Genomic DNA, 72,089 nt, shown 5'->3' on the forward strand with positions numbered 1-72,089 from the left:
ATTATGTTCTGGGGATGACCAGGCCTGTGACTGAATATTTACATAAACATTGACAAAGAAACTGGTATGTTTAAAAAAAAGCTGTTCAAAGTCTTGCTTTTTCTTATATAATGAATGTGCTCTCAAAAGTAAGTGGGCATAAAGAACAAATTGTGACTTTGCACTTAGAAGGGACAAAAAACTTCTTATAAGATACTTTTTAAATTTTCTGATTGATGTCTAAATGTCAAAATACTACTAAAGATTTAACATCTTTGAGAAGGGTATGGTAGAGCATTTTTGGAGGAAACTGGCCTGAATAACTTCAGTTTTGTGTGGGCTCAGTTTTATGCAATTAGGTTTCACTTCCTGAAAACAGATTATTTTTTTTTTACCCATGATGAAGAAACTATGTCAGTTGATATCATAGCAATTTTCAGGCTACCTAATTTAATTAATATTTCAAGCCTGACCTCACCTGGCATTTTATGAAAATTATCAGATTGTCCAGGAATGTCATTGCTGTATACAGACCTTAGTCCTCTCTGCACACAAAATTTCCATGTAAATTAAAAAAAAATTCCCTATGTAGTACATTCTTTCTGAAATGATATTTTATTGATTATGCTATTGTAGGGGTCATGATTTCCTCCTTTGCTGCCCTCCTTCTATAATCTCCCACTCCCTTAGGCAATGCCCACACCATTGTTCATGTCCATGGGCCATGTGTATGAGTTCTTTGGCTACTCCATTTCCTATACTGTGCTTTACATCCCCATGGCTCTTCTGTAACTACCTGTTTGTACTTCTTAATCCTCTCACCTCTTCACCCATTGTCCCCCACTCCTCTCCTAACTGGCAATCATCAAAAAGCTCTCCAAATCCATGATTCTGTCTCTGTTCTTGTTGCATGGTTCATTTTTATTCAGTCGTTGATAGATATGTATTTATTGGCATTTTATTGTTCATAACTTTGGTCTTCTTTTTCTTCAATAAGTCCCTTTAACATTTCATATAATAATAGTTTGCTGATGATGGACTTCTCTTGTTTTTTCTTGCCTTGGGAAATGCTTTATTTGCCCTTCGATTCTAAATGATAGCTTTGCTTGGTAGAGCAGTCTTGACTGTAGGTCCTTGTTTTTCATGACTTTGAATATTTCTTGCCAATCCCTTCTAGTCTGCAATGTTTCTTTTGATAAATCAGCTCACAGTCTTATTGGAACTCCCTAAGTGAAGCTGCTTTGACTCCTATTCTTCATAGTGTGGCCTAATGTAGCAAATGTCTTGTAGGGTCCAGTGGCACAGTCTCCCCTATCATCCAAGATGGGTACTAGAGATATGTCCCTTGTGTGGGCTGAGTACACCCTCCTCTTGTAGTTGAATCTTGGTTGCTGTTGGCAGATCAATGGCAGAAATTTACCCAGGCCAGTCAGCTGCAAGAACTGGTTGTGACCACTGACCATTAACCTCTTTCCTCTGTGGCAGATCAACTGTGTGAGGGCAGGATGATGGTGTTCTGATGTTGTCTGTAGCTGTCCACTGGTGCATAGGCTCTGGGGTTTCCTGGGTGGTGCAGGTCAAGGTCAGCCCTGACCTGTGTTTTGCCTAGGGCTACTGTGCATGAGCTATAAAACAACCTGAGATGGCTGCTACTTGTGCTGGGCTTGGAGATTCCCAGGAAAAGCCAAGCTGTAAATTTATCCTGGCTGCTCTAGTGCCAGGCCTAGAGCTCACTGAGGCCAGCTGTTGCTTGTTTGAGAGGATTTAGGAAGTTGTGAAGCATGAACCAAGACCAGCCATTCATATGAAAAAGCAACTTGAGTGGACCCAGAAGTTTGGTGGGACAAAGTGTTAGGGGATCTCCAGGGTGGGGCAAACATCGTTAGCCAGGTTGATTGAGTCTCAGATATGGCACCACCCTGCTGGATCTGTGGCTCTGTTGGGGAGACAGTTCAGAAAAGGAACAATGGCCTCTGCCTGCCTTTCTGTCTGGGAGAAAGCTGTCTGCCTGCTCTTGCCTTGGTGCCAGACACTTCAGTGCCTTTCAGTCTGCTACTCCAGTGATGGAGCTCAGAGCAGTGAGTCTGAGTAAGTCTGTGTGGGGGTTGCTTAAGAGGAATTGCTTGTTACTCTTGTCTGTTTCTGCCACAACTCAATCCTCATTGGCTTGTGCAGCCAGAATTTGTAGGGACTTATCTCCCTGGCACTAGAACCCTGGGCTGGGGGGCCTGGTGTGGGGCTGGGACTCCTTGCTCCTGGGGTAACCTTCTTGAATTTTTAGCCACCAGACATGGATGTGGGACCATTCTGTTCCCTCCTACAAGTCTGGATGGATGTGGTTTCTTTAATTCCATAGTAGTCAGACTTCCATTCAATTTGACTTCTGATGGTTCTGAGTGATGGTTCTTCTATACTTTAGTTGTAATTTTGATGTGGTTGTGCAAGGAGGCAAGCCATGTTTATCTATGCCTCCATCTTGACTGGAAGTTCTATGTCAGTTTGTATGTATTTTACTTTATTCAGCTGAGTTGCTAGCCTCAGAAGCCTTTATGATTGAATTTCACAAGAACACCAGACTGGAAATGCAAATACAGAGCTTACGGACTTATTTATGGAACCCCTATCCACAACATGGCAGTCAGTATTACTGAATGGTTCTTTTCATGAATTTTGAATATGCTCAATTCTGTAACACAGTATCTGTTATATATCCAGTGGTATGTTATGCTCATTTATTTCCAGATAGTTTTCAAATGCTTCAGATATGGTAACAGTCTAAAGAACTTCACCAAATGTCCTCCTATTCCCACCTGTTTGGAACTGCGTATTCATACCTTCAAGGGTAACTGAATCCTTCTACAGATAGATGCTAAATTAACAATCATATTATCAGGGCGATGTTTTATCTGTTTAATTTCTAAGAAGTTGTTTCACAAATTGCTGCTACTCTCTCTCCTCTTTGCCTTCTTTTAAATTATTGGAAAGATACACTCCCTGGTGCTAGGCAAAGTAAAATCTGGACAGACTTAAAAATTTTTGTTTATTCTAAACTTAGATTTCATGAGGCTTTGAGTGGGTCTAAATTTGGTGAAAACTCTTCTCTCATTCTTACCATCAGCTTAGCTTGTTTTAGAATCGTCTGGACTTGATTTTCAGAAAGAAGAACCTGACGATCAAAATTCGGCTGCACAGCTGCACAACTTGCTGCCAACCCAACACTTTACAGGGATGTGTATGTGTCTGTGTGCACATGCATGTGTCTTTACATGAGAAACAAACAGCACTTTACACCTGGTGATTATTCAAATCATGCTTTAATGCTCTCAGCCCACATCCCAGTACCGACTGAGGGTTTGCACTGGACAGAACAGTGGAAAATTATCAGCAAATGGGTCTCAATATTCCAAATATTTTTTGGAATTATTTTTTAAGGCAGCACTTTATACAAAGAGTCATTTCTTTCTGTGATTTATGGCCTAAGTAAGTTACTTTTGAAAAAATGATGACAAAAGTCACTTTTTCACAGTTGCTTGCACTGAACCATGTATATAATTTGTTATTCAATAAATTTTAGTAAAGAGGGTGTTTGGAGAAGTGAAAGAATAAATGAATAAATGAATGATACCATCTATAAAGATATTTGGAATATTCTATAATTAGAACAGCTTTGTATTCTCTTATGCAATTAAGTATTTTCATGTTAAGAATAACATTTTATTTAAAACTTTTCTTTTAAAAGTTTATAAGTATGAAAAACATTTTAAAAAGTATAATACTGATTGCTAGAATTGATTTGTTTTTCTTTATTGTCCTTGGGCATCCTTCAAGTATATGATCTACCTAAAATGTTAATATTTAATGATTTGGCCCCCAAAATCACCAGCAATGAGCCACACTCCCTGGTATTTACACGCTTGTGCCGCTCTCTCTCACAATGACTCTAGACTAGGCCTATGTGGCCAAGAGAGGACAGAAGTGACAGGGTAGGACTCTCAAGATTGTAAAAGGCATTGGACCTTCCCCCCTTGATCTCCTGAATGACACACACTGGGGGGACCTGGCCTCCACACTATGAGTGCCCTACAGCCCTTCGAGAAGCCATGTGGAGAAGAATTGAGACACCTTGTCGACTTGCCACACCTGTGAGGAGGTCACCTTGGAAGGACATCCTTAAGCCCCGGTCAAGCCTTCAGATGACTGTCCTCCCCATCAGAATTGGACTGCAACTACAAAGAGCACGAAGCGATAGCTAACGAACAGGGCTCTTCTTGGATTACTCACCAGAATTTGTGAGGAAAATAGATCACAATTTTGTGCTATTATGCCATTCATTGGGGGTAATTTTTATACCACAATAGTAACTAGAATAATATTTAAATGTATATGTATCTAGCAAATTTATAGATTTAATCCTCACTTTTAAGAGAAAAGATATTCAATAGCGATTCTAAGATCTGAGCACACACTTAGGTCCTCCAACATTCTTCTCACAAATTTCTCTTTTTAGAAAAGTTTTTGTGTTGAGTGTGTTCAATTCTGGACCATTTAAATTCCTTACTGGCTTTGTGAGCCTGTAACTGCTTTGGTGGATCTACATCTCACCCCTCTCTGAAGACAGGCTCCTTTTATAATCGGTGTCTGCTGGTGCCCCCTGGTTCGGTGAACTGCACCTAGTGAATGAATGAATAAGGAATCACTGAATAATGGCTGCTAAATGTACAAATCAATGAAAAGATTTTGGTGCCTCACATGTGTCAGGGACTGTGTTAAATGTTTTTGCATGTTACGTTCCGTGTTTCCCCTTTACCGCTCTGTGCGTCTGCAGTCTTTTTTTGTTAGTACTTCTCATGCATTTGACCCTAAATCCTATGCAGTCATGGAAAAAGAAAGGAGTCCTATAGACAAAAGGGGCTTGTTAGCATTTAGAATCTTCTTGACATGATTTTCTTTTTGAGGATGTAATCAGTTTTTGGTTTGTGGAAAGAAAATCTGAGAACTACTCATTAACCAATAGCTTCAACTTCCCCAAAAGACACAGGCTCCTGTTCTCAAAGAGCTTCATTTTTATGAGGAAACTGGCAATCAACAAAAGGAAGAAAATGACTACATCTGTGCAGAGATGCAAATTAGGATGGTACGCTTGAGTCATTAACAGGCTGCTCCGGAGGGCGCCTGGCCTGAGATCTGGCCAGAGGGACAGACGTGAGAGGAAGCATCACCGGCAGAAGGGGCAGAGTGTAGGGCCACAGGTGGGACAGAGCTTGGCATATTCGGGACAAAATGAATGTCCATGGCAGGAGGAGAGTGGACCGGGGTGGTATAAGACGTGTTCAGAGAGACTGGCCCTTTGTATGAAAGAATAAGAAATCAGAATCTTTTTCTCTAAAAGCAGTGAGAGGCCATTGAGGATTTTTAAACCAGCGATTTGACCGATATTTCTAAAGTATCCTTCTGGCTGCTCTGTGGTAAAGGGGGTACTATGGGGGCAAAAATGAAAACAGAGGTTGTTAGGAGATGAGTACGATAGGTGAGGGAGGGATGATGGTGGCTTGACCAGGGTTGCTGTGAGAGAGAGGAAGAAAACCGGATACATGCAAGTCCTGCTCTGGAGGCAGATCCGGAGGACCTGGCTGGGGGAGGGCTTGTGGGGTCCGTTGCTGCCTTCCGAACGTCCGCTCTCTGGGCACTACCACTTTCTGGCCTATACAGCTTAGTTTGTACCATCATTTTAGTTGTTACCGGCCTTTCCCTTATTGATTCACAAAACAGAAGTCAGGAGAAATGAAAATGTTCATGATAACAGCATGGGTCTCTGACATGTGATATCTTGAGATATGGATGGGTATCTTAGCTGAAAAAAGCACGTCTTAGCCTTGATTGGTTTCTCAATGACATTTAAAGTATTCAACAGTGTAGTTAATGTTGGGGAATAAAAGAAAATGAAGAATTTGTAAAATGGATTAATGTAACTGTCTAAAAGAAAAGATGCATGTTTAAACTTCTCTATCGTGTTTAAGCTCACTGTTCAACTTTTGTACATTCTTGGTACTATTTGCGTCTTCACACTTTCAACTATATATAGTCCTTTATAGACGTGACTTTAATAAGAACTTTAAATGAGGATTTATTTTTTTTAAGACTTTATTCATTTATTTTTATAGAGAAAAGAAGAGGGGGTAGAAAGAAAGGGAGAGGACCGTGGATTGGCTGCCTCCCAGCCAGGGGTGGGGCCTGCAACCCAGGCATGTACCCTGCCAGGGAATTATGCCAGTGACCTTTTGGTTTGCAGGATGAGACCCAATCCACTGAGCCACACCAATCAGGACTAGTAAAAAGACTTTGACTATTTGAATGTCACCCAGATACATGTATGTATATATTAAAACATTTGAGCTCCCGTTATGTTCTTGGCATTTTCTTATGTGCTTCAGCCAGCGAGACACCGCGTTTGCCTTCGGGGGGCTTGCAGTCTAGTGGGGATAAAAATCAGCCAACAGGCAACTACACTGGTAAGTGACAAAATGAGCAATCAATATTCAGGGGCTGTAGGAGCCCATCGGTAGAAGCACTAAGAAGGCAGGTGACTTGGTTGGGAGAGAAGGCTCCCCTCAATGCAACGTGACTTCTTTCTCTAACATGGTACACGGAGGAAGTCTGATAAGGAGACAAAAATTGAACTTGTTTTAAAAAACAGGCCTTGGAAAAGAAGTCAGTTGTGAAAGCTAATGTGGAAGTGAAGATGAAGTAGGCTGGTATAAGGAATTGCTGGCTGTTAGCCAAGAAAACAAAACAAAACAGATCTCTGATAGATTGAAAACCGGTATTTTGAGGTTCACAGAGGCTCCGCTCTGTGAGGTAACTGATTTCCCCTGTGGGTTCTATGAGAAAACAGGTCAAAGCAGATTGTAAAACAGATTCAGAAATAGTAAAAATATACTTACTAAGTGAGAGGTATAAATCATTATGTGTCTGAAGAGGTGTATAAAAGTTCACATGTGCTTTTGGTTTGGTTTTGTGAGAAAATAGTATATCATGGGGGAATTCACAAATTTTGACATTCACAAAAGAATCAGGCCCTCCCACCCAGAAATATAAAGGCCCCTAGCACCTTTGGAGGGAAATGATATTTTTCTCCAAAGAAACACTGTACAAAGCCAGCATTTGGATTATGGGTCTCTCTTACCATCTCAGGAGTGACTTTCAAATATTTCAAATGTTATTTATACAACTAATTTCGTTTGCCTAAGTAATAATGTACACACCCAGCAGGATCTGCTCTTTAAATGACTCCCTAGTTTATCTTGGATTCCACTTAAAAATTGCCTTTCTTACTAGCTTATGAGTCAGAAACTGAGGTGCGTATCATAGATCTCATTATGCTCACAGGAGCCTTCCTTCTGAGGAGCTGAAACCCATCTGCAAAGTCATAACAGGGAATTCACATGCCCAGGGTCAAGACCCAGTTTGGAGTCTGTCAAGGTCTGAGATCACTGTTTGTATCATGACATAAATTTAAATTTAAGGCCTGTAGGTAAAGTACGACAAAGGTCATCATATTTTCTCGTTTCCGTCTCCACAGAAGCTCTCACTATGCATTCTGTTCCTCTTCCCCTCTCTCTCCGACTAATCAGCAAATATTTAGAAAGCGTCTGTCTTTATATAGTTAGTTTCCAAGCTATTAGATGAGTAATTATTGAATAGGGTCTTACATGAATCTTTGTATGAATGGGATGTTGGTATTTGATCTACCGGAAAAAGGCATGGTAAAAAATGTTGCCTGAAGAACTTTCCTAAGGCTGAAAGACAGCGCAATAGAGACAACAGAACTGACATTTTGGAAAGCATTTTCCTCGTAAATCATTTTGTTAATGACTTTAAGCGTACTGACAAAGCAACTGGAAGCTTATTTTGACTTGAAAAAGTGCCAACGGGTGTGTAAATCCGGCTCTGTTACAGCTGATAGTAGAGAGACCAGAGGCCATTTAGGCGCAGGCTCGGCCCCAGAGTCTCCGCTCCTTCGTGTGCTGTGGACTGAAAACAAGCAAACAGTAAGTCAGCAGTGCACACAGACAAGCATCGCTACGTGTTTTTCTTGATGTTTCAATGATTCTTGCTGATTTTCATTTCATTTAGGGGAGGAAAACAAGGCCACACAAATGAAACATTCTCTTGGAGCCCCGGGCTGTCCCCGCGCTGCGTGTCACTCCCTCCGAGCCTTCGTAAAGGGCCCTCCTGCCCTGGGGCCACTGGACCTGCTCTTCCAGACCCTGCGCCGACCGGGGAAAGCAGGTGCTTATCTTGCTGGTTGTTGTACAAGCAGCATTCCATGTCTTCATGAAATTACAATTAGGTCACTTTTATCATTTTTTAAATTGTAGTATAGCTTATAGAAATGAAAGAATTTGACACAGTTTTGTGTCCACCAAAGCTCCTCAGATTATTTCTCAAATATGGGTTGGGTAAAATCTCAAATGTATCCCGCCAAGTGCCCTATTCTCCCTGACTTTCAAATCCATGCAAATTCAGGGGAAATTTAATCCGTATGTTTCTGACTGATTCATTCTTAAGTCATCATATTGTTGTTTTCAAAACACAATTTTATATCCAAGAAACCCTGGGGGTATTTTTTAAAATATAATCTGTTTTTATTCAAATTTCCCCCCAATTGGAACATGAGAGTTGTTAATTTTCAAGTATGAAACATTGAACTTGAACTTCTTCCTACCCCTTTTTTTAACTTTAAACTATTCTTGTAAGAGGTAAGTTCCAATCAGAATATAGAGAATGTGAAGTGACTGCACATTTCTGCCAGCAGCTGCCTTGCCAGAACTGAGGCTGACTGAGTCAGCCTGAGCCTGCCGAACGAAGCCAAGTTCACCCCTTAGTCGTCATGTACGCTCTGAGTCTCAGGAGAACTTCCCTCTGTTGAGTCACCCACTAAAAAAGTTGCACTCATAAATCTGAACCTGCCATTTTGTAAAGAATGTGAGCTGAGGCATGTCTGAGCCCTTTTGGGACAATGAAGTGTCACACTTGGTAACCATTATCTTTGACAGGGAGGAGTAAATTCTGCACCCACTGCAGTATTGTTTGTGTACTTTTTACACATCATTTTAGGGTCATCAAATCATGTTACAGAGGACTTTAGGTTTCTTGCAAAAACACCAAAATACTTTGAGATGCAGAACACATTAACAAGTAAATAACAAATACACGTTTATGCATTGGCTTTTAGTGGAAGCAATCTGGTTGGGTTTTCTCAAGGGAGTTATTTAAATTTTAAATGGAACAACATCTCATTTAGATTTCTGCAAATGTGCTAGGGCACAGAAGTAATTTATATGTGCATGAAACTCTTCACTGAAGCACCTGGGTACTTGACAGTAATTAAAATACAAAGTAGCCTTATTAACTTTTCCTTTTAACTTTCTACCTTTTTGCTCCTTCACTGATAGTGTGAGGAAATTCTAGAGTAGATTGTCAAGAGAGGGCATTTCTCCTACTACCCTGATCATGCCTGACTGCAATGTGCCCTCACATCTTTCTGTCACATCCTTCAAAAGCTATGCTCTAATCTTCCATTGCACACTCACTGTCTATTTTCAGAATCTGTGTTTTTGTTTCTTAAACTTTCAGCCCCCTTTAATCCAACTGCCAAGGACTGAACACTTATCTCACTTTAATGCCAGCAATATAATTGAGGACACAGATGATAGAGAATATAAAAATGATGGAAAATGCTGTAAATCAGAAATTTCCACAGCATAGTTTCAACAATGACCTGGGTACAGACAATTCCCATACTTACTGTTGTTGGCCCCAGACCTTCATCCCTGGAGGACGTAGTTTAAATCAGTGGTTTTCATCACGTGGTACCCAGAAATGCAAACACTGGGCCCACCCCAGACCTAGAGAATCAGAAACACCGTGAGTGGTCCCTGAATTCTGTGTTAACAAGCCCTTCTGGGGATTCTGATGCTCGCTGAAATTTTAACTTGAAAACGTAATGTGTTGAATCCAACAGTTTGCTTCTTATTTCCTATTTTATTTTTTAAATGTTAAAAAAAATTAAGTTTACTGGGGCTGGGGGTGACAGTGGTTAATAACATTACATAAATTTCAAGTTTATAATTCTGTAATAAAACACCATCTGTATAATGGTTGTGTGCTCACCACCTGTAGTTTAGTCTCCTTTCATCCCCATGTATTTGACCCCCTTTGCCCTCTTCCTTCTCTCCCTTAGCCCCCTTCTCCTCTGGAAACCATAATCCTGTTATCTATGTCTGTGAGTTTGATTGTTCTTTTGTTGCTTTCTGTTTTAGATTACGCATATGAGATCCTATGGTTCTTGTCCTTTTCTGCCTGAATTATTTGCTTAGCACGATACTCTAGAGATCCCTCATATTGTCCAAAATGGCAGGATTTCATCCTTTCTTATGGCTCAATGGTATTCCATTTTGTTAGAAATGTACAAGAGATAGAGGCGGGAGGAACCAGATGGTCTGATCCAAGTGCCTTTATCTGATGCTGCACTTACAGGGGAGCTGAGTTGGAATCGACTCTAGCCTAGCCCCAGGAGAAGGCAAGGGTGGGGTTTCAAAAGAAAAAGTGTGGGGTTTTGGGCGGGGATAGGGGAGGGATTAATCTCTTGTCCTTCTGTGTGGATGCCTCAGGGTTTCAGGATCTGAGCCAGGACTGTGGGTTAGGTAAAGGGCAGGGTCGTTCCCAGGTACAGGAGGGTCAGTCTGACCACAGGCCATTCTGGCTGGCACCAGATGTCTGCTGTGCGGGTGGGGGAGAATTTCAATAAAGCCTTGGGCTACCAAGCGAGTTGGCATAACTGAGTCATGGGCAGTCCAACGGGTTGGAAAACTGGCCCGATTGGGTCATGGGCAGTCCGGCGGGCTGGGAACCTGGTCTGACCCTTTCACACTGTATATCTGTACCACATTTTTTTTATTCAAGCATCCACCAAAGGACATTTAGGTTGTTTCCATATCTTGGCTTCCATAAAAATGCTGCAAAAGACATAGGAGTAGATATATATTTATGAATAAATGCTTTCAAATTTTTCAGGTAGATACACAGAAGAGGTATTTCTGCATCATAAGATATATATTCTTAATTTTTTTGAGGGTCCCCCATATTGTTTTCCATAGTGGCTGCCCCAGTCTGCATTCCCACCAGTAATGAATGAGGGTTCCTTTTTCTCCGCAACCTCTTCATCACTTGTTATTTCTTATCTTGTTGATAAAAATAATTCTAACATTATTTCCTATCTTCTTAATCTTACCATTCTTATCAGTGGCATCACAATTGCCTTACTCCAATGTTTTTACTTTTTTTTTCAGCCCCCATTAGGAAGGTTGCCCATTTTTGTAACTGCAGTGTTTTTAAAAAATCTAGCCCTGGCTGGTGTAGTTCAGTGGATTGAGTGCAGGCCTGTGAACCAAAGGGTCCTGGTTCAATTCTCAGTCAGGGCACATGCCTGGGTTGAAGGCCATGTCCCCAGTAGGGGGTGTGCAAGAGGCAACCACACATTGGTGTTTCTCTCCCTCCCTCCCTCCCTTCCCCATTCTCTAAAAATAAATAAATAAAGTCTTAAAAAATGTAATTCCTTACTTATTCTAGGCCCACAAACATCAAATCATAGGGCCTTTCCAATAGACTGATAGGTATCCCTCTGTAGTCCTTTATTCTATATTGTTACTAAAATATTTTTCTTATATACTGACTTTATCTGTCATGCTGCTGCTCACGTACAGTGCTACTTTATTTTGAGCCAAAATACAATTCTCTTCCTTGTCCTTTTGGCCCCCACAAATCAGCATTCCTCCACTGCCTTAGTTTCATTTCTCATTTTCTAGTAAAGCAGATCTCATTGGTTTGTTCTCACTTCCTTTATACTTTATGCTTCTCTTCTTTAGAATGCCTCCCCCTTCCCTTTCCCACCACTTTATATTCTCTTCTTATTGAGAATCCAATTCTTCTTCTTTGGAATCAAGACGCTAAATTTATCATTCAACATTTCCTTTTACTCTGCGACCACCGTATTAAACTTACCCTGACTTGCATGTTCCTTTCCCAGGCATTATTTCAAGTTGATAAAATGTATGTGTTACTCCAGCTCTTTTTTTTCATAACCTCATAATATTCTTACATTCTGTATAGTCCATTTGAAGACCCAGAATTGTGATCAACTAACTTTAAGGTAGGTAAAGTGAGAGACTGAAACTCACATCCATATTTGCAGTTATTAGTGATCCTGGTTTATGTTTATGGGAGAAAGGATGAAACTTACTCTCTAATAAAGGTTTGAATATTCATAAATCCTCAGCCATACTGACTGTTTTTTGATTCTGTGCCATTATTATTTAGAGGTGTTATCCCTTATTGTGACTTTATCTTCCAAGAGAAAATTTATTGCTCAATAAACCCATGAAATAAATGTGTAATTATACGTGTATACATATATCTTATTTTTTTTCCAAATTTTTATTTAATTATTTTTCAAGTACAGTTTTCTGTCTATTACTCCCATTCCATCCCACCCCTGTGTTCTCCCCCTCCCTTCCATTTCCACCCTTCTCAGTTGTTCTCCATGTATCCTTTATATATGTTCCTCTAAATCCCTCCCCTATTTTCCCTGAAATTCCCCCCCCTCTCCCCTCTGGTCACTGTCAGCCTGTTCTCTATTTCTGTGTCTTTGGTTATATTTTGCTTGCTTATTTGTTTTGTTGTTTAGTTTCCTGTTAAAGGTGAGATCATATGGTATTTGTCCTTCAACATCTGGCTTATTTCACTCAGCATAATGCTTTCCATTTCCATCCATGATGTTGCAAAAGGTAGGAGTTCCTTCTTTCTTTCTGCAGCATAAAATTCCATTGTGTATATGTACCATAGTTTTTTGATCCATTCATTTACTGACAGGCACCTAGGTTGCTTCCAACTCTTGGCTATAGTAAATTGTGCTGCTATGAACATTGGGGTGCATAGGTTCTTTGGAATTGGTGTTTTAGGGTTCTTAGGATGCAATCCTAGCAGTGGAATTGCTGGGTCAAAAGGCAAGTCCAATTTTAGTTTTCTGAGAAAATTCCATACTGTTTTCCATAATGGTTGTACCAGTCTGCAATCCCACCAACAGTGGACTAGAGTCCCCTTTTCCCCACACCCTCTCCAACATTTGTTGCTTATTGCTTTGTTTATGATAGCCATTCTCACTGGAGTAAAGTGGTATCTCATTGTGGTTTTAATTTGCATCTCTCTGATAGCAAGTGATATTGAGAATCTCTTCATGTGTCTCTGGATCCTCTGTATGTCCTCCTTGCAGAAGTGTCTGTTCAAGTCCTTTCCCCATTTTTAATTGGGTTAGTTGTCTTCTTAGAGTGAAGTCGTGTGAGTTCTTTGTATATTTTGGAGATTAAACCTTTGTCTGAGGTATCATTGGCAAATATGTTTTCCCATACAGTTGGTTGTCTTTTTATTTTAATGCTGTTTTCTTTAGCTGCGCAGAAGCTTTTTATTTTGATGAGATCCCATTTGTTTATTCTTTCCTTTATAGTCCTTGCTCTAGGGGACATATCAGTAAAAATGTTGCTGCGTGAAATATCTGAGATTTTCCTGCCAATGTTCTCCTCTAGGACTTTAATGGTGTCATGGCTTATATTTAAGTCTTTTATCCACCTTGAATTTATTTTGGTGTATGATGTAAGTTGGTGCTCGAGTTTCATTTTTTTGCATGTAGCTGTCCAGTTCTCCCAACACCATTTGTTGAAGAGGCTATCTTCACCCCATTTTATGTTACTGCTCCCTTTGTCGAATATTAATTGACTGTAGAGAGTTGGGTTTATTTCTGGGTTCTCTATTCTGTTCCATTGGTCTATGTGCCTGTTTTTATGCCAGTACCAGGCTGTTTTGATTACAGTGGCCTTATAATACAGTTTGATATCAGGTATTGTGATCCCTCCTACTTTGCTCTTCTTTCTTAACATTGCAGCTGCTATTTGGGGTCTTTTATGGTTCCATATAAATTTTTGAAGTGTTTGTTCTATGTCTGTGAAATATGCCATTGGTACTTTAATAGGTATTGCATTGAATCTGTAAATTGCTTTGGGTAGTATGGACATTTTGATGATGTTAATTCTTCCAATCCATGAACACAGTATATGTTTCCATTTTTTTGTGTCTTCCTTGATTTCTTTCTTCAGTGTTGTGTAGTTTTCTGCATACAGGTCTTTTACCTCCTGGGTTAGATTTATTCTCAGATACTTTATTTTTGTTTTTGCTATATCATACATATATCTTCTTTATACTGTGGGCCTAATCCCAAAGAAAGCAAACACTTGAGGAGAGTCGGGGGCTGGTACCTCTGGGGAGAGAACTGAAGGAACAGCAGCCAGGACCCATGTGCTGAGTCATTCCCTATACCGAAGACGCCATCTCACTCAGGCAGAGTACCTCTCTCAGAATGGCATCAACCTGAGGGGAAGCAATGGCCCTGCCCACAGGAATTACTCTGTCCCACCCTGTGGTGCTTAATCCTGACTGCTGATTACAAAGTAATTAGATTGACAGCTAATTGGATCAACAACTGATTAGTTTAATGTCTAAAGCTGAAAATACAAAGTAGCCAAAATGGGAAGAGAAAGAAACAGACTTCAAATGACAGAACAAGAGAATTTTCCAAAAGAACTAGATGAAATGGAAGTAAGCAAGGTAGAAAATTTAGAATAATGATTGTAAGGATACTCAACAGCATGAAAAAAGGCATAGAAACCATAAAAAGGGATCAGTCAGAAATAAAGAATGCAATATCTGAGATAAATAATATACTGGAAGGAATAAGCAGTAGGCTAGATCGAGGAGAAGATCGAATCAGTGCTTTGGAAGACAAGGTAGGAAAAACAATCTGGCAGAGCAGCAAAGAAAAAAAAGAATTAAAAAAATGAAGAAAGCTTAAGAAACATTTTGGACAACATGAAGCATAAAAACATCCACATCATGGGAATACCAGAAGGAGAAGAGAGTTGGCAGGGGATTGAGAGTCTATTTGAAGAAATAATAACTGAAAACTTCCCTAATCTGGTGAAGGAAAAAGTCATAGAAGTCTGGGAAGCTCATAGAGTCACAAACAAGTTGGACTCAAAGAGGCTTACACCGAGACACATCATAATTAAAATAACAAGGTTTAAAGACAAGGAGAGAATCCTAATAGCTACAAGAGAAAAGCAGGTAGTTACATACAAGTGAGCACCAATTAGACTGTCATCTGATTATATATCAGAAACATTTCAGAAGGGAGTGGTATGAAATATTCAAGGTAATGAAAAGCAAGGACCTACAACCAAGGTTACTTCACCCAGCGAGGCTATCATTTAAAATCAAAGGAGAAATAAGGAGAAAATATTTTTAGACAAGAAAAAGCTGAAGGAGTTTGTTAACACCAAACCAATATTGCAACAAGCATTAAAGGGCTTGTTTAAGAAGAAGAAAAAAAAGAAAGAGAAAAACCCAAGAAAAAAGTGTAACAATAAAATGGCACTACATATATCTATCAATAATCACCTTAAATGTAAATGGCTTAACTGCTCCAACCAAAAGACATAAGGTAGCTGAATGGGTAAGAAAATGAGACCCATATATGTGCTGCCTCAAAAAGACCCATCTCAGATTGAAAGATACATACAGACTAAAAGTAAAGGGTTAGAAAAAGATATATTATGCAAATGGAAAACAAACAAACAAAAAAGCAGGCTAGCAGTACTTATATCTGATAAAATAGACTTTAAAACCAAGCCTATAGTAAGAGACAAAAAAGGACACTACAAAATGATAAATGGAAAAATCCAACAAGAAAATATAACCCTAGTACACATTTATGCACCAAACACAGGAGCACCTAACTATGTAAAACAAATCTTGATGGACATAAAAGGAGAGTTTGACAGAAATACAGTCATACTTGGGGATTTTAACACCCCATTGACTTCAATGGATAGATCTTCCAGGCAGAATATCAACAAGGAGACAGCAGCTTTAAATGGCACACTAGATCAAATGGATTTAATTGATATCTTCAGTGCATTTCACCCAAAAGCAGCAGAATATACATACCTTTCAGGTGCACATGGACTGTTTTCTAGAATAGGCCACATGCTAGGACACAAAACAAGTCTCAATAAATTTAAGAAGATTGAAACATATCAAGCATCTTATCTGACTACAATGCTATGAAACTAGAAATAACCACAAGAAGAACACTGAAAAACATGCAAAGACATGGAAGCTAAATAACATGTTATTAAACAATGAATGGGTCAACAATGAGCTCAAGGAAGAAATCAAAAGATACCTTGAAATAAATGAAAATGAGGAAATAACAATCCAAAATTGGTGGGACACTGGGAAAGTAATCCTGAGAGGGAAATTCATAGCATTAAAGGCCTATCTCAAAAAAGAAGAAAAAAGCTCAAATAAATAATCTAACTGCACACTTAAAGGAACTTGCAAAGGAACAACAGTAAACTCCAATGTGAGTAGAAGGAAGGAAACAATGAAGATCAGAGCAGAAATGAATGAAATAGAATCTGAAAAAAAAAACAACCCCAAAAGATCAATGAATCCAATAACTTGTTCTTTGAAAAGATAAACAAGATCAAAAAACTTTTAACCGGACTCCAAGAAAAAAAGAGAAAGGATCCAAATAAATAAAACCAGAAATGAGAGAGGAAAAATAACAATTGACATAAAAATACAAAGGATTATAAGAAAATATTATGAACAACTGTATGCTAACAAACTGGACAACCTGGATGAAATGGATAAATTCCCACAAACATATAATCTTCCAAAGATAAATCAGGAAAAATCAGAGAATCTGAATAGACATGGTACACCTAATGAAATTGAAGCAGTAATCAAAAAACTCCCAACAAACAAAAGCCCTGGACCAGATGGCTTCACAGGTGAATTTTATCAAACATTCCGAGAAGATGAACACCTCTCCTTCTCAAACTATTTCATAAATTCAAGAGATAGGAAAGCTCCCAAACTCATTTTACAAAGCCAGCATTATCCTAATTCCAAAATCAGATGAAGATACTAGAAAGAAAGAAAATTTTAGGCCAATGTCACTGATGAACACAGATGCTAAAATCCCCAACAAAATATTAGCAAACTAAGTATAGTAATGCATCAAAAATATCATACACCATGACTAAGTGGTATTCATTCCAGGAATTCCAGGTTGGTGCAACATTTGCAAATCAATAAATGTGATTCACCACATAAACAAAATGAAGGATTAAAAACACCACATTATATCAATAGATGCAGAAAAAGCTTTTGATAAAATCCAGCATCCATTTATGATAAAAACTCTCAGCAAAGTGGGAATAAAGGCACCATATCTAAACATAATAAAAGCCATGCATGACAAACTCACTGCCAACATCATTCTCAACAGTGAAAGACTGCAAGTGTTCTCCTTAAGATCAGAAACAAGACAAGGATGTCTGCTTTTACCTCTCCTATTCAATACAGTACCGGGATTCCCAGCCACAGCCATCAAAGAAGAAAAAGGAATAAAAGGCATTCAAATTGGAAAGGAAGAAGTAAAATTGTCTTTATTTGCAGATGACATGATACTGCACACAGAGAATCCCAAAGATTCCACCAAGAAACTACTAGAACTGATAAATGAATTCAGCAAAGTAGCAGGATACAAAATTAATATTCAGTAATCGGTTGCATTTTTATATGCCAATAACAGACTAACATATAGGGGAATTAAGAAGACAGTCCCATTCACAATTGCTTCAAAAAGAATAAAATACCTAGGATTAAACCTAACCAAGTATGTAAAAGACCTGTACTCAGAAAATTACTGATAATCACTGAAGAAAGAAATTGAAGAAGATACAAATAAGTGGAAGCACATACCATGTTCATGGATAGGAAGAATTAACTATATTAAAATGTCCATACTACCCAAAGCAATCTATAGATTCAATACAATTTCTATCAAAATTCCAATGACATACTTCACAGATCTAGAGCAAATATTTAAAAAATTTATATGAAACCACAAAAGGCCCCTTATAGCAACTGCAATCTTGAAAAGGAAGAACAAAGTTGGAAGAATCATGTTACCTAATATCAAACTATATTATAAGTAGCCTGGTACTGGCATAAAGACAGACACATAGGTCAATGGAACAGAATAGAGAGCCCAGAAATAAACCCATACCTTTATAGTTGATTAATATTCAACAAAGGAAGCAAGCACATACAATGGGCTAAAGATAGTTTATTCAATAAATGGCATTGGGAAAATTGGACAGATACATGCAGAAAATGAAACTAAACCACCTTCTTACATCACACAGAAGAATAAATTTGAAATGGACTAAAGACTTAAAGGTCAGACCCGGTACCATAAAAATCACAGAAGAAAACATAGGCAGCAAAATCTTGGATATTGCTCATAGAAATTGTTCTATCAGATATACCTCCCCAGGCAAGAGAAACAAAAGAAAAAAATAAACAAATACAACTTCATCAAACTAAAAGTTTCTGCATAGCAAAGGAAAGCATCAACAAAATAAAAAGACAACCCACAGAATAGGAGAACATATTTTCTGATACATCTGATAAGGAACTAATATTCAAAATGTATAAATTCCTTATAAAACTCAACACCAAAAAAAGCAAACAATCCAATTAAAAAGTAGATGAAGGACCTAAATATACACTTCTCTGAAGAGGATGTACAAATGGCCAATAGAGATATGAAAAAATGCTCCATGTTACTAATCATCAAAGAGATGCAAATAAAAAACACAATAAGATACCATCTCACACCTGTCAGAATGGCATTCTTCAATAAAACAAAGAAATAAACAAACAAACAAACAAACACCCAAGTGCTTTAGTTGAAAGAAAAGAGAATACTCTTGCACTGTTGGTGGGAATGTAGACTCATGCAGTCACTGTGAAAAGCAGTATGGGGATGCCTCAAAAATCTTAAATGGATCCGACTTTTGACCCAGCAATCCCATTTCTGGAAGTATATCCAAAGAAACCCAAAACCCTCATTCGAAATAACATAAGCACCCCTACGTTCATTGCAATGTTACTTACAGTTGCCAAGATACGGAAGCAGCCCAAGTGTCCATGATTGGATGGATGGATAAAACAACTACGGCACATTTATACAATGGCGTTCTACTCAGCTGTAAAAAAGAAAAAATTTACCCTTTGCAAAAGTATGGGTGGACCTGGGAACGTGCTAAATGAAATAAACCAGTCAGGGAAAGAGAAATACCATATGATTTCACTCATATGAAAAATATAATGAACAAGCTGATTTAACAAGCAAAACAGAGACAGACTCATAGATGGGGAACAGGAACAGACTCTTAGATGGGTGGGGGGAGGTTAGCAGGTGGAGGGATTGAGCAAAAAAGAGAAAGGACTCAGGGACGTGGACAACAGTATGGTGATTGCTGGTGTAAAGGGACTAAATGGCATGGAAAATATATAATGAAGATTTTATATTTAAAAATATATATTTGGAGTTCAGTCATTAACCTCAATCTTTAGATTCTTTTGATTAAATTTGTACTTGCCCACAACTGTTGTTTATGGAGCCAAAACCTAAAAAGTTCTAAAATTACTTTTATCACTTTTCTGGTGGTAGAAAAGTGCTTGATCTGAACTAGCTTGGTGGCAGAACCTTACCTGAATTGACATAAAATTATTTACCTTGTTTATTTATCCCACTTGGAGTGAATATTCATGTTGTGTCAGTTGAACAATGTGTTTGAATACAGAATAAAGTTGCAGACCCCTTGAGTGTGTGATATGATATATTATATCAATCCTATTGCTTGTCTAAAATTCAAAATTTTCTGAATTTAGAAATGTCTGGCCTCAAAGATTCAGGTTTGGTGACTGTGGACTGAAACATCTGCATTTCTCCCATCTGCATTTATGAGGAAGAAGTTCTAACTTAGGTACTGTTGTCTTGAAAATCTCTCTTTAAAGCCCTCGATTCAGGATGTCTCTATCTAGTAGCTAAGTTAGGTTTTACTAGAAACAACTCTGGATACAAATGATACAAAGGGACTGAAAATACTTTGAAACATGATAAAATGCCAAGCGGGCACGATTCAGAATACAAGAATGAGAAAGTTTTCCATGTTCTATTCTCTACTTCCATTTGAGTGTGCTGAAGAAGAAGAAATACATGTATGTACAGGTGTGTATATATATATATATACCTGTACATACATGTATTTCTATATAGAGAGAGAAATACAGANGACTGAAAATACTTTGAAACATGATAAAATGCCAAGCGGGCACGATTCAGAATCCAAGAATGAGAAGGTTTTCCATGTTCTATTCTCTACTTCCATTTGAGTGTGCTGAAGAAGAAGAAATACATGTATGTACAGGTGTGTATATATATATATATACCTGTACATACATGTATTTCTATATAGAGAGAGAAATACAGATTCAGAATCCAAGAATGAGAAGGTTTTCCATGTTCTATTCTCTACTTCCATTTGATATTCAGAATTCTGAATATTCTTGGGTATTCAGAATCCAAGAATGAGAAGGTTTTCCATGTTCTATTCTCTACTTCCATTTGAGTGTGCTGAAGAAGAAGAAATACATTTATGTACAGGTGTGTGTGTGTGTATATATATATATATATATATACACACACACACACACACACACACACACACTCATATATACTATGTACTTGTATACACATTTTACCAGTCTAACATGGCAAACTTGGAAAACAGAACTGGAGTAACTGAATGTGCACAGTGTTTGTCTTCATATCATGCCTTACGTTCAAAATAGATCATAATAGTCACTCAAATGGAAGATGTTTATTGTTGTGCTTGTAACCACACTCACATACACACCATCTCTGCCCCAATATACTCTATTGGCCATCTAATTTTTCTAATGTGATAATAGAAAATTAAAATTTTTCTTTTTTTAATTACCGTTTGTCACAACATGGACGGACCTAGAGGGTATTGTGCTCCAAGAACTTGTCAAAGAAAAACAAGTACCATATGATCTCACTTCTTTGTGGAATCTAAAGGACAATATAAATGAACAAACAAAACAGAAAATTATTACTTTGCAATATTTTATGCACTGGAGTGGTTGCAGTGAAATTAGTGTTGGCTTCCTATATATGAAGAGGATGAAGAGGATAAATCCTGGGTGGTTACTGTGGAACTGAAGTCCACTGGGGTCTGAATTGTACACAAAACACTGAATGTGTTGAGAGTAGAGGAAGTGAAGCATAGGATCTGGGCTCAGCACTGGCCTATGCCTCACGCCCGGGGAATTCTCCCTGCCCTATTTAGGGAAAAAAGCTGGCCCATTGCTGTGACAAACAGGGCAAGGCACAGGATCTGAACAGTCAAGCCACATTTACTGAGGGCCCACTGTGCCAAAATCTGAGGCAGACACTGGGAGCTGTTATAAAATTATGAGCAGGCAGAAGAGGGAGTCATTTTCTGCAAAAACTCACAATGTAAGCAGAGACACAGGGCAACTACAAACTAAAGGAATTGTCTGATGCTTATCAATAAAAGAACACCAATAGTATTATTAATATGCCATATGAAACTCAGATTTAAAAACATTTTCAGAAGAAAAATAATAAATCCTGGGCTTACTGGAAACATTATATTTTGCAGAATGTACTCTGTCTGAAAGTTAGGATGCTGTAACTGGGAAAAGGACCACAAAGCATGGGTGAATTCCCATCTACAAGAGGGTGCCATTCAAAAGATGAAGGGCCTCTGAGATATGGTCAGGGGATGGCTGGTTTTGGACTGGAGCACAGAGAGAGCTCCAGCACTGCGTGCAGGCACTTCTGAAAACATCGCACTGGCCGTAGAAAGGCTGCCATTTTAGAGCATGGACTCTTTCTGTTTTCCAACAGTCAGAATTTTTATATCGCTTTGCCATGATGTAAGAGGGTTTAATGATTTCTCTTTCTGGAAGTCTGTGGTCCCGGGGAAGGAAACACAGGGGACAGGCCACGCTTCACCACGAATGGCAGCAGCATCCTTTGAAGACAATCTCAAGACCTCCTAACTGAAAACCTGTGTTTCTAATTTAAGAATGAGACAGACATTAATCATACAGCCAGGGAGGATTTCAAGTCCCTGCCTATTTGCAGCAGTGTCTAAAAACCATCAGCTCATCTTTCAAATTTGACCAAACTACAAATGGTATGAGAACTCAGTTTTCTAATAAGGATGTTCATTTTGGCACTCAGTAGCTTACGCATGGCTCACAGATGGCTTCTGTCTCATTTTGTGTAATCCAATCATCCTGCTCTATTGCATCTCACGCTTAGTCTTCAAGAGTAATTGAAAAGCTCACAGTGACAACTGTCTCTGTTTCCAGATGTCGTCGACATAAGGAGTGCACTTTCACCGCTTCATTGACATAGGATGTGTACATGGCTCTCCAGGTCAGATTTGCTCCAAGCAAGGTAAAGAGAAAATTGTTCTTTGCATTCTCTCTCTGTTACTGCCTAGCACTGATGTAAGCAAATATGTTCTATAAATGTTCTCTCTTTCAGTAGCAACTTGTTTCACTTTTGGCTAGGTACCATGCAGAAAACATTCTGCAACAATCTTGCTGGTGTGGGAATGGTGACCACAGAGCGGCACCCACAGCCCAGGAAGGATCTAAAACGTTTAAATAGTAGCGATTTTGAAGGGACCACGTTACTCGCTAGCGAACTTTCTAGTATTAGCACCTGTACTTCAGCTCTGGTTTTCTGAAATCACGACAGCTTGTCCTCAGTCTTTTTTTGTGGCAAGAGACAGCTTTTATTTTTCCAGCTTTGAAAGGATGCACAAGATCTTTAGAGGCAAAGTATTGAAACATTTTTAAGCTGTAGGTGTGCTAGTTTATTTTCCTCCTCAGGCTAGTAGTGTTCATCATTGTATTTTATTTCAGCATAAAAATACCCCCTTTAAAAAAAATTGAAACACCTAAAACAAGGAAATATGCAAAGCCTCAGAGCAGCTGAATGAACTCACACAGGCTTCAGGCTTATGAAGACCTGGCCTGCATGGAATGACACTGGAAAATTAGATTTTTACTTAAAAATTAAATTATGATTTCAGATCAATGCTGCATTCATTTTAGTAAAACATCAGCACTCCGTGCACTTGTTCAAGTTTTTTTCTGCTCACTGTCATTCTCACAACACACATCATCAATAAGAATTGTGATGTATGGCAACAGCTAAGAAACATTTTCTAAATCAGTAAAAAAATTATATCAGGGGAAAAATTTTAGATAAAACTTATTTTTAAGAGGGTTTTAAACTGTTTATAATTGATGTATAGTTTTGGTATCAAACTAGCAATATAACTTTGCTGGAGAGAGAATAATTAAAAGATAATATCCTTTCCTTTAAGTAGCTTACGTAAAGAATGGGGACTAAGGACTCTATATTTAGTCTGGACTTACATATGCACACCTTCTGGGGAAAATGGTTAGGTAATTGCTGCAGTTTTTTCACCTTTTTAGAATCCCAGAGTTTTACATATGAAATCACAGACTTAAGAACATTAGACCAATAGTGAATATGTTGAAAATAGGTGAACTGTTGAAATTTCGTCTGAATGCTTATGATAGATCCTTGTAAGTTATGAGTTAACTTTTCTTAAGTCCTGTTCAGTGTCAATAATATCAGCACAGGAATCACTGATATGCTCATAAATTAATAGTAATAGCAAAAGTGACCTTTGTCTAAAGAGAGTTCCAAGACTCCACAAATATTTATTGAGTGCATGCAATGTGCCAGGCATTGGGCTAATTAAATCCCCCCTATCCTTACATTTTAAATGAGAGAAAAGCTGACTCAAGGGAAAGAGTCATGGCCAAAGGCCATTTAATTAATTTGCTGTCTGGGGAAATTGCACAGGAACTGGGAAGAAAGCCCAGGTATGAGGACTGTTACGTTGTTGTTCGGAATACAATGCATTGTTGTTCAGAACTTCAGCAGAATACACATTTCATACTGCATTACACTAATACAAAATTACAATTGTAAAACAAATGTTGCAAGTAAAAATGTCAGAGGCACAACACGTTCCTGCACTTCCTAGCGACTGTTGACCTGAACTGGAGAATTCACCAGTAGAGACACTTTCAGAGGAAAGCACTGTTAGTAAACTGGATCCTGTGCTAGGGTACTACAGGTCAGGGAGCCGAATTTCACGATTACACTAGGAACTGTCCAAAGAACCAAGCAGCAGGCTTTCACGTGGGAGAAACAGAGGGCAAGTGGTCTGCTCAGCACATGCAGTACTTATGCTGGGAATTTCACACATGTGCTGAAAGCAAAACTCCTGCAAGATTTTACAGATAACTAGAACAAAATGCAGAGTGTAAGTGGCAATGTCATACCTTGCTGGTGAGGAACTGGAAAAGAAATTCTAGTGTTATCTGACCCTAGGGTCCACATTTTAAACAAATAGACTACGGACTGAGTGGATTTTCATTGCTTTTCTTTTCTTCATTTGTTATTATTAAAAATATATGTATGGAACACTTACCAAGAGCTAAGCATTATTTTTGTGGCTGGAGAATGAAACCAATTAAATCACTGTCTCTGTCTTTGACAGTCTAGAGGAGTGGGCACCCCATAAACAAGTGCACCACGACACAGGTGATCAGATCTCTAAGACAGATGCACAATGCTGTGGATGCAAAGAAGTATGGCAGGATTGATTTTGACCTTGATTTGGGGTGAAGTGCAAATATAATACTGAGCTAGACTTTGAAGAATGTATTGTATTCCCTCTGTGGAGAAGAGTTCTAGTTAATGGGAGCATTCTGCTTTGTAAAATCACATAAGAGCTCCCAGGTTTCATAGACTGAGTACAAGAGGTTATTGTAAAAGAAGCAGGCCCAGGTGGCACAGGGGAATTCTCCTAAATCTGCAAAGGCCATACATTCCCAATGCTGCTTCAATGATTTCTAAGTATAGAAAAGAAAAAAGAAAAACCGCAAGATACTTTTATGAAACAAGCATTCCATTACCATCTAAACTTTGTAAAGATAGCACAAAAAAATAAACTACAGATCAATCTCACTTAAAAACATGGAAAAATACTAGATGAAATATTAGCAAACAGAATGCAAGAGCTTGTTGTAAAAAGAAAACATCATACCAAGTGATTTTTCCCTCCAAATATAAGGATGGTTCAATATTAGGTAATCTACTAACATATTTACCATGTGTGTGAATCTAAGTAGAAAATCACATGATTATATTTATAGAAGCTAAAATGGCCTTTGTCAAAATTTGACAACCATTCCTAATTAAAACACTGAATAAAGTAGAAACTGATTATTTGTTCTTTAGTGTTAATATGTATCTAAAACCACACATACATATATACCCACAAACACACACACGCATAGTGCAGCTATAAAGCCACTAACTTACCTAACAGAGAATACTAGAGGCATTCATGGTACGGCCAAGAATAAGGAGCAGACACCCACTAACTCTATTTAAAAATATATTTTAAAATATATTAGAAGCACCAATTTAAAAATATTTACTAATTAAAATATATTAGAGGCACTAATAATATAATCAGACTAGACAAAACAAGTCCATGAGAACTGAAATAGAAGTGAAACTTTCTGTTTACAGGTGATATTGTAGTGTGTTGGAAAATCCAAGAAAATCAATAGAAACACTATTATAAAAATACAAAATAGTAATAAAATATTAAAACAAAAATCAGAATGTTTTACATACACAAATGATAGCTAATTAGGTGATGTAACAGGAGATAAAACTTTGGTTATGTTACTAGCAAAAAGAATTTAAGAATACATTTAAAAGAAAATGTATAATATCTATTTAAGAAAAAATGAAGCATTTTCAGAAGATACAAAAATGTACTTGAATAAATTTGGAAATTTTTCTTGGTTTTGGATAGCATAACATTATAAACTTGTATTTATTCCCACCTTAATAATACATTTAGCATAATCCCAATAAAATAATATGAAGTTGTTTTATGGGGCTATTGAAGTAGATTTTGAAGTTTATATGACAAAACAAACATAAAAATAACAAAGAAAACCCTGAAAAAAGAACAATGGGGAAGGAGTGTATTAAAACTTACTATAAAGCTTTCATAATTAAAACAGTGTGGTGTTGATCCATAAGTAGTTAGGAGGCCAGAGAGATCAATGGAAGAAGATAGGAAGCTCACAAATAGAATAAATGCAAGTGGCAATACAGTAATGACATTTTTAGAATGTCAGGTTGTGAGAGAGACCAAGGAAGAAAAAAGAAAATAGTGAGGATGTGTAAACGAAACACAAACGGTATCTTGTAGTTTCTCAGACTGGTCAAATTGGGGGCAATTTTGGCATCAAGAATTATGGTATTAATGCATTATAGTATAAAGGAAAATCTAAAAGACCACAGGTTACCCAAAATAAACTCGTAAACAATAACTATAGAACTTCAAGGGTAAGAAGGAAAATATCTTTAGGGCAGTCTGTATTAAACAAAGTTTACTCCGTACTCCAGCTGCTAAGGAATTGGACATTCCTCAAGTTTTCATTAATAAAACCACATTTTAAAAGTTTGTAAATACATTCACTGCTTAAATAAATTTATTGAGAATTTTCATTACAAAATTATTATTAAAACGTAAGCATGCAAATATAGATATAATAGCATCATGAATTTCATTCATACATCACCTTGCTCCACAATTACCAATCAAGTTCAATCTTGTTTCACTTGTATGTCGATCTATTTTCCTCCTTTTCATTTTGAACCTACCAGTCATCATGCCATTATCACTGCAAAGATCTCCATAAGTGTCTTCAAAAATAAGTACTAAAAAACCCACAGTATCATTATAACACTCTAAAATATCAACAGTTCTTTAACATCATCAAATATTAGTCAAGATCAAGTTGTCAAATGTCTCATAAGTGTCATCATAATTATTCTACAGTTTCTTTGAGTCAGGATCCAAATATATTTTTTAAAGAATAAAAAATTCGGTAGTAGCTAAATCTAGACTGTTACAGATTCTGATTCTTAAATTCTGGATTTTCCTAAAGTGCAATAATAATTGTTTCATACTGAAGTTTTGTGTCCAGTCATTTGGGCGGCATCTAAAGTGTTTTTTCTTTGGTAATTCAATACAATTATCTTTTCTTTATTAAAAAAATTTTTGTATTGCTGTTCAATTACGGTTGTCCCCATCCCCTGTCATTACTCTCTCCTGACCTACCCATGCCCCACCCCCCACATTCAGTCCTGAAAGGATTCTGAAGGTCCAAGAACCTGTAGTCCTGGTTTCCGATGGCCTCTTAGGCCCAAGAGTTTGGCCACTTTTAGACAGTTGAAATAAATAAGTCCGTGGTAAATCTATACATTTGGTCCACGTGGCCCGTTGGCTGTTGTGTGCTCTGTACATACCTCTTTTATCATCTAGCTTCTAATGGAGGGCTCCTTGTTTACCCGGGGCAAGTAAAAAAAAGACTTGGTAAATTTAGTGACGTGGTCATTCAGAGAAAAAGAATACTTGTGAAGTGTTAAAGTAGTGAATGAACAAATGATTTTTTTAAGGATCCAAAAGGGAAAAAATAAACTGAAAAATTCCCATGTGACATACTGACATTTTTATTATATTAGCAAGAATATATTCTAAAAGATTAATAGTGAAGTACAGTACAGTTTCAATTATTTATTGCCTTTTTAAATGTTTAGGCAGGTAAACTCCCTATTTTTGTATTTTGTCTATGTTTCTATTGGTTTGTCTTGTTTTTATTGTAAATATCAATTCTTTGCCTGTGATACATGTTGCAAATATTTTCTCCCATTCTGTTTCTTGGCATTTAATTCTTTAATGCATTTGAAGTTTACGTTGGTGTTTGGTGCGGGACTAGAATAAAGGAATTTTTCTGTCTAGAAGTTAAACAACTTTCACCATGCTATTTGTTGAATAACTTACCTCATTCCCATTGATCTGCCATGTTTTTTTTTTTAAGTCTCATAAGTGGTAGGGTCCATTTCAGGATCATCTATTGTGTTTCAGCCAATTGTTCTATCCATTCTTACTACACACAGGTTTGATTACTGTTGTGTTATTATATACTCTTTTCCTCATATGTTTCAAAATTTCTTAGCCACCATCATATTTTTACTATTTTGACAACTGAGACTTAGAGTCATTTTTATCAAGTTAAAACAAACCTTGGCATTTAGGAAGTTTGTTGCGGTAGATGGAGGGTAAGTGACATGGATCTATATGCGGCATTAACCCTTGGTGCAAATGTGAAATATGCCAGCCCCGCCGGCCAGCAGCCCTTTCACTGGGGTCCATCCCACCCCATGGGTCTCCAAGCAAAGCCAGGCCAGCCAGTACTATCGAGTAGTCATTCATCGTCTCTGGTTTGTCAGACTCGTTACCAACAACAGTGGGAAGAAGCTCAGGCTCTTGGATCTCACACCTGTCTTCTCTGCAGGTTGTTTTGCAGAACCTCCTTATATGTGTCATCCTCTTCTACACTGTGTACTACGTGGTCCTCAGCATGGGCTGCATGGTGCTCCAGTAAGTAGCACACTACCTTCACACAGAATTAGAACGCTAAAGTCAACCATGAAGGGAGTTTACATTGAATACTTGACGTGTCTCTATGAACTAGAGGATTCAGACTTTTTAAAAATGTGTATCTTTTCACTTTTGTAAAAGTGAAAGTGAGCAAATGCACCATCATTGAAAATGGTAAAAGTACCACTCATGAAATGCAGTGGATAGAACCAGGCAGGACTCATCTTTTTACCTCTGGACAATCGTCATGGAAAAAAGTAAAGCGCTCACTCCCTCCGTCTGTGTTGGATCAGAAGATGTTTGAACTAGAAGAGAATTTAGAGTTAATACACATTCAAAGGAAACATTTTCTGTATGTCCTGGAAATACCTCTGGATTGTGAGCCAGGAGATCTGTGCTCTGGCCCAGGTTCTTAAAATCTTCCTGCTCATCTTGACCAAGTGATTGACCTTCTCTGATTTCACTTGTTTTCGTTTGTCTAATGAAGGTCATAATCCAAAAGGGGGTTCTTGTGAGAACAAAGTAATCCATGTGATTTTAATACCATTTTTACTTCCACGTGTAACCATTTTCCCCCTAGGAAATTTCTTTATCTTTGTCTTTACATATTTAGGTTGTCAATACATTGATTTACTTGAAATACATTATGCATTTTTACAAATGATTCCCTAGAAATCAATTGTTTGTACAATTTAATTTTACTTTGTGAGCAAGAAGTTAGGCTTTACCATTTCAATATGCAATTTAGTGCCAAAATAAAATTATACCAAGTTTTGCAATGGGAAGAACATTATGAAGCATGCTTGCCGGCAAACCCACTGAGGAAGCTTCTGCAGCTGACACAGTTGCCTTAGCTGTCGCCTGGCACTGGAGATGGTGAGGCTGCGCCTGGAGCAGAGAAGGGCTGGGGATCTTCAGGGCTCTCCGAGCATGGGGTTTCCAGGGTTTGTAGTTCATGTGAGTCAGAGGCCAGGGATTTGAAGTAAAAGCTCCAAAAGGCAGCTAACTGATTGATCAGCTGCACACAACTGCAAACTTAGGTATGGCAGATGTGTACTTAATAGACTCGGATTTTAGAAAAGGAAGGTATCTCAGAGATTAATCATTTCAATTTACAGATAAGAAACTAAGCCCAGGGGGGTCAATGACATGCTCAGGCTCAAGGTGAACAACTCCATCAGGATTAGAGCCTGGTTCTTGTTTCTAAACCCTGTGCTCTCACCACAGTATCAGGTTCTCCTCCCACATTTGATGGAAGGGACTTCACGATTACCGCTGAAATCTCAAGTACAATGAAATACACTTGGTGGACACTGTGGACTTAACTGGACAAAGAAGTCAGTGTAGATAAAGAGGTTATTTGGCTGCCATCGAAATCAGCCAGTTTTTAAATGTGCCACAAGGAGGGTAAAGCTAGTGACGTTGTTGTTTGTGAAGAGCACTGTGCAAACCTTGACGTGCAAAGTTATGGACTGTCTCCTCCAGCGTAAACTGTTTTCATTTGCAACGTCTCCAGGGTGTATGAACTCAGTGTCCTGGCACCGTTTGACTTCAAAACATGCCCCTCATGGCTCAACACAAGTTATAAAGGTAATCGGTTTTTATTTTGAATCTTTATCAGTTAGCAAACTAAATACCTCCAAAAATCAAAACACTTTTCTACTTTGTAAAATATTTTTAAATATCAGGCCTTTTGGTCAGCCAGGTGTATCTTAGACTGGACTTCACAATTTAGTGTGGAAAAGTGCTATAAAAATTTTAAAAATGCTTATTCCTAAAAGAATGGCATGGAATAAGTGAAATAAGTAGATAGTACTATTATTTGAAATTTTATTTGGAGGCATTATGGGTAAAATTTTGTGCATTAAGTATTTTTCTATAAAAAGGGAAGAATGACTTGATGTGCAGATATAGAAAAATGATTGTGAGGTATGAAATGGAAAATTAAGATTACAGAGGAATTTATATAGTACAGTTATTCATTTTTGTAGAATAGAGTAAAATACATGGTGTTAGTACTAAGAAATTATGCAAAAAACTGTTATTTTCCAGCTGGGATGACAGAGGTCTTTCATTTTCTGCTTCACACATTTCTGCTTTGTTTGATTGTTCTCCCCCAAATAGTATAAAACTTGTGCAAAGGTAAAATGATAAGAAAAAAAGTACTAAGAAACAGAAAAATTTTTAAGTTTATTATTTTTGAAGAAATAATTATTAATAGCTACCATAGTCATAAACCTTATGTATATTAATAATGATACCTATTTGTATTGAATATGTGCCACCCATACTTGTCTTAGGGGCATTCATGGTGAGTTTTCTCCATCTTTAGAAAAACTAGATTTGAATGTTATTTTACATTATAAAATAATGCATGTAAATTAATGAAAGTTTATAAAAAGCACTCAATTTCAGAAGATGATTTGACTTTAGGTGGTGGGCACACAATGCAATATACAGATCATTTATCATAGAAATGTATACTTGACACTGAAATTGAGAACAGGCAGACAGGGACCAGAGGGGTGAGGGGAGGGAACTTCAGGGGAAAAGGGGAAGGATTCACAGGAACTAGTATAAAGGACACATGGACAATAACTAAGGTGGGGGCTGGAAATGGGAGGGAGGTGGGGAGTGTTGAGGAGGTGGGCTGGGATGGGAGTAAAAGACAGAAAACTGTACTTGAACAACAATTAAATGAAAATTAAAAAAATAAATACTTGAAACCGATATAATTTTATTATCCAATGTCACCCCAATGAATTCAATCAACACACACACACACACACAAAGGTAAAAATTACTGTAAAAGAAATGAGAGTTAAATACATTCTTTATTATTCTAAAAAATAAGTATTTTCAGCAAAAAAGAAGAAAATTCAAACTTACTTTCTAAATGTCATTTCTTTTAACATTCTGTTAAATTTCTTTCTACTTTTAAGAAATAAACTGTGGACTCTTTAAACATTAAATTTTTAAAGAAATTACTGGACATCTTTTTTTTGGAACATATATACAAAAACACAAAAATGGCCTGCAACCAAAGAAATCAGATTTCAGATGTGTTTTGTATAGGAAACTTGGTCTGCTGGAACTACTGAATTCAAATAAAATGCTTTAAAACAACCCGCTCAAAGAGTAACATTGTTCAACCAACAACGGCACCTGGGACTTGCTTACTTGGTGTCTTGTTCATCCAATAGGCAATCGCTGCCTTGCTGGTTAATAAATTTCAGCTGCATAATAGAACATAATATGGGTTGGTTTGTTTGTTTGTTTTGCTTCTAAAAACTACGGAGTTTGCCTGCCTAGACTTATCAACTCCTAAACTATATGAACTTACCGATCATTTGCCATATTTAAAGAGAAAAGAGAGATAATCTTTATGGAAAGTGATATTATTACAAAGGGAACTTGGGGGTATATCACATCTATTTGTCACTTTACAGTTTGATGAATCTTCTTTCAAACCACTACAGTCTTAAAATTCCCTATCAAAAACAAAGGAAACCCCCTTTGCATGTCGAGGGCTGCTAGAACATTGTGATCCTGACCTGTATGTGGTCCTGGCTCTTCGTGCGTGTTCAGGGAAACCAGTCCGAGACAACCGGTGGGTTCAGAAAAGTGCCCCCACCCACGTGAGTCCTTTACGAGGCTTCTTTCATCCATGGCGGTCGGTTACGTTTCCCAGGTGACTAGCTGAAGGCACCGCTTTATTAAAAGATACAAAAGAACGTATGATTGGTGCCCAAAACACCTTATAGTTCACTACATTTTTACTTTTTCTTATTTTCGAAAACTCAGAATTGAAGTTTTCATTAGTTTTTAAATATATCTTAAAAATGAGACTTGCAATCCAATTATAGGTCAATATGCATTGGTTACATTGTAACTTTTCTTTATTGCATTCTAACTTCTAAAATGCTGAGTATAAAGAATGTGAAACAGAATTTATATATTGTTATTTTTCTATAAGTCTAATATTAAAAGATGGAATATATTAAAGTTTCTTTTCCAAATCTGAGGATTGTTTGGGGAAGGAACATTGAGAAAATTCCTAGCAAATTTGTTTTGCTGAAAGACTTGTAATGGTCCTGTTACTAATTGTATTTCAGAATTATTAGTTACTCTTATCCTAGATAGTTATATTCTTTTTATTTTCAGTTCTTTTAATCTCAACAGAAGTCACCTACTTCGTTTGTGGATTGCTTTTCGTTCTTATTGTGGAAGAATGGGTGTGGGATTATGCTATTTCAGTAACTATTTTCCATGTTGCCATCACTTCAACAGGTAAGCAAAACAAAATAAAGTAAACAAAACTTCGTTATACGCGTATTGTACTCTGACGGCTAAATAACAAAAACTGATGGTGAAAGATTACCTCCCTCCCCTTACTCATCCTCCCCACCAAATTCTTCTATCACTTCCTCAGCAATGTATTGCATAGCTACATCTTCCAATTCAAAACTGTACTGAAATGTAGGTGCTTCCTATTCTATTTCCACATTCAATTTATTAACTTGTAGAGAGTTTGCCTCTGCTAAGAATCCTCTCCCACAAAATCCTCCCTAAGGCAGAAACTGACCAAAGACTGGGAACTGGAACCTGAGACCTGTACTCAAAGGCTTGCAAACTTTTCAACACCAGATAGTTATTTTAGAAAAGTTACTGTGTTCTTAGACTGAAGGGTTTTTATTTCTACCTGTGATCTTTGGAGTCAGAAGAAAATGGATTCAAATTCTTGTCCTACTTTTTTATTAGGCGGTTAGTCTTAGGCAAATTACAGTATTGCTTACATTATTAGTTGCCTCCTCTACTAAGTGAGGGATAATTAGTGAAGTTTCAGTGAGAATGATAAATTATGTGACACAGTGTCTGGCATATAATAATTTCTGAGTGAATGACAGCTTTATCCATTTCTTCAAAATTTATACTTCCATTGTAACTTTTTCTCCCTTGTGTAACCATTATTTTGTTTTAAAAAAACATGCTAATCAAAGTATGGGTGGTAATCAACCACAAGTTGTAATTCAAAGTTATTATTATTAACAACTTAAATCACTCGTATTTTTAGTTCCTATTCAAGGTTTGATCAGTCTTCAGCTTAAGAACACACAATTTTCAAATGAATTGCTACATTCCAGCATCACTGCTATTGGAAAATGCCAGCATCTCCACACCCTAGCATCAATTTCCTGAGACATAAAGCCTTGCAGTAACTTGGAGGACCATTGAACTCCCACCATCTTCGATCTCTAGTTTATCTGGGGGCTTAGTATTTCGTGGGGGATAGCCACAGGATATCCACAAAGGGACACAGGGTGGTTCAGTCTTCAAGGCTGAGATAAGCAGTTGATTCTGGACCCAGAGAAGTTATAAGTTCATTGTCTAACATATGGAACACAGAAAATGCTTCACAAATATCTCTCAATAGAATGGAGATCACAGTGAAGTGGCTTGGAACTTCGGAGAGAGCCAGGCATTGAAGGTGCAGGATGGTCTTAGGACCACCATCGATGTATGTATTTTCAAATCAACATGGTGAGCTGACCTGAGACTCGGTAATTATAACGTCATTTCTAGGAGTGAAGTTTCAACTATCTGACTTGACAAATGACCTTTTTAGACAATGACTTAAGGGCAAATTAAGGGGTACCTGATTTCATGGAGGGAAATAAAATTTCTCTTTTATGTGGATATGTTTTGCCCAAACAGAAGTATTTCTTTATGAGTAACAAAATAATGTATGTTTTGAAAATGAACACATTTTTTTTCTATTGCAGTTATGTTGGAATTTCCTTTGACATCACATTGGTGGGCTGCTTTAGGTATTTATATATATGTTACCTGTATAGATTTTATATATACATAAATAATATTTGTGTTATATAAATACATATTTATATATAAACTGGGGGCATACAAGTTTTTTAGATGGGTCAGGTCATTGAACCAGAAGACTGATCACAGGCTTTATCATTCTAAAATTACAGGGAATAAAACACTGGATATATTTTTGAGACATATTCTTTTAGATCTCTTTCTGTGTGAATTACATTACTGTCATTTTAGTAGTCCAAGAAGAAGAGAAACTACTTTCATATTTTTCTCTGCCCACAAATTGAACAACTGAATTCATCAATCATATACCTAGCAAAAACATTAGCCAAAGGAACGTGGACTTTTCTAAAGCTTTTTCTTTATGTTAAGCCAGGTATTGACCACAAAATGTTTTTTAAGTTTTCTTTTTTCAGTAAATTTTGCAATATTTTTATTTAATTAGTGTCCTTCTTAGTGATGAAAAATGGAAGTGCAGCTCTTTGCCACATTCTTTTCCCTAAAGCGGAGAGTTTATAGTACCAGCATTATCAATACTTATATTACTTACCAATCTCTTTACTAGAATTTAGTTCTCTGCTTACCTTGTGTAACCATGAGTCTTAGATGTACATTTTTCTCCAATATTATTTAGTGCATACAAGAAACATGTAGAAAGTTGTATCTTTTTATCTAATAATATTTTATCTTGTATAAATTATTCAAAGTGTAAATTTTTAATAAATTGGAAAAAAGATACTGAAAGACATGCTATAAATGTAAGTGGAAATTATCTTTTCTCTATGAAAAACAAGAACTTCTTTAGATTTTTATCTACAATGCCACAAAATTTACTGAGCCCCAGAGAGCTAAGTCACATAACAAACGTCACCTTGATGTCAAGGAAAGTCAACTGTAGCTAATGGAACAGCCAATAGGATTTGGTACAACAGTTTAGTGACTATTTTAGTCTCCATGACCAGGGCTGGATTACTCAGAGGACAGTCACCAAATGATGTCGGAGCTCCTCTCCTTTTGCTTTTCCTTGAGTAGAAAATTTAGATAAAAGAGAATAGTAACTCAACCTCTTGAAAATTCTGTCTCTTGGTTTTGCACTGGATGCGTGTCCGTGTGCGAGGAACTTGCGTGGGCCTGTTAGGCCTCTGATTCACTAAGACCTCTTCCCTCGGGGAGCTTTGTCTTTCTTTGAAGTCATACTCTTACTGCCATTCAGGGAACAACAGGTATATGAAAACCCTGTAAGGTGGGATTAATATTTTAAAACAAACTGAGATTATTGGGCCAATGAAACCCCAGCTAAAGGCATTTTCATATAACTAAATAGCTCAGGTAGGTGAAATTCTGTGTGTTGACTGTTTCTAAAAATCTGGCACAAGTCAGAGATAATTGCCTACATCGAGAATCCGTGCTGCAGAATATAGTAGATCAAAAACGTCATTTTCTTTAAAATTAAATTTTTGTTAAGCATCATTAAAATCACCATTAGCCCCCTCCCCAGGGTTTAGTAAACTGACATTAAGCTTAAAGAATAGAAAAAAGGCAGATAGTAACTTCTTACAGATGAGAAGACAGATAAGTGGGTAAAACCAGGTCGTGGTTGTCAAAAGTCATTGAATTATGAATATTTTCATCCTTCATTATAGAGTTTTTCAAATAAACCCCAGTTATCAAGCACCTTGTTTATGGGGGGAAAAGTTCTAACCAATTTTACTGAAACAAATTCCATTGTGTTAAAGTTGATTTGATTCAACAGGCAGAGAAATCAGAGGGTCAAGAAGTATGATTTATTTACTGAAATAGAAGTATTTGTCAGTGAACTAACAAATACTTGGTTGAGTTTCTGAAGCCTCTAACTTCTTAGAATGAGTCTGTTTTTTAGAATTCCATATTTAATAGTAATTTATGACAACTAAGATTTCATACTAGAAACATCTATAGAGACTATATAGTTTTATATAAGGGCTTGCTCTGCAGACAAGAAAACTAAGTTTAATAATACGAAAGGTATGGCAAATGTGAAGTGGAAAAGATTATCTAAAATGGGGATTTTAGTTAGAAGCGTTTGTATCAGACAATAACTGTAAATTTTACAGTAAACTTTTACTGTAAAGATGTTAATAATAATTGAGTTGGCTGCCTGATTACAGACTTTCCTACATATTTAGTGACAATGTATCACAAATACCCGGAAACAGGAAACCCTCATGTGCCCTTAACTATTGGTATTTTATCCAGTATGAATGTAACTCAGCTAGAATGGAAGTGTTTGTTGAGATGTTAATAAAAAGCTTAAGAACAGGACGACTGAATTTGTTGGCACATGAAATAATAGCGGCTACAGAGAAAAGCTGGTGACCTTGTGTTGCTATTTATTCCATGCCCTGATCAGACTAGCAACTGGATAAGTGGAGTTTTTCTAACATGCCTTAAAACCATTATGATTTGATTCAAAGACCCACTTTTTTTTAGCTATTATGATAAGTTGCTTTTGTTTCATCTTGTTTATTTTTATACAAAGGTGGCTTCTGTTAAAGTGTTTATTTCTTTCAGGCCCTAACTATTTTTGGTTCTTTTAAGCGGTGATAGTGATGATAACTGATGGCTTTCATTTTATTCAACTTACACAAAACAAGCCAGCACCTGACCAAAGTGTTACAGAAAGTCTTCCTTGAACCAGTGGAAGGTGTTGATGATTTACTCCTGTGGTCTGCAGAATTAGGACTGCGGTCACTACAGTTGTCATCACTTTTCGCTGGTAAAACTGCTCCTGATATTTGCCTCTCTACATAAAACATGTGGCCTGAGGATGTCTGCCATTCATTTCCAAGAGTTGTCCAGTGGGAATGTTGTCTGTTTATGTGTGAATATGAAAGTGCTCATTTTGTTTGTTACTGTTGGCTTTTTGTTCATTTGTTTTGTTTTTTAGTGTTTTGTTTTTCTCAGTAGTCTTGTGTTTGCACTGGGTAACTTTTGTCTCCTAAGCCAATCAAATGTTAAAGACTGTGGGGGCCTTTCCTTTTTTTAATTAACATGTCATTGTTCATTGGCTGAAACTCGATCAGTGTTTCAAGAATGACTACAGTGGGCACTGGAAACAGACTTATCATTATTGATTTGGGGTTTCTTAGAGATAAATAGAGTTCACAGTTAATTGTTGAGCCTTAATACAACTGATGATTTAAAATTGAAAAATAGCTTATTGTTTTGTAACGATGTCAGTTGTTAAACCTTGACATTTCAATTAAAACATGAATTGTCATTATAACAATGCAAATTCAGCAGTTGCATTTGTAGTTAAATTATTTTAACAAATAAATTTATTTGATAAAAATCTGAAAACTATACTTAAAATATTTCCGAGTGAATAACATGTTTTCCTTTTATAATTAGAGAGGAAATGCCTTATAAAATATTTTTAAATATCAACAATGCAAAGGAAAGACAGGTCTGAAGAGCTAAAAGAAGAATTGAGAATTGTGAATTCCTTGGCACGTGCTTTGACTTGATTGCCTTCGCGTTTCTGAGGGTTAAGAGCCCCCTGCTATTAACTTGACAGCACTGCGCACCTATTCTTTCCAGACGGAAGTTTTGAATTTCAACAATTTGCCAGCACAAAATATATACCTACCATCTCTTAGCTCAATCTATAAACTACTCTGTTTCAAATGCTATGTCAGTTTTAGGAACATTATCTTAGTCACGACAACTGTTCTTATTCATCATCTCACCAATGAATTATTCATGATTCGTAGTTAACCAAAACTTTCCTTTCATTACTTGCAGGATCCGGCTTAATTTCAATGATATTCGGAGGCCAGGCTTTAGCGTACTATTTGTTCAGAGACAATTTCATCTATCCAGAGCTGGATGGTTTTTAACAGAAAGGCTGAATTAATTTGCTTCAGATTTTCTATATTATTATGGACATTGTGTCAGAATTAAATTGTATTTTTGGTTCATACCTATATTCAAGGTGGAATTTATTCAGGAGACTTTCTAACTATGAAAAGAAAAAAGAGAAGTTAATGGAGAGCGGAAGAATCCTGGTGAAGAACCGATGGGCAAAATGTTGCAAACTCGCAAACACAGTGTTCCTCACAGTGCGTTCCGTAAAATGTTCGTGCTGAAGGATGCTCACGATGCCATGCAGAGAAAAGTTTCCTTTCTAAGGAAATCCTGGGTTTTCCCTTTTGTGGAATCCTGGGTTTAAGTAAAACAGACTTATTTATTTCAGGACTTCTTCAAATCTTTGACGTACTACTGTAAACAAGGCAGTGGTATGCCTTCTGCACGGTTTCTCAAACGTATTTGACCAGGGACACACCCTGGGAAATGCTAATGCGTCTGAGGGAAGTATAACACAGAAGAAGGCAGATTCAAAACTACAGCAAGTCCCTGTAACCAGAATTTGATTCTATCATTATCCCTAGTATTTTTCTGTTAGAGTATTTCTTTTGAAATTATTGCTTTTAAAAGTAGTATCTATTTATTTGCTTAGATTATGATCCTCTAACAGTGCTTTTTGAAATTTTTGTACATTTGAGTCACCAGAGGTTCTTGTTACAACACTGATTTTGGTTTAGAAGGACTGGGTAGAGGCTGAAAGTCTGTATTTCTAGCAATTCCTGGGAAATGCCTGTGTTGCTGGTTCATGTTGCTGCTTTAGGCAGGCAGGTCTAAGGGCTTGGCACAATGTGTGTTCTCAGGTTGTATAGCTCTATGTTGCCAATTCTGTGTGTTTTATCTCATTGTTTTCAATAAATGCTCATTGAATCTTATTATAAATGAGGAGAGTTAAATTTGTATGTCTTAAATATTTACCACTTTTTACATAGTTTAAATATCTTCTGATACAAAAGACATGCATACCATGTTTACAACTAAAATATAAGTAACATACACCCCCCCACACACACACACACACACAGGCTCACTCCTACACTCTCACACACAAACATTCTGGGAAATAATTAGAAACCAAACAAAACCATCTCTAGATTTTTTCCTTAGATGACTCTTTTTACACTAAAATCTATTTCTTTCACAAAGATATGCATTTTACCATTAAGGTATGTCATGCTAATTATATGTACTGCAGGTGACATCCCCAAAACTACCTTGTGTTGACCAGTGACTGATGAGGTAGTTAAGTTTCTCATGGACACGTAAGTCTGAAAATAATGAAGCTGTCTCCGTTGTTTCTTTCTCACATTTACTTACTAACACACACTGTCTTCTGTCCATTATTCTTATCTCCCTGTTAAATTTCTCCAAAATGTTCAATTACAGATGTATCAAAAAATATAACTCATCTAAATGAGTCCAAGTAATATAAATTTTGATTACTAATAAAGATTATGTTTGTCTTGAAAAGAAGGCCACATAAGATAGCCCTGAGAGGGTCAGCATTACGCTCTTTCATTCTCCAGTGAATACTCATCGATAGCATTCAGAAAAAAGTGTCTTGTTAGAAACACTACAGAACTGAATCCTGCTCTATGGAAAACGCAAACATTGAGCAAACCCTGGATGCATTAATGACAAAGTGTATCCCTATAGAGACTCACACACGGCAGGAATTTACAGAAACACTGAAACTGCCTGAATACATCTGATAATTGAAAAAAGATTTGGTTGGTTAAGTACTTTTTAATATAATGAGAATTAAGTTACACTAGTAAATTAGAGTACAATCTCTCTAGACTCAGAAGACCTTAATGTCTTGTCATATTGTAGTGTAGCTTAATTAGCATGTTTACTTTTAGGATTAGGAATCCATCTGCTCAGGTAATTACTATTGTGTTAATCCTCTTCATTTTTTTCTCCTGATCACAAGAATAATCTGTGGTTTTCTTCTTTTATTCATTAAAATGGTTATTATTATCTACTTGATAATAGTAGATACTATTGACAGATACTATTACTGCATGACAAAAATTAAAAATACAATTAGGGTGCATATTTTAGCTTAAAAATAACATGTCACACATATCAACTAAATATTCACTTTAGTTTTTATGGCCTAAAACTATATATAAACTTCTCAAAGAGTCAGGCCCAATTAATCTATTCCTCTAGTGTCTTACATAGAAGTATAAATTGGTAGGACCCTGTCCGGTATTTTGATATATATTTTTCATATTTTTTAAAAGGTAATGCTTCTACATCATGCATAACCTTTTCATAACTATGCTTTGTAAATCAATTCACATATCCCTTTAATGTTTATTTAAAATAATTACTTTTCCAGTGAATGAACAGTATCTTCACTTTTGCTGACAGTGGTCCATATATATATATATACACTACTATTATATCTGCAATCTAAACTTTTGACTTTTATCTAAAATTTTATGGGTTCTGTTCAACCAGTTTACCTTTGTAGTTGAATTGATTAGGTCAAAAGCTGTTTGGTACCACTCTAGAGGTACAGAGATTATCATACAGAAGCGAAAAGATATAAATATGTACTAGGAGATGGAAAATTTTATGATGAACATCCTAAGGGAAAACATAGTCACTTTCTGAAGTTGTTACATAAACTTTAGAAGCCTGGATTGCTGGCTAAATAAATCTATACCAATAGCATCCATAGATATAGCTGTGGTAAAAAAAAAATGTCAGAAAAGGGAGGAAATACAATTTGGTTCATATGGGTAAAGGTAATTTTTCAAAATCAAAATGCAGTTCTTCAAATGAATATTTCTGCTGCAGAAATAAAGCATCATAAAAGATGTAAGAATCTGGAAATATTTCACATTTTTAATATAGAAAAATAAAGTTAAAAGTTTTCCAAGTCTTAAGCATTATATATGTTAGCTGTTTCTTTTAGATTTTTCCATATTCTATCTAAATGTTCCTGGTAGTTCAGTAACAAGAAGGCCAAATCACCTTTTAAAAACAAAAGAAGTGTCTATTGAGGTCCTTTTCCCATTGTTTAATTGGATAGTTTATGGGATTTTTTTGGTGTCAAGTTTTGTACATTTTTAATAAATTTTGGATATTAACCCCTTATCAGATGTGTTGGTGAATAAGTTCTCCCATTCTGTGGGTTTTACAGTGTGGACGGACCTGGAGAACATTATGTTAAGTGAAATAAGCCAGTCAGAGAGACAGATAAATACCATGTGATCTCACTTGTAAGTGGAATCTAATGAACAAACTGAACTAACAAGCAAAATAGAGATATTCTCACAGGTGGAGAGCAGGTTGACAGCTATGGTGCGGGACGGGTTAGGGGGCGGAGGGATCAAGTAAAAAGGCAAAGACTCATGTCCATGAATACGGACAAAAGTGTGGTGATTGCAAGGTGAAGGGGAGGATAACGGGGATAAATGTTAGTGGACGAAATACAATAAAAAATTACAAAAAAACAGAAGGAATTATCATCTATCTTTCTTGGTGAAGAATGTTTACCCTCCACCCTAGGCCCAGTATAGCAAATAGGAAAGCCATTTGTGATCATTATAATAATAATTGATTCATCTAGTTTAAGGAGTAATAGAGATCTCCAAAAGATCTTTCTTTAATTGCAAAAAATAAAATATTATTACATTAGGGAAAACTGGCAGATACCACCTTAGACAAATGAACCAGGTTAACATCGCTAGTAATGGAACTAACCAACAATATGGACCTTCTTGAACAAAGGTGAATTGAGATCCCAGCATCACTTCTGCGGCACTACTGCCCAAACTGCATAATTTGAAGCTAATCTTAAGAGTACATCAGACAAGCCCAACATTAGGGGCATTTTACAAAATAATTGGGCTATACTTTTCAAAAATGCCAATATTGTAAGATTTAAAGAAACACTCAGAAATGTTTTCAGATTAAAGAAAATTTAAGCCCTGACTGGTGTGGCTCAGTAGTTGAGCACTGGCCTGTGAATCAAAGGGTCACTGTTTTGATTCTCAGTCAGGGCACATGCCTGGGTTCTAGGCCACATAGATCCCCAGTAGGGGGTGAGCGAAAGGCAGCCACACACTGATGTTTCTCTCACTCTCTGTCTCCCTTCCTTCTGCTCTCTAACATATAAGTAAATAAAATCTTAAAAAAAGAAAAAATTTAAAAGGCACAATCTGGGCTTTTCTTTTGCTCTAGCAGAAAATTTAGGACAATTGACAGAATCTCAATACTGTATATTAATAATTGCATTGTTTCGATGTTAATTTCTTGATTTTGATCATTGTACTGTGGTTTGTTTTTTCAAAATCCTTGGTTTTAGAAAATATTGTCTAAAGTATTTAGGGGAAAGAGAGCATTGCACCTGCAACTTATTCTTAAGTGGTTCGGAGAAAAACTTGTTACGTACGGTATGTGTGCGCACAAACACATGCCTGTATATGGAGACTGAGAAAAGGGCAAACAACTGTAGACACTGGGAGCACGTTGGGAATCTGGATGAAGGGTACATGGGAATGCTTTGTACTATTCTTGCAACTTTTCTCTAAGTTTGATAAGTCAAAATAGAGGAAAAATAATGAAAGAGAGAAGAGACGGAGAATCAGAGAATTTAAAAGGGTTTGTCCAAAGTCATAGAAAAGAGGCAGAAAGTTCTCTGGGACTGAAAGTCATGTTCTTTTCACCACCCCTCTTCTCCTTTCCCTCTGTGGTGACATTTCATTCTGTAACCATAGAAATATGGAAGAGGGAATGGACTGGGCCAGCAGCTGGGTTGCTAATTCTTCGAGAACCTGCTTGAATACTTTGTGAGTCATGCTGGCATTCTCGGGCAGCCAGCACAGTGGGCAGGAGCATGGCCAGAGCTACAGACACTATGTTGGCGGTGTGCCTTGACCTCTAGAAGCTTATCTAGCTGTCTAAGACACAACGTCTAATCAGGAACCACTGGGACTGGCATTCATTTCTCTAAGGAGTCTGGCTAGGTGTGAGTGCCTCTTCTGGTCAGGAGCGATATCCAGTAACGGTCACAATAGTGGCAGGGCCTTTACTGAAGTGGGGTTCTAGTCAGTGGTTTGGGATAGAGTGACATGGTTCAGCTTTACACAGAGAGAGGCAAAGGCTGCCAGGTTGGCGGGCACATTCAATTTCAGGTTGGCTCCAATACTCTTCGGGAACTAGAGTACAAACCAAGAACCCCAGACTGAGGAAGGTGTCCCCTCTGTGCTTCCTGTGTGATTTTCCATCATTGGACTTGACCCCTTTGAAATTGCCACTGAATTTTTAATATACTAGTTGGCCAAAAAGTTAATTTGTTTTTTTTTCCCATAAGATGGCTCTACTAGGGCTTAGTTGTCTTTAACTTCATTCAAAACAATTTTGTCAGATTGTATTGTGACAGCTGTCATGTCAGTGCGCATATAAAAAAACCTATCAAAATGGGTGAATTTTTGTGTAGCCATTTTAATATTGAAGATGGAAGAAAATAAGCAACTTTTGGCATATTATGCTTTATTATTTCAAGAAAGGTAAAAATGCAATGAGCACACAAAAAAGATTTGTGCAGTGGATGGAGAAGGTGCTGTGACTGGTCAAATGTGTCAAAAGTGGTTTGCAAAGTCTCACGCCAGAGACCTCTTGCTGGACGACGCTGCACCGATGATAGAGCAGGCGAAGTTGACAGCAGTCAGACTGAGAACAATCAACCATGTGGAAGAGAGCCAACATACTCAAAATATCCAAATCGATAATGTCATTGGTGAAAATGAGAAATGTATATTTTATTTTACGGAAAAAACTATGGGGACTTTTTGGCCAACCCAGTATATGCTTATCTTGTTCACTAGATTCAAGCAACTTAAAGGCAAGTCTGTGCTTTTCATCGGACAGATATGCATTGAGGCGAGTGTTATGCCAGGCATTGTTTTAGGTGCTGGAAATACATCGGGGAACTGTTCTTAGACAAAATCTCTATCCTTATGGAACACACTTTCATCACCACCATCATATTCAGCATGCAGTATCTGGAACGTAGTAGGGGGTCAGTAATAAATGAGAGGATGCCCAGTTGCAATGGGCACTTGTGGTGACTAGGAAGAAAAACTACAGTGTCATGGGCATTTAGAGACCCAAGGTGCTCAACTGATACTCTGGAAACTGAGCATAGGTCGGAAGACTAACTCTGGTCCCCACTCTGGACATGGTGGAGTTCCCAGGTCTGATATATTTGGGACAGCCTCTGGATCTGGACGTTCAGCCTGCAGAATGCAACGTTTACCCTCATCGGCTGGGAAGTGCTCTAAGAATTGTAGGAAACTACTCAGTACATGATAGGCTTGCTGTAGTTTCCAGAGTTGAATATCAAGGACAGGAGGGGATATTAAAAAGCATGTACTCTCTCTTCTCGATCTTTAGAGATGTTTTTTCCACTGGAATACTTTTCAATACACCAAGCCTCTTATCTTTACCCAACACCTTGCTTTACAGCTACTCAGGCTCATCCTTCGCCTGGTAACTTTACTCGGTCTCAGCTTGCCTGTCCCTTCCTTCAGGAAAATCTCTGTTACGCCTTCTTTAAATCAGACTACTGATACAACCCCTTCTGTGCATCCACACAGCTCTCTAGTCTTTTTCCTCCAAAGCATTTGCCATATGAGACTAGAATTGGCTACATTCCTTACTACACTGTATCCTGTGAGGGTGGGAATAAGCCTGTCTCATTTATGGCTGTGTCCTGGCGTCTAGCACAGTAGTTACCCTAAAATAGCTGTCTAGAAATAGTTACTAATTGAAAAATTATTTCAAGAAATTATCTGACTTACAAATACATTCTCAAATCACAAAGGAAAGCTTACTTCATTCTCTACATGAGTAGTTTTCAGTCTGCCTCTTGGACACTGGGGGTTCCATGGAGGTGCTTAGGGACTGCGACAATGAGGACAGGGGAGGTGAAGTGGCCAGGTCAACTTTTTACTGCTTTGTGTAGCAAAGGAATATTTGTGTTGTTTTCTAAAGCTATGCTCTCCTATATTCCAATACAGGGCATGTGTGCACAAAGCTAAATCCTATTTTGGGCTACATGAATAGTGTATTACTTTTCTACTTCTGCTGTAACAAATTACCATAAACTTGGTGGGTTAAAACAACACAAATTTGTTTTCTTGCTTCTGGAGGTCAGAAGTCTCAGACAAGTCTCCTAGGCTCAAATCAAAGATGAGGCTGGGCACATCTCTGGGGACTGTTGTCCACCCTCCCAGAGTGGGGCTCCATCTAGATAGATGTATGCAAACACATGCATTTTCTTGACTGCACATTGTCAGAAAGGTGAAATTCCATATTTTCAAAAATTATCCAAAAGGGCCATGGACTCTTCTAAAACTATATTACTAACCTAGTTAATTTAATTAAAAAATCTATTTTAATTTATTTACATACATGGTTTCTGGACCCTATCCAAATCCACAAAATACCACTAAAATAGATTAGTGTAAACTAACTAGGGAGGGTAATTTGACAAAATATATCAAAGTCAAAAACACACATACACTTTAATTCACAAATTCTACTGCTAGGACTTCTTCTTACAGACATAATTGCAAAGACAAAAGCTGCATAAGGAGATCAGTTAGTTATATGACTTACAGCATTTATGCAAGAGAACTTGACACAGTCATTATAAAGAATGAGGGTGATGTATAGGTGTGTAGAAAGAAAGATATTCAAGATAAATTCTTATGTGACAAAAATTCAAGACAGAGTATAAAGTCTAATACCTACTTGTACTTTCAGAATGTATATATGCTGGTTCCCAAACTAATTTTTGGTCAGGACATATAACAAATATACTGTTAATAGAGAGGGATGGCAGAGGCTAGAAAAGAAGACTATTTTATGCTTTTCTATCATCTATATTTTTATGGTGGGTAGCTAGTACCTTATTTTATAGAAGGTCAGAGGCCGTTAATAATAATAAATTATAATTATAGTAAGAGTAGAATCAGTAATGTTCCCATGCTTCATGCAATTCTAAGCACTTTACGCAAATACTTTTAATTCTCACATCTCTGTGAGATAGAAACATTATTATACCCTTTTTTGATTGAATGTATTGGGGTGATGCTGGTTAATAAGATTATGTAGATTTCAGATATACAGTTCTACAATAGATTGTCTGTATAATGGTTCTCCTCTAGACCCCAAGCCAGTCTCCTTCCATCACCATTTACCCCCGCCCCCTCTTCCTTCTACCCTCATTGCGATGAGGAAATTCAGGTTCACGAAGATTAAGCCAGTTGTTCAATGTCACACAGCTGGTAAAGGAGTTCAGGTTACATCCTGGTACACTTGACCTAAAGCAGTGCTCTCCACTGTTGCTACCATTTTTGTTGACTTGCTTATACTTTTTCATGCTGAAATAAAAATTCTAATAAAGATGATCACATATGTTTTAATACTGGTTAAAACTTCCTCAAATGTCAAAACTAAAGCTATTCTTTTTCCTAACATGTTGTAAATCCAAACAGAAATAACTATATCAAAAAAGCTCTGAATTTTTGAGGTTTAATATGTTCAAAATATAAAAATATATTTTTTAATTTTTAATGAGAAACATTACTCAAAATGACAGCATGTATAAACATTTATAAGAAGGACAATAAAAAGTAGGAGAGGAGGGGGAATGTAAACAGGAGAAGAATGAGACAGGAATGAGAAGAAAATTTACGAGATTCTGCTAACTCTGGTGATTTACGCTTTAAGACAATGCTTTATAAAACCAGTCTAGGCTATCATTTTTGACAGCTGTAATTTTTTTCCATTATATGTGCTAAATAAATACTCTATTTCCATTACAGATAGGATGAGGCTCGGGTATTTTTCAATGAGAAGATGATGCCACTAAGTTATGTGTAACATGCTTTATTGCAGTTACTTCCATGTTCCGGCACCACTCATTTTTCTTTTTTTTTAGGGAAAAGAGTAACAAATATAAATGAGCAACTCATTGCCACTTCATGTTTGTGTGTAATCTAAAAATAATCTGCAAAAAGTTTTTCCTGGTGAAAATGTGTCTCGTCTTATCTACTCTGTTCAACGTTTCATAAAGGTTCTGACAAGAACCAGTGGTTTAGGCATTACCCTTCACTCATATCCTTTGCCCTGCCTGACTCTCTTAGTACATTTGCTTGCATTGTTGCTTTCCAAAGGATCCCAGTGTGGCAGTAAGTGTGGATATCAGGTAGTTCTTAAGGATCCTTTGGTTAAATGAATGAACCCACATGTGGTTAGGTTAATTGGTTGACTTAGCAACTGTTGACCAGTCTTTGCAGGACTATACAGAGCATATAAACATAATCATGAACTATAAAACTGTTTGATAAAATATGTTTATACCCTATCTTGACCAAAAAATCTTTAAAATAATATATATCTTTAAATATGTGTTGAACATGACTATGTTAAGTATAACTGAAAGAAAAAATTTCAAGAAAATTTAATAGTGTTATTATGGCACAACTTTGAGTGTTTTGGTAACTGCTAGTGACGTTTGAATGAGTAACAAAGTGAAGATACTCCATAATTCATAAATCATTATATACTTATTCCATATAATTGATTCATCTTGCCTATATTTTAGGGAATAAATACTAATTATGTTGTTAAAATCAGGATTATCTCATAATTTGTATTCTATTAACAGTAATGCCATATCAGGTCATTCTAGTTCATAGACTGGTATTTATTTAAATTTGGAGAAACTTTTCAACTGAGGAATAGCTAATGAAATTGTTAAGAAAATTTGCAATATGTATATGTGGGGATGAAAGAAAAAAGTTACACAGTTTAAACATTATTAAAGAGAAATTTGTGATGTATTTTTCATATAATACCTATAACTTATATAGTGATTTTCACTATCCCCTACAGTAATTTCTTCATTAAATCTCCATTTATATAAAATTTCTGGGATTCCATTTGATTTACTCAAGTTGTAGATCTAATAAAAATAACATTACTTTATTCTCATTATTTTGATCAGTAACTAAATCTGCTTTTAATAAAGAATTTATAATGTCCTGTTTTCAAATTTAATGTTGGTCACATTCAATATAAGTCTCAGTTTTATTGTTTCAAGTTCTTAAAAACCTAAGCAAGCTACCTCTTTGAACATTTTGTTTCTTTATGCTTCTTCTTTTTTCTCCCTAGCCCACTTTTGTGTTTTCTATTGTTAGTATCATCTTCATATGAACTTATTCTCACTACTCTAAAAGATTAAGAAATTAAATGCAATTATATTAAAAGTAAACTCAGTTTAACTGTATTTTCATTAAAAATGTAAATTAAACTTATGTTTGTGTGTTTTCAAAATGTTATGTTCTAAAATATTTGGGAAGATATGTTAAAAATTAAGATGCAAAATGAAATTATAATCATTAATAATAGAAATTTTAATGTAAGTTGTATAAATGAATCTAAAATTATTTATTTGGGGAAAATCAATAAGATTTTTTAAAATACTTTCACAAACACAAAATTATTTGCAATTTCAGTATTTAGTATCCGATTAGCCATCATTTAAAAAAATCTAGATTATACTTGACTCATGCTGTGTCTAGACTCACGTATCTGTAGAAATATCTATAAACAGAAAGAAATATGAGAGTGATATAAACTGTTGAGTACTGCAGGTTCCCGAGGTACCGTGTGCAATAATGAATATAGACTAGGAAAGTGAGAACAGAACATGGATGCCTGATACTACTTCATTAGGTGCGAATCTAATGCAATAGCCCTACCTGAGAGGAAGGATTTAACAAATTGGCTAATTTGCCTTTTCTTTGTCCTAAATGCTTACATTACACATTCAAAAATCTTCCCTGCACTCAGAAGCAGTGTCAATGACAACCCAGAAACCGTGACGACATTCAGCGGTGGCCATCATCTATCTAGGAAAAGAGGGGCGGAGTGTTTCCCCAAGGCTGGAAAGTGTTACTCCAACCAGCACATGCTCAGGATAATGGATGGGCTCTGCGGTATCAGCACCGAGAGCCGCATGACTGGTGAGCGACCGAAGTGCCCGTGAATTCTTTCACAGAATTTTGTGTTAAGCGAGGCCTTCGGAATGGCAAGGCCAGGGCAGAAGCCTTTCTCACCCAAGTCCTGTTAGAGGACGATTGGAAACCCTGTCCCTATAGTATGACCCAGCTATGACTGGAACCCTGAGACCTTCATCACGCTGCTTTCCCCAGAGGCACACTAATCGATCACATAGAGTGTTTAGGGCCGGACACGGTAACAAGTATAGCTCTTCCACAGTGATAAGAGCTTAACATCGGTATTTATGTGCGTCTCTGATGTACCAGAAACCATGCTCTTTCTACTATGATGCAACTGTCTGTCTGCCATTTCCTGCTGAGAGATTTTGGGTAAGTTTAATTCTCTGAGTCTTGGTTACTTTAGTCCTAAAGTAGGCTCAATAGAACTACTTCCTATTGCCCTAGCCGGTGTGGCTCAGTTGGTTGGAGGACCATCCCAAACACCAAAATGCCGACGTTTGACTCTTGGTCAGGGCACACACCTAGGCTGGGGGTTCAGTCCCCACTTGGGGTGTGCACTTGATGCCACTAATTGATGTTTCTCACATTGATCTCTCTCTCTCTCACTTCCTCTCTCTCTAAAATCAATACATATACTTAATTTTAAAAAACGACTTCCTACAGTTGTTATGATTAAAGAAGTTGATGAATTATCAAATAAACCGTTCATTGCCTGGTAGATACTGTTGTCATTATTCCTATTGTGGAATCTATCCCTCCACTCTCCATTCCACTGTTCAGCCAGTAAACTCTATCAATTCTCCCCAACATACCCTCAGAAAAGAAAATAGATGAGTATTTTTAAAAAGAAATTCTATGCCCAAGAAATTTATTCTGCTCCCCCCAAACTTTGTAAGAAACAGTGATTGCCATTCGATGCCAACCCTGGACCAACTCAGTTTTCCCCTTCTCCCTGCCTACACCTTGACTGCCCCCCATTTTTGCAGCAAGTCCTTCACCTCTGCAGGACACACTACTTTAAATTCATTCACACAACCTTAGGTAGTAGGCCCTCAAACCACTGAGCAATCCTGTTTAGTGTCCTTGTTAGCTCAGTGACTATTTCAGGTCCTGTCTGCCTCAGTCACATGTTCTACCCTTCCTTATTTCCGGCAGATAACCTTGCCCCTTACAATGCAAATCAATGCATAAGATAGGAACTCTCTCAGCCAGGCCTATAAAATCAACTTCATTGTCCTCATCATCATCTCCACCTTCTCTCCTCTTATTTATTCTTATTTTTTTCTGCGTGTGCTCCTGATGACATTTCCCTCAATGTCTCATGGATTTCCCGTTGTAAATTACTAGACTTCTGTACTTCAGCTTCTCTCTTTGCATTAGATCCTTCCAATTGATATTTAATTACACCCACGACCACTATTCCTTTCGAATAAACTAAAAGAAACACTCTCTAGGCCTGTCTTCTGCTAGCATCTATGCTCTTTCTTGTCTATAAACCCTACTTCTCGAATGAGTAGTCTCTAGTCACTGACTCGGTTCCTCCAACTTTCACACCTTCTCATTTCTATCAGGTTGCCATACACTAAAACCACTCTCACCAACATCCTCAAGGCCAACTCCACAGGGCCAAACCCAAAATTTCAAGATGTGGATTGATCTTGGGCGGCATCTAATATTGTCGAATATCTTGCTTCTTGAAACACTGCCTTCTCCCGGCTGTCGTGGCATAGCCCTTCTTTTCCTTTTTTCTATCTACCCAGCAGGTTCCTCTCAGTCTTCCCTGCAGCTCCTTCTCCACTCGCGGTTCTCAGCCTTGGAGGGTGGCTCTTCTACACACTGTCTCTATTTACTCCTCACTGTCTCACATGGTGATCTGATCTACTCCCCCTCACTAGACAGGATGCTGTCAGGGGCAACACAAACCATCTTTGGAAGGGATATTATCCACCTAGCTTCCATCCCCCTTCCCCTCCAGCTATCACCACCCTGTTGTCTGTGTCTATGTGTTATATGCGTGTGTGTAGTTTTTCCTTAACCTCTTCACCTTCTTTCATCCAGCCCCTCAGCCCCTTCCCCTCTGATAGCTGTCAGTCTGTTCCATGTATCCATGCCTCTGTTGCTATTTTGTTCTTCAGTTTATTTTGAATTTGCCCTGTTTTCCATGTCCCTTAGTCTTGCTTTCCACAGTGTTGTCACTCTCAGCTCAGCTTTCTTCTGTAATGGCCAGAAGAACCACTGGCAGCTCTGGACTTCCATGGCCCATGATTCAAGAAAAGAAAGACACCAACATTCTCATCCTCCCCAGAGATTTCTGTTAACACACTTCAGTTGACATGCTTATCCTGAACTGAGTACTGAGGCCAGATGGTGGGGAAGCTCCAAGGTCCCACCTCTGCAGTAGAAGTAGAGCAGCTCGAGTCCCCGCCAGAACATATGAATGTCCTCACAGGAACTCTGAGGAAAAGAGGGAGTATTGGGTCCTGACTGGTGTGGCTCAGTGGGTTGAGCATCATCCCACAAACTGAGAGGTCACTTCCTGGTCAGGGCACATGCCTGGGTCATGGGCCAGGTCCTCATTGGTGGGCATGCAAGAGAAAATCAATAAATTTATATATCACACATAGGTATTTCTCTCCCTCTCTTTCTTCCTCCTGTCCCCTCTCTCTAAAAATGAGTATGTGTTCTTTTTAAGAAAAGAATATTGGGGAAAAAACAAAATATGCATCTATGGCCTTGTTTAATTACTGTTTGCCAATAATTTTACTGTCTATATTTCAAGTTTAATTAGGGGTCTTGAGCTCCAGAACTACATATCCAGCAATCGCCTAGCCCTCTCTCTTTTGAAAAGATATATAGGTCAATTAAGTTAAACTGTTCTAAAAGTGAACTCATCATTTACTTTCCCCAAATTAGCTCCTTCCCGTCAATCCTCTTTTTCAGCAAATGCCACTGCCATCTATCCAGTTGCTCAAGCCAAGTACCTAGTGGTCATCCTGGATGTCTCCCCCACCACCCCAGCCAGATAATCACATCTAAATGATTTTCAGGTGCTGTGACTCTTAAATAGTTCATCTGTCAAATCACATCAAGCATCTATTCTGACCATAGTGATATGAAACCAGAAATCAAAGAAATAGTTCCTCTGTCCATTTCTTTCCATTTCTTCTACTATAACCCTAATTAAAGCCACCATCGATTTTGCATAGAACTTTTAAAAGTTTTTCTAATTTATATGACACTTATTTTCTTCTCATCTTTATTTTTTAAAAATATTGAAGTTATGTATGTACATAAAATGACAAAGTTTTCATAAAGTTTGTTATGAAAACAACACCAGTCCCCTATTCACACTTCCTTTATTTCCTAACAGACAGCTACTGTCACCAATTTTAGCTGATTATTTAGGTGTGTATATTCTAAATGATATAATGTGTTGCTTCTTTTTGATATTTTATTGTAGGCATTTCCTGCTGACTTCCCACTAGGAGAGATGAGAAATTAACTTGCTTTCCTCTGCTCCCTAGACACATGCGTACTGTGCCATCGCCCTTCCCCCAGTATATCTGTATCATCATTTTGGCTTGATATTTTGGCTTGATTGTCAATTTTGTACATTATTAGAACTACATTAAAACTCTTCGTGGCTGAAGATATTATTGGTAGCCTTTTTTCTTTATTATTTAATACATATCTCTTCCAAGTGACTTTTTCCTGCTTTCTTTTCTCACCGTTTTTTGGGCTATGCCTTTCGTACCAGAGGCTCTTCTCAGATGCCCACTGATACCTGTCCGTGCACGCTGAAGTGGAGGATGACGAGAAGCACTCAGTTCATGAGCGGGGCTCTGAACAGTGAGCTTCAGCGTCAGGTGATGGGACTGGGCAATTTCATTGTCAATGTTAGTATTTTTAAGACCTTCCTCTGGTCCAGGAAGTTACCCTGAAGGAGAGATCGTTTCACTTTTCTGCCTTATGAACAAAGGCCTGGCTTCCAGCTCTCTAGGAGTTCCAGGATCCAGTCTGCTTACACCTTCTCATTGGCCCATTTTTAGCAGGTTGCACTTTCCTCTCAGCCGTGCCTGCATGTCTCCCAATCCAGAGTCACTCTCTCCAGAGAACAAGTCCCCAGATTTCCCCCATGTGGGTGACGGTCGTTGTCCAGCTACATGGAATGGAGGAGTGGTTTGACTGCTTCTTAACAGTTGTTAGACTAGTCTTCCAGGTTATTAAATGAACAAATGGTGCTCATGGCTAGCAAAAATGCAGCAAAAGGCTAGCCTGAACTCAAGGGGTAACCCTGAGGACAGCCTACAGGAAGTCAAAACAAAATTATGACACCAAAATACCAAAGTTCTAAGTAAGAGGAGATGAAGGTGATGGAGAAACACAAGGACAAAAGTTGCGGATTGAGCCACAAGTTTGTTAGATGGGGGAAGAGAGTGTATGAGACTCAAGACGCAGAATGAATCAGTAAGTATTTTCTTCCTGCTGCAAGAAGGGCCATAACAGCTACTTTGTGGAGCGACAGTAACAGATTGTGTAGCCTGTTTTACATTTTAAACTTTGAATAACTGGTAGTAGTATATCATCTTTAGTTAAGATGTTACCCCATACACATTTTTTGGCAACAGGCATATTTTTAGGTTACAACCAAGAACACATCTGGAAAATACTTATGAAGGAAGATATATGCTTCTGGAAATGGATACTGGTAGTATATTTTAGCAGGAACTCGTAGACATCTGTGTCTGAGATGACTCATTATGTTTCCTTTCCTATCTGTTGCATCTCCGGGGCAGATTCAAACACTCGACAAGGGAGAGTCTAGACAGCGTGGATCTTAGTGTTCACATCAAAAGGGTAGTCCAAGTAATGATAATAATAATAATAATAATAACAGCAACAATAATAATAATACAATCCAAAGTTCCATACATGAATTCACATGTAAAAAGGGAACATCAATAAAATGTGCAAAAAAAAAGTGCTGTAACTGTGTGTGTGTGTGTGTGTGTGTGTGTGTGTGTGTTTTAACGGGACTTCTCTTAATTACTAGAAACTTTGAGTCACCTCAAGTCAGTATTTTTATACCTTACTTGCAAGTCACATTCTAGGTGCAGTAATAGTTTTCAAGGGCCAGAAGGGAATGCGTCTCAAAAGCCTCTCTGAAAGTCACTCTCCTTCCTGACATCACACGTGACAGGAGGCAGAAAGGATGAGTGATACCAAAAACCTTCATTTCTCAAACCGCTTAGATGCAGGCAAATTCTTGACATAGGACCTTAGTTCACTCCAGTTTGAGGGGGGTCAATTTGTCTTTTGAATCAAAGCAAAAAACATAGGTTATTTTTTCGCTCTATTATTCTATTTATCATGACTACCCAATGCTTTGTTTACATTTTAGTTACATAATACCTTATTAAATAATTATCTCATTTCATTTTAGAGAAATTTTAATCATCTGTTAATGAATAAAGAAATGTTGCTAATGTAGTAAGTGTTCAAAATCAGTTATAATACTTATGTTATTATAAGTATGATAGAAAAAGAAAATGATAGAAAAGAAATCAGATTATGTATCTTTTTTCAAAGGGAAAGATGCCAGGTGGTGACGATGTTGAAGGCCAGTATATTATCTCCTTTCTTGACTTTAGCTGCTATTGTTGCCATCTATATCTAAGTTCTACTAATTTTAAAATTATATCCATTTTGTTACTAAAAATAGCTGGGTTCAACTGAATTTTTAGTAGTATTTACTGCATTTCTGATATTTACACTCAGACACCACTGAACATTTTATATCATGTTGAAATTTGCTAGTTTTAATCCAAAATATAAATCAATGAAAGAAATAACAGTGGTCTAAAATAGAGAATTTCTCACTGTACACAAATGACAACACTTTGTTCTCATGCAGTGTGATCATACACGTGTACGTGATAGTAAAAACCTTCTACCAGAAACGTCAGAGGAGAAATTGTCACTCTTCCTTCTGTTGGTTTTCACACTGTTAATGTGGTGACCTAGATTTAATTGACTCTCCATTTTAAATGATAAACCAACCTTGTATTTCAGGGCTAAACTCAACGCCCGTCATGATGGCCTTTTATTATTTGTTTATTTATTTTGTATTGTTGTTCAGCTACAGTTGTCCCCATTCTCCCCCATTCCTCTCCCCTGCCCTACTCACACCCCACCTCCCACATTCAATCCTCCCCTTCTGCCATTGTCCTTGTCCATGGTGCCCTTTTAAAATATTGCTGGGTTCTAGTCTCCACTCCCCCAAACACTGGTAATGTCTTGGAGAACACGAGAATGTAGTATTCTTCATTTCGGTAAAGTCTGTCTAATTCGGGGGTCAGGATCATGCTGATGTCATCGAATTGATTTAGGTTGCTTTCCCTTCTCTTCTAATTTCTGGAAGTGTTTGTGTGTAATTGAGATTATTTATATCTAAGTGCCTGGTAGGATTTACCAGAGAAGCCTTTGAGCCTCAAGTTTTTTCGTGGGTACATTTTAAATTATGACTTTTATCTCTTCAACACCTATATGGCTTTTCACGTCATTTATTTTTTCTTCAGTAAGCTTTTTCAGCTTTTGCGTTTCAATGCAAAAACCGACTTCATTTTAGTTATCAGATTTATTGCCATTGTATTTTCCATAATAATTCCTTGCTGTCTTTTTAATATCTGTGGGGCATATAATGGTGTGTTCTCATTCCTAACATTGGTGATCTGTGTCTTCCCTCCTTTATTTTCCTAACCAATGTTTCAGAAGTTTTATGGATCATTTTAAAAATGATCATAAAGGGACTTATTTAGAAAAAAGAAGATCAAAACTATGAACATTAAAATGACAGCAAATTCACAATTATCAACAACTGAATCTAAAAAACAAAAACAAACTATACAAACAACTAGAAGAGGAACAGAAGCATAGATATGGAAATCATTTGGAAGGTCATCAGCTGGGAGGGGGGAGGGGGAGAATCCAGAAAAAGGTACATGGATTTAGAAGCAAAATTGGGTAGGTACAGAAGAAACAGGGGGATATTAGGAATAGTGTAGGAAATGGAAAAGCCAAAGAACTTGTATGTTTGACCCATGGACATGAACTAAGGAGGGGATTATTGGAGGGAAGGGGGAACCAGACAGAGGAGGGCAGAGGGAGAAAACTGGGACAACTGTAATAACATAATCAATAAAATGAAATCAATTTTATTTTAATATACTTAAAATAAAAATAAAATAAGCTTTTGGTTTTATTGATTTTTCTATGCTGTTATTATTTTTATTTTATTAATATCAGCTTTTGCCTTTATTATTTTCTTACTTCTTCATACTTTAGGTTTAATTTGCTCTTCTATTTTCTAGTTTCTTAAGGTGGAAATTTAGATAACTGGTTTGAATTTTTTTTTCTCTTTTACTGTAAGCCTGTGATAAGTTATCTTCTTAGCATTGCTCTTTCTGCATTCTATAAGTTTTGCTATGTTGGTTTTAATTATTACTCCATTCAAAATATTTTTTAATATTTCCTTGTGATTTCTTCTGTTCCATGACTTATTTTACTGGTGTTTTTCAGTGATTGATTTCTAGTTTAACATATTTGTGGTCAGACACTAACATTTTGTAGAATTTGAATCTTTTTAAACTTCTTGAATCTTGTTATATGGCTCAGAATATGGTCTCTTTGGGGGGCTGTCCCTGTGCCCTTGAGAAGACTGTGCACCCTTTGTTGGGTGGATTGCTCAGCAAAGTCTGATTAGGTGTAGCTGGCTGATGGCGATGTTCAAGTATTCTATACCCTTACGATGACCTGTCTATGGCCTCTATCAAATGTTGAGAAAGGAGCATACCGGTGGTTTTGTTCCTTTCTTCTCTGAGTTTTATCATTTTGGGGGGAGGTGTATTTTGAAGTTCTGTGTCTAGATGAATACATCTTATAATTTTTGCATATTCCTGCTGAACATATTAATGCTTATCATTTAAAAATGTCCTTTTTTATTCCTGACAACATTTCATGCTCTGAAATCTACCTTGCCTAGTAGAAATGATCAATTCTAATTTTCCTTTGAGTAATGTTAGCACGATACATACTTTTTATCCTTCTACTCTTCACCTCTCTGCTCCAAGTGTAATTGTCTTTATATTTAAAGCAGGTTTTCTCCTGCAAACAGTATAGTTGTCCCTTGTGTTTTATTGAATCAAATAATTTTAACTGTATGGTTTCTCTCATATGTGGGATTCAAAACAAATTTGTGGACATAGATGGCGACGTGGTGGTTGCAAGAGGGGAGGGGGAGGTAGGCCGGGGGCAGAGGGAGGCCTCGTACGTGGCAACAGAGGGTGGCTTGGCTTTAGCTGGTGGGCACACAGTGCGTTATACAGGTCTAGTGTCATAGAAATTTGCACCTGGAATCTATATAATCTTACTACCCAAAGGTACCCCAATAAATTTAATTTAAACAATAAAAAATAATTTTTGCTCTTAAATGGAGTGCTAGGTCATGTATATTTAATGCAATAATCAATTCGTTGGTTCAAACCTACTGTTTTGCCATTTGTTTTCTGTTTGTCTTATCTGATTTCTGTTTCTTTTGGTTTAATTTAATCCTCTTTGGATTAATTTAGTAATTTTCAAGATTTCATTCTACCTCTTCTATTGATTTATTAGCTCTAAAATATTTTAAGTATTTGTCCTAAGTTTACAATGTATTTCATTTGTACCAGTCTACCTTCAAATAACTTCTTACAATGGAATACTTTCATTTCCTCTTTCTAGCCTTTACTGGAAAATTTTTTCTCATACATTTTACTTCCACGTGCATTCTCAATCCCACAGCATGTTATTTTGCTTTAGATCACCGATGATCTTTTGAGTGGGTTTTTATTGGGGAGATGGTATTTTATATCCACCCACACCTGTATAATTTCTGGTGCTCTTCACTCCTTTGTGTATATCCAGATTTCCATCTGGTATCATTTCCTTCCTACCTGAGGAACTTTCTGTAACATTTTTTATAGTGCAGGTCTGTAATCAATAAATTCTTTCAGCTTTTGTTTGTCTGAAAAGAGCTTTACCTACCCCCCCCCCCACTTCCCACCTCACATTCTTCTTTCTTTTTTACAACAGTTATTTTCATTGGATAAAAAAATCTAGGGTGAGATTATTATATTCCCCTCCCACCACCCCCTCTACTTTACAGATATGCTTCCATTGTCTTCTGATGTTGGCACGGTTGGGATGTTTGGATCTGCAAGATTTCTGATCAACATTCTTTTGTGTGTGATATGCCGTTCCTCCTAGCTGCTTTGAAGATTTTCTCATTATCACTGGTTTTCAGCAATTGATGATAATATAACATAGTGTCATTTTCTTTGTTTTTTTTTCTACTTGAAATTTGTTGAAATTCTTGAATTTATGGATCTGTAGTTTTCATTATATTTGGAAAATTATTTGTGTTTATTGGTGACTTTTTTCATGTCCCTGTGCTTTCTGGGACTCCAATTACATATATGTTTAGACAGGTTGGCATTTTTCACATGTCACTGTGCTGTTTATCATTTTCTGTCTTTTATCTCTTTATACTTCATTTTGGATAGGTTCTGTTGCTAGCTCTTCCAGTTCACTATTTTTTGTTTTTAAATCCATGCAGTGTCTAATATGCTCTTCATTCCCACCACTGTATTTTTCAATTCAGATATTGTTTTTTATATTTAGGAATTACATTCAGTTTTTTTACACTTTCAATTTCTCTCACCATGATCATACTATCTTCTATCATACGTATACCATATTTCTAATATCATATTTATAATAGATGTTCAGGGGTGGGGAGGAGTAGGTTTCCAGTTGTTCATATGGAAAAAGACAGGCAAGTTATAATTATTACAACAGCTTTTTAACTCGGTGTTTTGCATACTCACAACTGGAAACCCACTTTTGCCTACCCCTATATAATCTAACATTAATTGTTTCACTTCAGAATTAAGTATTGTGCTGAAAGTTCTCCAATACTTAGTAATAGTTTTCTCCTATAGTTTTCAATGTGAGATATTGACAGCTAGAAGTTCATTTTGATTCATTATATCCTCATGTCAGTAGAATTCCATGTATTCACTTTTCATGTTGTTATTGTATTCCTTTGTAGAGAAGCTTACGTGGGAAAGTTTCTTTGCTGTTGTAAATTATCCAGCTTCTAATATCTTTGTAGACACTTCATCTTTTGGGAGTGGGGCAGGGGGGGAGTGTACACATAGGAGAGGAAGCCTGTTAGATAATTAGGCCTATGGTTTCCAAAGAGAAAGAATCATGTCTAGACGATTTTTCATTCACATAATAATCATAATACATGGCACATAATCAGCTTTTCCAACACTGTTGGTCAATGAATGAAAAAGGAAGAAACAAAAGAATGAACATAGAAGAAAGCTATATATATATAAGTACTATTCTTTTGTCAAATGATGGAAATATATTTTTTAGATTTTGTTACATATTGCCTTCTTACTCTTTAGAAAATGACACCCATTTATATTCCTATCAGCCATAAAAGCATTTACTCATTTCCTTGGCAGCCCGGCCAACACTGAGCTGAATTATCTTCATGTCTGTAAGAACTGACGAACAGCAAATATCCAGACCATGGATTTGTATGCTAGACCTTTATATTTCCATGCTGATTTTCTTGCTAGAATTAGGATCTCTTAATAAAAAAGTTTGCCTGAGACAAGTTTAAGTTATTTATACAATTATCCCATCCTATCTTTTTTATTCACTGTTTTTCTTTGAAAGGTAGTAGTTGTAAAAATTCTATATTACTACCTTGTTTATTAACCTGATATCAACATCTTATTCTTTTCATATGAGCCATTTATTGGCCATGAAACCAATGTATGTCAAAGCATTTTGAAGAGTTTTTAAAGATGTGGGCAAATTAATGTATTTTAAAATCATCAATTTTTTTTCCTGAAAATAAGGCAATAAACGAAAAATCTTTCAGATACAAGATAACAGAATTAGTGAAATATAGCAAACATCACTTTAACATTTACAACTATACTTTAAAACAAGTGAGAGAAAAATCCAGAGAACAAAAATGTGAAGGTTACTGAACACAAAAAGAATGAGTTGATACTTCAGTTTTCTTAGTGGGGTATGTGAATCTTGATAAAAAAGAGGCTTGGAAATTAACTGAACATAAATCTATGCTGAAATAGAATGTAGGATGACTTCATACAGAAAGATAAGGAGTTAGAAATTATATACACATATGGGCAAAGGTAAATTATAAATGAGCTGTCCTAACCACAGGTAGGTGACAAGAAAAACTTTTGGTCTCAGACAAGGCCCTAGATAAAAAAATAATTTCCTATAAATTTATCATTGCAAACTTGATCGCAAAAGTTTAAGGTTTAAAATGCCATCATCTCTGTAGGCTGGGAACTACATACCAATAAATGAACATAAATTTTGGTGCTAATTATAATTTTGGCCTACTTCGAATCAGACCACATAAGATTACCATACATAAAATCCTGGAAGACAAGCTCACACAACAAATTCACTGTTTGTTGTACAGTTTTGAATTTTAACAAATACATGGAATCATATAGTCATACCACCAAGATACAGAATAATTCTATTTCTCAGGAACTTCTATTGTGCTCCTCCTTTGTAGTCAGTGATTCTTCATACTCCTAACCATTGCTGACCACCAATGTGTTGAGCATCTCTGTAGTGTTGTCTCTCCCAGACTGCCGTATAAGTAAAACCACACAGAATGTACCCCGTTGCATACGTAACACGCCCTATGGAAATGCATCCATATTATTGCAGCCATCACTCCTCCAGTCTGCTTTTCATTCCTAGGTAGTAGTCTCTAATAATTCTAACATCCGTTCAACTCAGGGTTGCATTGTTAAGATTTTTCTGGTATTTTGAATATTATGCCATGAGGTTCTAGGTCCTATTAAAATCCTGTGGAGAATGTTGACTAAAGTCAGTGATCCATAAACATTTGGACTAAAAGTTTTATTTTGCGATCTGTGGGCTGGGGTGCCAGTGTGAGGTCATGCCAATTTTCAAAGCTTTGCAGTGCCGTGTATGTCTGCCAGGCACTTGCACCACCATGGACCAGTCTGGGAATGGAATACTGCTTTACATTATGGTTCAGTTCTTTAAGCCTCTGCTGTGTGTTTGTACACACACACCACACACACTGCCATGCACTGAAATTGCACGCTAAATATAATTCATATGTTGAAATAACAATCCCCAATAGGATGTTATTTGAATATGGGTTCTTTGGAAAACAGTTTTAGGTGAGGTCATGAGAGTGGCCCCGCATGAAGAGATTAGTGCCCTTATAGGAAGAGACACTAGAGAACTTGCCTTCTCTATCACATGAGAAGGTGTTTGAAGGTGACCACCTACAAGCCTGGAAGAGAGCTCTCACCACAACCTGGCCAAGCTGGCACCATGAGCTCCAACTTCCAGCCTCCGGTGGGTTAAGCTGTCCAGTCTACGGTACTTTGTCATGGTGCCTAAGCTGACTTATGAATGCATCCTATTGATGCTGCTTCTCTGACCAATACAGGCACCTTTCCTTTTATGCTCTGAAACAATTTAAATGACATTAAAATTCTGTCTTCTGAACACTTAAAAGAATCATCCACAAAACCATATTTTGTTTGGAGTGTCTTTGATTATTTTCTGGGTTTCTTACGTGATTGTCTATCCGTTTAGCTTTTCTTTCTTCTGGGGTCACTTGTTTTCTGATTTGTGAAAAATCATCTATTTCACGCAGGTTTTCAATCTGTATTGTTCTGTAAAATGTTGTCATATAATATTTTATGCTCCCTTTTCAATTGTGATTATATCTGCCATTATTTTACCCTTCACATTTAGTGTATTAGAGTGAGCTTTCCAAATAATTTTGACTGGCCTATCTGTTTTTATTCTTAATACCTTTGGTTAATTACTGGATGACATCTTTCAAAGATTGATAAATGATGCTACTGTCCCCCCTTGAAGGTTACCGGTGCACAGGTTGCTGTTGTTAAATAATTTTTGTCTTTCAAATTCACTTCTGTACCTCTGCTCCTATTCTGCTATGTTTCTTCAGAAATTCTTTTCTTTCTTTTTTCTGTGCTTTTCATTTCTTGACACGTTAACTACCAATTTATTTGTTGAAAGTAAGTGCTTTACATCTTTTTAGCAGCTTGTGTATTAATTTAATGAAACTGGGTAACTGAAACTGTAGAGACTGACCTTGATTCTCTTGCCTAATCACTTATTTAAAATAGTTGTAGTATTTTATGTTTAATATTAATAACTATTTAAAACACAGCAAAAAGTTGAATGATCTCAGAATAATGAGTTTTTGTGTAGTAGAGACTGCTAACTTTCTCTCAGTATCTCTTCTTCTTTCCTTTTTAATGATATAAGCTTTCACCCAGTGGGCACCTACATTCCCCATCTCACCTGGCAAAAAGTGGTGGCCAGGGGACAATGCTCCAGCCAATGGAGTTGCAGGGAAGTGCACTGTCATTTCCTTCAAGGGTACTGAATTTGGTACTGAATTTGAGCACACCTGTTTGTCAGACCAAGTGAGTCTTTTAGTACAGGATGCTATATTTATATATGCAGTACCATATTTTGATAGATGTTTATTAAATATATAATATGTGCCAGGCACCGTGCTATACATAAAGTATAAAGATCATTTTTTGTCTTTGAAACTCGTATCTGCTGCTCATAGAAGAGACAAATGAGTGAAAAGATAATTTCAATATAAAGTAGTCCTTTTACAAAAGCACTGTGCCAGTCAGTTATCAATTTATTGCCTCTCAGCTCCAAATCCATCGTTCACTGCCTGTGTGTGATAGGGAAACATTTATCTCTTGCCCGCTGGCACAATGTTCAGCTTTGTCAGTAGAGGGCGCTAGAGGGACACCGCAGGTGGTAGGGATGTCTTCCTGGTCCTGTTGTGCATTCCAGCATTCTTGTCCCTGCTGGGCTAGCCTGCAAGACATCAGGTGGAATTCACCTTCACTGGTTTCAGTGATTTTCAGCAGCACCCTGTAGAAGTCGTTGCAGTCAGATCCAAAAGTGCCCCACTAGGCTTTCCAGGGATAGGTGTGGCAGTGCCTTCCAAGGCAGTTTGCAGGTGAAGTGCCACAGTCACCTTACCTGGCTCTCCGTGGGAGGTTGGGTGGCATCTCCGCATCTCTAGGCAGCAGCTTCCAGCCAAGTTCTGTGGGCACTGTGGCTAGCTTCATGCTAGTAAATTCACTGGCACACTCTCAAGGGTGGGTTTATTACTGTGGGGTTTCTGCCTCCTTACTGGACCCCGACTTTTATGTACTCTTATTTTATCTTAACCATAAATAAACTAGTTGGCCCTGAATTAACAATGACACATAGAACACTACTTATATGGAGTTTCCTTACATGTCACAATACTTATATTTGCATGTTTTTCCTCTTTGCTTAATAATGTAGGTTATACCTTAAATAATCACAGATTTTTGTAATTGACTTTTCACCCTTAGGGAATCACTATTAATTTCTTTTTTTTCCTGAACAATGTACCTGAAAGATCCATTCACATATCACCTAAAAATAAATTTTGAGGAAATAGTACAGAGCATATCATGCCAGAGGAACTTAGTTTCCTAGTTAAGCTATGAGTGAATTATAAATTTAACCCCGAATTTCAACAGTCCATTGGCCTTGGGGATTAAGTTTGTGAAAAATGGGTTATCGATCAGTCAATGCTCCACTTAACTGCTGCACGGTTACTGAGGTTTCAGTACAGACCTTGTGTGTGTGCAGACACAGGAGTTCAGGAGCCAGGTGAGTGAGGCTGAATTCACTGTTTCTTTAAAATAGCAGTCATGGAATAGCATTTTACATCTTCTGGAAGCAGGTACTCAGGGATTTTAGAGGGGCATTATCTCTACTACTTTCATAAAAAATTACTCCTACAGCAGTTTGAGGCAATACACTCCAGACTTCAGTTCAGCAACACAGCCACACCCCACTTGGGTCCTACAGTGAAACACAGAGGGGCCCCCGAAGATGAGCCCAGTTCCTGCCCTTACAGAGTTTGTACTCCAGTAAGGAAGAGGCCATGCACACAACAAACAGAACTGAGGACAAGGCCAAACAAGTGACAAATGAGGAGTCTGACAGCCATGAGGAAGGCCCTCCCAACCCTCCAGCTGCAGGGAGTTTAGCTGACCCAGGCCCTGCTGCCCAGTGCTGACAGCCGCCACAGCTTTTGTGCAGAAATCGCACTTCCTATGGGCTGCTCTCAGCCAACGGCTGACAGTGGCAGTGGTACTAAGGGAGGCCATGTCTGGGAGAAGCCACACGCCTGTGACGGAAGACTTTGGCTTGAGATCCTACGAAACTTTTCTTAGAACTGTACTGCATCCAGCTTTCCTTCCTTCTTTCTCTCTCTTCACTCATCTTAGCTGGCTCTCCACAGGGGAGTTGAGTGGCATAGTCTTATGGCTCATCCAACCTCCCTGGACTNACCCTCCAGCTGCAGGGAGTTTAGCTGACCCAGGCCCTGCTGCCCAGTGCTGACAGCCACCACAGCTTTTGTGCAGAAATCGCACTTCCTGTGGGTTGCTCTCAGCCGACTGCTGACAGTGGCAGTGGTACTAAGGGAGGCCATGTCTGGGAGAAGCCACGCGCCTGTGATGGAAGACTTTGGCTTGAGATCCTACGAAACTTTTCTTAGAACTGTACTGCATCCAGCTTTCCTTCCTTCTTTCTCTCTCTTCACTCATCTTAGCTGGCTCTCCACAGGGGAGTTGAGTGGCATAGTCTTATGCCTCATCCAACCTCCCTGGACTCCCTCCCCATTTTTTGCAGAGATATTTCCTCTAGTAAAGATGTTGCATATTTAATTCCATCATGCTTCTATTTCTTGGAGGACTCAGACTTATACATAGACAAGTAACACGTATGGAAATATAGACAGAAATATTCATTCTGAAAATTCACTTCTGAGAAAGTATCTTTTAATTAGGATCCTGAAGGAAGAGTTGGATTTTGGTAGGAGAAATAAAGAACAGGGCTGGGTTGTGGGAGAGCAGATGACAATTACAGCACGTAGTCCATTGTGGCCAGAATCTGAAATGTACAACAGAATATAATGAAGACAAAGGTACACAAAACAAGGGGGTAATGGAAAGTTCTCAGAGATTGTGCTAAGAAATTTAGTTCATTCTTAGTCATTTTAGCATTCTGAATAGAAAAGTAGAACAAGCTTATCTCAGACAGGAGGCTTTGGGCTGCAAGGAAAACCCAATTTAAAGTGACTTTAAGACATCTGGTCAGACTGACAGCATAGGTAAACACGGCTAGCCTCCTCCCACAACCACATTAAAATTACAACTAAATATAGAACAACCATCACTCAGACTGGCAGAAATTGAGCTGAATGGAAGTTTGATAACCACAGAATTAAGGAATCCACATCCACCCAGACTGGTAGGAGGGGCAGAGATGTGGAATGGGCTGTTCCCACACCCACAGGTGCTAGATAAAAATTCTGGAGGGATATATTGAAAGCGAGGAGTCCCAGCCATAGCCCAGGCCCCATAACCCATGGAAGATAAGTTCCTGTAACTTCTGGCTGCAGAAACCAGTGGGGATTGAGTCAGTGGAAACAGTGTCTGGAGTCCCAAGTTCCTCTTTAAGAACCCACACAGGGACCTACTCAGACTCACTCCATCTGAACTCCAGCAACAGGATAGCACTTTGAAAGGCACCAGTGGCACACAGGGAGAAAGCGAGTGTCTGGCATCAAGGTGAGAGCTGGGGGACAGCTTTCACCCAGACAGAAAGGTGGGTAGAATCCATCGTCCTGTTTCTGAGTCTTCCCCTGACAGAGTCACAGAGCCGGTAGTCTGGTACCGGCACCGTATTTGAGATTCCATAAACTTGACTAACACTATTTGTCCCACCCTGAAGATTCCCTGAAATTTCATCCCACCCAAATTACAGGCCCAGCCAAGCTGTTAACACAGAGAGGCTTTTACATGTGAATGGCTGGTCTACACTCAGGCTTCACAATATCATAAATCTCCTCAAGCAAACAACAGCCAGCCTCAGTGAGGCCCCAACCCTGGTACCTCTTGCTAAGTGGACCCAGGCCTGGCATGAGCAGCAGCCAGCTTAGATTCACAGCTTGGTTTCACCTGGGAACCTTCAAGCCCAGCATAAGTAACAGCCATCTCACATTGCTGTACAGCTTGTGTAGGGTTGTTCTGGGCAGAACACAGGTGGGAGCTGACCTTGGCCTGTGCCACCAGGGATACCCTAGAGCCTGCATGCCCAGTGGATGGCTACAGACCATGCCAGAGCACCACCACCCTGCCCCAGAACAGCACCACCACCCTGCTCCATGGAGGGTGGAGGTTGATGGTCAGTGGTCAAAGTCAGTCCTTGGAGCTGAGTAGCCTGGGTAAATTTCTCCCATTGACCTGCCAACAGCAATCAAGGTTCAACTGCAAGAGGAGGGTGTACTTAGCCCACATGAAAGGCACACCTCAAGTACCCAGCTTGAGTGCTATGGGAGGCTGTGCAACTGGACCCTACAGGACACCTACAACATTAGGCCACACTACCAAGACATGGAGTCAAAAAAGCTCTACCTAATACATAGAAACAAACACAGGGAGGCTGCCAAAATGAGGAGACAAAGAAACATGGCCCAAATGAAAGAACAGATCCAAACTCAAGAAAAAAAGTCAAACTAAACAAAATGGGTATAAGCAATCTATCAGATGAAGAGTTCAAAACACTGGTTATAAGGATGGTTACAGAATTTAGTGGGGACTTCAACAGCATTAAAAAAGGTCCAGTCAGAAATGAAGGATACACTAATTGAAATAAAGAAAAATTTATGGGGAAACAACCATAGAGTGAATGAAGCTGAGAATCAAATCAATGATTTGGAACATAAGGAAGCAAAACAACCAATCTGAACAACAAGAAAAAGAGAATCAAAACAAAAACAAAAGCAAAAACAAAAAAAAAAAACAAGGCTAGTGTAAGCAGCCTTTGGGACAAATTCAAACATTCCAAAATTCACATCATAGGGGTGCCAGAAGAAGAGAAGGAGCAAGAAATTGGAAATTCTACCTGAAAGAAAACTTCCCTAATCTGGTGAAGGAAATAGATGTGCAAATCTAGGAAGTACCAAGAGTTGGGCCCAAACAAGATGGATGCAAAGAGGCCCACTCCAAGACACATCGTAGTTAAAATGCCAAAGGTTAAAAGTAAAGAGAGAATTTTAAAAACGGCAAGAGAAAAGCAGTTCATTACCTACAGGGGAGCTCCCATAAGACTGTCATCTGACTTCTCAAAAAAGACTTTATAGTCTAGAAGGGATTGGCAAGAAATATTGAAAGTGATGAAAAATAGAGACCGGTAGCCAAGGTTGCTCTACGTAGGAAAGATACCATTTAGAATCAAAGGGCAATTAAAGAGCTCCCCAGACAAGGAAAAACTAAAGGAGTTCATCATCACCAAATCATTATTATATGAAATGTTAAAGGGACTTATTTAAGAAAAACAAAAACAAAATCACTAACAATAAAATGGCAATAAATACATATCTATCAACAGTTGACTCTAGAATACAAGCTAAGCAAACAAGAACAGAGACAGAATCACAGACATGAAGAACAATTTACTGGTTGTCAGATGGGAGGGGATTGTGGAGGAATGAGTGAAGAGGTGAGGGGACCAAGAAGTACAAATATGTAGTTACAGAATAGCCATGGGGATGTAAAGTACACTATAGGAAATGGAGTAGCCAAAGAACTTATATGCATGACCCATGGACATGAACAATGGTGGGGAGATTGCCTGAATGAGTGGGGGATGCTGGGTAGAAAGGGCAAAGGGGGAAGATTTGGACAACTGTAATAGCATAATCAATAAAATATAATAAAAAAGAGAGTGACTTTACACAGATTTTATTGGCTCACATTCAATTTAATTTAATGCTATTTTGCAAGGACCCAGGTTTTACACCTCTGCTCATCACTTTTCAAAATGAAAACACACATCAATGGCACGTTTCTTCCCCAAATCCCTGCAATGTCAAGGGCCCCGGCCAAAGAGCCAAACCTTTTCCTTCTCATTGTTTACCAGCTTCATGTTGTATTAATAATTGTCTGAGCTGACACTACTAACTAGAGCTTATAACTACTGAGTGCTTCCTTTGTGTCAGGAACTATTCTAAACACTTTGTATATTTATTCCTATAATGTTCTCAACAATTGGATAGGTATCATCATTGTCATCTTTTTATAATTAAGGAAACTGAGACCCAGAGCATGTAGGTTATGTGTTTCAAGTTGCTTAGCTGTGAATAGTGGCCAAACTCAGGGTTCTAACCCAAGCAGCCTGACTAAAGAGACTGACTTTGAACCACTAGACTAATCCCTCGGTATCAACAGGAATGCACTTGACACTCAAGCACAAGCTCAAAAGCAGTTACACTCAAAACAATGCAACTGTTAAAATATTGTCCATGCTTTTTTACCAGCAGAGTTAAAATAGACTCTGTAAGGTGTGAACACCCCCAAATTCAACTTGGTAATGAAACCCACCCAAACTAAGGTGTTGATGGGCAGTAGATAGTAATATCTACCAACTAGATGTGGGGCCAGCTTGTTTTGAGTTTCGACTCTGTAGGGATTCCTCCGACAAACAATTTATAGTGGTTAAGTTTTTTATTTGGATTTCTACCCAAGGGGAGGTTACCCGGGATTGCTACTATGTAAACCATGATCACTTTCTTAATTCCAAAGTACTTTGAGGCAAGTAGGGTTTTTTTCTAATCCATTAATTTTTATTGGTTTATTAAATATGTGGGATGAGATCTGTGGAAGTGAATTCATAATTTGCTTTTGGTAAAATTCCATTTTCTGTAATATTTTGTCTCTAGATCAACAAAAAGAGCAGTGGTGATATCTTTCCAGAGGCAAAACTGGTGAGGATTTTTTTTCCTTTTGCAGAACTTTAGACTCTGAAGAAGTATTTTATGATGCATTTTGAGAGAACAGGTACATTTACTACCGCACAGCTCTTCATGAAAGACATGCAAATACAGCAGAGCAAGTGAGATAATTCTCTTTCATTTGAGAAACACACTTAATTATGTGAACTTGTTTGGAAGAATATGAAATGCTCTGTATTTAGGACTGTAAGAAGTCTGGCTGTGACGTTTATGGTGTAATCATAGCCAGGAGTTGAAAGTTATATTAATATTGAATATAAAACCAGTTTTCCTCTCTTCTTGTATTTTTAATAAAGGAAAATGTGAATTAAAACTGATCACAAAGAATGATGGTGGTTTCTTTACAAAGCTGATCTTTTCAAGCTGAAAAGGTGTTCCCAGCAGCAATAGGGGCTACATGCTTACTTGTTTAAAAAAGGGGTGTCAGTAGATTTTCAATCTTTTTTCCCTGAATCCTATTGTCATCTGGCCTGTTCTCTTTTTGAATTAAAATTGGGTCACGTACCCATTCCTTAATTGACGAATGGCAAGGGTGTAACATTACCACTAGACCAATCAGACCAGACAACTTCTCTTCGAGCAATTGGACTATCTGGGAAATAAATGGATAAATAATTATAATGGGGGATCTGTTAGGAGAAAGTTGAGAAAACTCTGCCAAGAGTTTTTTTCTCTACCTGGCAGAGAAATTTCGTGAAGAGACTTTGAGGGACAGTATGGAAAGAAAACTGAAGAGTAAGAGATTACAATGCATGGCTAGTTGGAAAGCAGCAAGTGTACGAACTGATAACCAAAGTAGTGACGATAAAATGAACAAATGGATAGGTTATAAACCTTAATTTAAAAAAACACACAAGAAAGACAGAATCAGAAAGGTAGAATGGGAGAGAACTCAAAGGAGGAAAGACTTTACAGAGGGGGAGTGGGACAATGAGGCGGTTACAGCCTAGGTTTTGGCGTCCGGCTACCTGATAACTGAGGCCACCTCCAGCTGTACCCAGCCACACTTGCTTGGGACAGGCACTCCTGAGGAATAAGGCTATCATCCAGATTGGCCAAGCATGGTGAACTTTGGCTCCATGAACTTCACCTATTAGCTACATGATCTTGAACTCTCAAAGCCTTGCTTTCATCATCAGAGATGATATATTTTGTGTCCTTAATCACTACCAGTCATTGTTCACAGGCCTGTTTTCTTTTGACATCAGCAAGCATTGTTTTGTACTGTAAATTCAAAATGTACAATTGTGATATATGCTATAAAAATACTTCTTGTGGTGATAAAATGTGATTTTTTTAAAAAGAATTTTAGCTGTGCTTGGCAGAGAATAAGGTGCCAAAGAAACGATAGCTGTGATTTTGTCTTGAAAATGCAAAATTGTTGGCTTTGATGATTAGGACACCCTGGGTAGCCTTTGAGACCCAGATTCACTGTAACACTATAATCAACAGGAAAAAAAGTAGGAGCTGAATGAGGAAGTTGATGTAACAAATCTCTGCTATAAAATATGGCAAGGGCAGCTATGCTTCCATTTCTACTCAGGATAGAGATGCAGGGATTAAAGACCACCAACAGCATATATCAAGTTGGCACGAATAGGGCTGCATCTTCCTGCCAAGTTATGGAATCTTGGACTTGGCTACACTGAAAAAACTATTTTTTTCTTCTGGAATCACTTTCTTTAGGAAATGTTTCTAAATTAACTCCTCCAGGTTTCTCACTGGTCACCACAGTTAGAAGGACTCTCTCCTGTGCCTCAAACTAACCTGGAAACACAGGCAAACCAGCAATTGTACAGAGAGATACACTGATACAGATGCAAACAGCCAGCATTGTCTCTAACCTTAAAGAATTTATGGCTGGTGGTAGCTGGGGCCTGATTTAGCTAGAGGCCACCCGCAAAAAAAATGTGGTGATAAAAAGTATGCACAGGAAACAGAACAGGGAAGGAGAGCCAGGAAGGGGTCTGGACTCCGGAGGCACTCAGGTACAAGGTAGTCAGAGGATAGAGGAAGAGGGAGAGAGAAGGGGAGAAAAAGAAGGAGAGAAAGGGCTTTCCTGGCTAAAGAGATTGGATCAATGGGCCAAGGTAGCACCTGGTACAGATTCAAGCAACACCTGACTCCCAATTTACCCATGTTTTCTGTATGGACTCTCACAGTCCCTTCTTTCAAGCTATAGCTCCATGAAAACCTGTTAGGTTCACCTTGCATAGATGTGGAAGAAATGATTAGCTAGAATTTCTTAAAATGAAATAATTTTCTTACCTGCAAACCATGAAGAGTCAATGTCTTTGGCCTCAACAGTAGCAGAAAGAACATGGCCTGGATTTGGATTAACTTGGCAAAGAACATCTTAGAGGGATGGAAAAAAAAGAATAGGGGACACACTTAACAATAACAACAACAACAACACAGAAATGAGTATCATATTTAAAAGCCAATTTGCTTATACATTGGACTCTTACAGAACAAAAACGTAGTGTATTCCTATTTCCAAATACTTGTCAGCCGCAAATGCAAGGCTGAGGAACTCGAGTCAGAACTCAGGTCCATAGCAAATTCAAGAACGCCAGCCTTCCTTTGAGTGCC

General features: G+C 37.7%; 1 protein-coding gene across 2 annotated transcripts; it reads left to right on the forward strand.

Moving 5' to 3' along the window:
* Positions 1-22,339: 22,339 nt before the first annotated feature.
* Positions 22,340-39,265, forward strand: TMEM244 (transmembrane protein 244). Of its 2 annotated transcripts, XM_037045772.1 has the most exons (6): positions 22,340-22,525; positions 28,567-28,652; positions 30,169-30,242; positions 32,817-32,942; positions 34,436-34,480; positions 38,274-39,265. In XM_037045772.1, the coding sequence occupies exons 1-6, from the start codon at positions 22,493-22,495 to the stop codon at positions 38,366-38,368; spliced, it is 459 nt and encodes a 152-aa protein (XP_036901667.1). In that variant the 5' UTR covers positions 22,340-22,492; the 3' UTR covers positions 38,369-39,265. The 2 variants fall into 2 exon arrangements, with proteins under 2 accessions (XP_036901667.1, XP_036901668.1); XM_037045773.1 differs by lacking the exon at positions 28,567-28,652 and having other exon boundaries at positions 22,471-22,525.
* The last annotated feature ends 32,824 nt before the right edge of the window (positions 39,266-72,089 follow it).

The sequence above is a fragment of the Sturnira hondurensis genome, unplaced genomic scaffold (genome assembly GCF_014824575.4).
Source record: "Sturnira hondurensis isolate 20B ecotype Veracruz unplaced genomic scaffold, ASM1482457v3 Scaffold0004474, whole genome shotgun sequence".
NCBI classification, from domain to species: domain Eukaryota; kingdom Metazoa; phylum Chordata; class Mammalia; order Chiroptera; family Phyllostomidae; genus Sturnira; species Sturnira hondurensis.

Bases quoted from the DNA above. Each gene is read 5' to 3' on its own strand.
- TMEM244 (XM_037045772.1), top strand. From the start codon at position 22,493: ATGGCTCTCCAGGTCAGATTTGCTCCAAGCAAG. The intron at 22,526-28,566 runs GTAAAGAGAAAA...TCTTCTCTGCAG, and splicing joins TCAGATTTGCTCCAAGCAAG to GTTGTTTTGCAGAACCTCCT. The intron at 32,943-34,435 runs GTAAGCAAAACA...TTTCTATTGCAG, and splicing joins TGTTGCCATCACTTCAACAG to TTATGTTGGAATTTCCTTTG.